The sequence below is a fragment of the Myotis nattereri genome, assembly GCF_964212035.1.
Source record: "Myotis nattereri genome assembly, chromosome: 6".
In the NCBI taxonomy this organism is placed as follows: Eukaryota; Metazoa; Chordata; class Mammalia; order Chiroptera; family Vespertilionidae; genus Myotis; species Myotis nattereri.
In genome coordinates this window covers 30458559-30530647 of record NC_138081.1, presented here as the reverse complement: position 1 = coordinate 30530647, position 72089 = coordinate 30458559, and the positions used below count along the sequence as shown (strand labels likewise).

The window sequence follows — 72089 nt, the reverse complement described above, 5'->3', positions numbered from 1 at the left end:
AAAGAAATTTATCCCCAGCCTCCATAACACTACATCTATAGAGCTCATGGATAAATCAAAATGCATCTGCTCCCTGGCTTTATAGGTAAGGAACTTTAGACATTTGTGCCTTGTAAAGATCACCTAGCACTGGGAATTACATGAGGAAGTTATTGATTCAGTAGTATATTTTTTTGTTCCTTTTTAATTTTATTTAGCCTAACATTTGATTTGCATCCCAATAAGTTGAAACATCCTATTCCATCTCTAGACTCCAAAGTAGAAGATAAATTAGTTCACATCTGAGCAGACTTTGAATGCTTACCTACTCAGATTAGCTTGCAGTATGTGCTTTCAAGAGAAGTTGTTGCAGTTTTTAGAAAGGTGAAATAAATGGGTTCTGACACTAATGTATGTGATACTCTTATCGGATGTGTTTAGTCTCAGATACCACCCCAAGTAGCCTAAAAGATTTGGACAAATTTAAGAATTATAACCTGGAATCTGCTTGTCTTTTGAAACTGAGGTTATTATTTTTCGAAGGTACAAAATGTGAGATAGAGGCAGATGAGTGTGCTTCCCATCCCTGCAAGAATGGAGCTACTTGCATTGACCAACCTGGGAATTGCTTCTGCCACTGTGTGGCTCCATTTAAAGGTAATGATCACCAAGGGAGAAGGACAAGCAAACATAATTAAAAAGCATATCTGTCTCTTGTCTGAACTCATTTCAGTCTTCCAACAACATTATTAGTCCCTCATTTTCTTAAAGTCAGCTCCTAAAGTGGCCAACCAATTATCCCTTACGGAGAGTTAAATGAGCTTTGCTTTTCCATCCACTATAATAACTTACCTTAGTTTTTTTATTTGAGAGGCCACCATTACAACCAAATGATACACTGAAAAGTAAGAAATGTATTAGCACCCTATCACTTTATCTTTAAAATACCTTTTCTTATTATTTAATTTCTCATAAAATCAGTGAGGTTTTGTTTGTTTTATAATAGAATCATTTATTCAATTTTTGGAAGTAGCTATATTTGGTTTAAAATATAGTTGCCATTAACATATACTTTTTATTGGGTTTCAACTTTGATTATACTTTTTCAACTTAAGTTATGAAATTATATTTTTTTAAAAAATAAATAAATTGATGGTTGCCTTATAAAATGGATATTTGATAAATTACTGTGCGAACTAGTATATAAAAATCATTGAATACTTTAAACTTTAGTATCATTTTCTAAGCTATAGATTTTTTAAAACTGTATCAGTCATGGTTCTCCAGAGAAATAGGAGCAATGGGAATTTCCTCTCTCTCTCTCTCTCTCTCTCTCTCTCTCTCTCTCTCTCTCTCTCTCTCTCTCTCTCTCTCTCTTAGAAATTGTGTTACACAATTACAAGGTGTTTGAAGTCCCACTCTGCCATCTGCAAGTTAAAAACCCAGGAGGGCCAGTGGTCTTTCCATTCTGAGTCCAAAGGCCTAGGAACCAGGGGAAGCCAATGTAAATTACAGCTGAAGGACAGAAGAAAACCAATGCAGCTCAAGTAAGCAGGCAAGAAAGGGCAAATCCTCCCTTCCTTCACTTTTTTTTCTACTCAGAGCCTCTCAAATTTGGCTGATGCTAAGATACTGGGAGAGCAAGCTACCTTACTGAGTTCACTGATTCAAATGCTAATCTCATCAAGAAACAATTTCACAGACACACAGACAAAATCTGGGTACCCAGTAGTTCAGTGAACTTGACTTACATAATTAACCACTTTACTTTTTAATTAAATACAATCAATTTGGATTTTTTTATTTTATTTATTTTTATATTTTTTAATCCTCACCAGAGGATATTTTTTTCATTGATTTTCAAGAGAGAGTGGAAGGGAGAAAGCAGGGGTGGCGGGGGGTGTTGAGAAACAGAGAGAGAGGCAGAGAGAGAAATATCTATGTGAGACAGACACATCATAGGTTGCCTCCCACATTTACTCTGACCAATGCTGGGGATCAAACCCACAACCTTTTGGTTCATGGGCTGATGCTCTAACCACTTATCACACTGGCCTGGTGAGATATTTTTAAAAGGTATAGCTAATTTTCTTAGAAAATGTCTTCTTATAATTATTAATAAAAATATAAGATTACATGTCTAATTTCAAATATTTTACATCTGTTTAATCTCATTAAATTATAGTTTTCTTGTCTGTTAAATGAAGTTGAGACTGCACCTACTTCACTGAGTTGAATAGAGATTAAATAAGATATGTCATATAAATAGCAGTTTGCAAGAAATAAGAAATCATCAAGTGTTTAATTGTAATTTTAAATAATTTTGTAACGCATATATGTAAAATCTATACAATAGACAATACTATGTAATGTTTGATTAGATAGGATGGCAATGCATATTTAATTATACAATTGTAAAGATACATACAGAATAGTCTAATAATTATTATTTTAAAATTGTTTTATTTTTTACTTACTTTTTTTTATTAAATTTATTAAAGGCCTGGTGCACAAATTCATGCACAACTGGGGGGAGGGGTCACAGGCAGTTGGCCAGACAGCCTCACCCCTGATCTGGGGCCCGGGGGGAGGGGGGGCGTTCAGGGTCAGGGCTAGCTTGGGGGAGGGGCTGCAGGCAGTTGGCTGGCTGGCCCCGCCCCCTGGTCAAACTTCTGGTTGAACTCCTGGTTGAACTCCCGGTGGAGGGGACAATTTGCATATTAGGCTTTTATTATATAGGATTGGGATGATATTGGTCAAAATGAACATATAGGTTTCTGGTGTAGGTATATTTTTAAAAGATTTTTTAAAAATCTTTATATAATTACTGTAGAGCTGAATAATGCAGTGTTTTTATGCATTGTTGTTTTTAGCATTATAATTATAGATATGTTACAACATCTGTATATTTCACTGTGTGCCCACCACCCAAAATCAAATCTTCTCCTGTCACCATATGTTAGGACTTCTTCTCCTCCCACCCCCTTTCCTCTGGTAACTATCACACTGCTGTTTGTGCTCATGAGTTTCAGTTTTATGACCCATGTATGAGTGAAATCACATGGTTCTTAGCTTTTTTTGACTGACTTATTTCACTTAGCATAATGTTTCCTGGTGCCCAGATCTTTCCCCCCGCCCCCCCCTTGCTATCCTCCAATAAAAGGAATCAGGTCTCCTTGGAGATTTAATTGATTCTAAGACAAGGACATCACATGTACAAATAAGTGTGGAGAATATTGTAATACCACAAATAAAGGAATTACTCAAAAAACAAAATCATGAGAGCATGTTAAAGGGACACATGAGCAAACTGAAGGTACTCCTAATGACCAAAGCTAGAATAATTTGAGAAGATATAAATTAGTATTTAATTATTATACAAAATAATCATCCATGAGTTAACACTGATAAAAATAAATGATTGAATAAAAAATTAGGGAACAATAGATACACCTCATGTACAGAATAATTTCAAATAATGTATGCAAATACTTTGCACTTAAGAGATGAAACATGACTCTCTACTCCTTAAATTTGGGCTACATATAGTGACTGCCTTTTTTAAACCACCTTATGGAATCCAGGCCAGGTTGCTCAGTTGGAGCATCCTTCCATGCACCTAAAGGTTGGAGGTTCAATTTCTGGTCAAGGCACATACCCAGATTGCAGGTTCAATCACTGGTTGGGGTGCATAAAGGAGGCAACCAGTCAATGTTTCTCTCTCACATAGGTGTTTTTTTTTTTTCTCTCTCTCTCTCTCTCAAAACATATCCCCAGGTGAGGAATATAAATAAAAAGTACATTATCGAAATGGGTATTGGGAAAAAGTAACTTTATGAGCTTGTTTTTGGAAAATTTAAAATATGCATAATTACTTCTTACACATATGTGAATTTGTAAGATATAGTGCTTTGACTATTTTAAGGATATATCTTTGTCCAAACATTTTGTCCTTTGCAACAGTTATATTGCATTCCTAGTTATAATTTATTGAAATATACTGTAGAGAAAGAAATTTATCCAATAAGCAGACTGTGATTTTATAGCCCATTTACGAGGACAATAGAAAAATCTTTATATAATTACTTCTGTGGAGCTGAATAATACATCTTTTATGCATTGTAGTTTCTAGCATTATTACAGTCCTCCACAAATAGCATAACTTGTATACATAATTTTATTAATGCGATATGTCTTTTGATATCTGTAGAATCATTTATTTTTTAAAGAACAAATAAATACAGTAAATAAATTTCTCAGTACTATTTTCTCCATTGGAGTTAGCAAATAGTTTTAGTTTAATTTAGGCTCCTTTCAATGTTCTAGTCTTAGAAACTGAACATAGCAAATAAACATCAAAATGTATTTTCTTTTGAAGGAAATGACATTATTATTATTTTTATTTACTACAAAGGAAAATTTGTTTTCAGCACTGAACACAGAATTTTAATAAATAAAAATGTGTTTCACCTTCCCTGATAGATGTAATTATTATGATGTATTTGAAGAAAACCTAATGCATTTTATTTTATTTTTTATTGTCTAAACCTAATGCATTTTAAAAGAAAGCAAAATATGGATTACATACATATCTGAATATCGCAATTTTCTATTTTAGTTAAAACAAGAATATTCCCAATATCAACCATTCCCAATGAGTCCTATTGTCATTAATTAGTCTATTATTGGAGCTAGTCATTGCTAACAGGGGCACCCTCTGCTAAAACCCACTATGTCCAACACTTCCAAAAATTATTCATTAATATTACTTTATCTTGCTATGCAAAATATACTGAGGTTTTTAAAAAATTTTCCACCCCTAACCGGTTTGGCTCAGTGGATAGAGTGTCATCCTGCAGATTGAAGGGTCCCAAGTTCAATTTCGGTCAAGGGCATGTATCTTGGTTATGGGCACATCCCCAGTAGAGGGTGTGCAGGAGGCAACTAGTGGTTGTTTCTCTCTCATCGATGTTTCTAACTCTCTATCCCTCTCCCTTCCTCTCTGTAAAAAATCAATAAAATATATTAAAAAAAATAAAACAAATAAAAAAATTTCCACATTTGGAATAAATGGAAATAAATAAAGCCTCAATGTATAAAATTTTCTTCTACATATGAAATGAAAAGAAAATTATTAATCATGCAGACACACACACTCTCTCCTGGTATTAAGTACCTTTAGTCATCTTTCTTCCAGAACTAAAAACAATTGTGTATGTGGTCATGTTTTGCAAATACAGTTATTATTATTCTTTCTAAATAAGTGTGTGTGTGTATATATATATAATTACATATATATACACATATATATGTATATATATATATGTATATATATATATATATATATATATATATATATATATGTATTACACAGTAATAGTGCTTTGAGTATTTTAAGGATATATAAGTGTATATATATATATATATATATTCTATGTAATAAAAGGCTAATATGCAAATCGACAGAACTGCGGAACAACAGGTCCCTATGACTCACACTCACCACCAGGGGGCAGATGCTTAACACAGGAAATACCCTCTGGTGGTTAGTGAGCTCCCACAGGGGGAGTGCTGCTCAGCCAGAAGCCAGGCTCATGGGTGGGAAGCTTAGTGGTAGTGGTGGGAGCCTCTTCCACCTCCACAGCAGTGCTAAGGATTTCCAACTAATGGCTTAGGCCTGCTCCCTGTGGGGAGCTCCCTGTGGGGAGCAGGCCTAAGCCATCAGTCAGTCATCCCCCGAGGGCTTTCGTCCTGCAAGAGGGTGTAGACCAGGCTGAGGACTCCCCCTCCCCCCGCCCCCACCGAGTGCATGATTTTCATACACCAGGCCTCTAGTATCTATAATAATAAAAGGGTAATATGCTAATTAGACCAGCATCTTCCGGACATCCTGACAAAGCCGGGGCTGGAGGGAAGCCAGCCCAGGTCCCGGGTGCCTGTGGGCTGCCAGAAGGAAGCAGCCCAGGTCCCGGGTGCCTACAGGTAGCTAGAGGAGGAAAGCAGCCTGGGACCCAGATGCAGGAGGGAAGCCGGTACCAGCAGCCGGGGGAAGGAAGGCCTACTCTTGCACAAAGTTTTGTGCATTAGGCCTCTAGCCGTGTGTGTGTGTGTGTGTATGTGTGTGTGTGTGTGTGTATAAAATCAGTGCCAATTAGCAATTTTAAATTCTAAACTTTCATTAGATTTCATTAGACCATGAAATCTAATGTAAGAAATGGTGAAGATGAAGACTACATATAAAAGAAGTTGATCCTGACAGACTTAGCCACTGCTCTCCTTACCAGTGAAGCACTTGCTAGTAAAAAGGCAAACTTAATATCAGAATTTGAAGTGGTTTTTTTAGTAGGTGAAGATGACTACAACTTTCAAATTGCCTATTACACATCAGCAATACCTTGATCTATATTAAGTTAATGGAATTCTCTATAGTAAACTTTGATATATCTATGCCCTGACTGGTGTGGCTCAGTTGGTTAGAACATCCTCCCTTATATCAGAAGGTTCTGGGTTTGATTCCTGGTCAGGGCACATACCTAGGTGGTGGCTTTGGTCACCATTTGGGGTGCTTACAAGAGGCAACCAGTCAATGATTTTTCTCTCTCTCAAAACAATAACCCAACAACAAAAACAACACAAAAACAGAAAACAAACACTATGATAAATCTAAAATTTTAATTGTATATTTACCAGTAATTAACTAAACTGTTGATGATTCTATAATTCATAAAATGAACCTTTTGCATATAAAATTTCATTAAAGGAATCTGAGAGAGAATGATATTGCACATACTATTGTTAAACCAATAGTTTTTGTATTTCTATTACATTTTGGTGGTAAGAAATAAATTGTTTCACTTCTAAAATATCAAAGTTTCCAATATCTAATACAGAGAAAACAGAGCTTTGCTGTTTAGTACTCAAAAATAAATAAATAAATATGTGTTTAAACTAATAAGGCTATGTTTGTGCAAGTAGAATAGAAATATTGTTTGAGTGAATGTCTTATCTGCTAAAGCTTTAATGACACCTATCCCTAAATGTGTAGCAATTAAGATGAAAAAGCAGGAATGCTAATTAGCCATTAAACTTGTTTTCAAAAGAAAGGAAAGAAAAAGTAAAATGTTGAAGTGTGTTGAAAGCCAGAATAACAATGCTGTTTTCTGGTTAGGACACTCTGTATGGGGACTTTTAATTAAAAAGCAGATTTCAGTACATAATTTTAACTGCCCAGAAGTGAAAAAGACTAGAGTATGAGTAATGGAGCAATTAGTTTTTCAGCCTTTATAAGCCATATCTCAGTCATTCTTGTGTTGACATACAACAGGGAGCTACAGATGCTGTAGTTAAATGGTCCAATCTAGTCACTCTACACCTATCCTAACATCCTGGAGGACAAAATATTTTGGCTGGACTATACAGATAACCATCTCTAATATTGTGAAAAAAATCAACTATATATTAAGTATATTGACAAAAGGTTAATTTCTTATAAGTATTATATTGGAGGGCTCAAATAAATTGGATGAAATAATAGCTCAGAGTTCATAATAAAATTTCAATTAAAACAAAAACTATTCATTCAGCCCTAGCCAGTTTGGTCAGTGCTTAGAGCGCCAGCCCAAGTACTGAAGAGTCAAAGGATCCATTCCAGTCAAGGGCATGTACCTCGGTTGCAGGCTAGATCTCCAGCACAGTTGGGGCTTGTGTACGAGGCAGCCAATCAATGTGTCTCACATATATGTTCCTCTTTCTCTCTGTCTCTCCCCCGATCTTCCACTCATTCAAAAAAATCAATGGGGAAAATATCCTAGGATGAGGATTAACCAACAAAAACCAACAAACTATTAATTTAATAATTGATGTTGATAATTCTATCTTCTATTTATTTTGTGTTGCAATTAAAACAGGAAGCATGTAATACGTTTTGGTTTGACAATCATACAGTGTTCACCTTCTTGCTGATTATATCATTATTTTTACCTCAATATAAATACTTAGATATTGAGGCCACTTAGACAGCAAGAATAAAGGCAACCTGAGTAGAGGGTATGTATATCTCTTTGTTGTATTTATAATAGGAATTAAGTATTTTTGCTTCTTTTATTAATTTATTTCTCTATTTTTAGAATTCAGAGGTATGTAATATTGTAGTCAAATTTTCATTAATTGTATAATTTTAATTGCATTTCTTATTAATGGATCAGAACTAGCATTTATCAATTTGACATTCTCTAGCTTTTTTCTTTTTAAACTATAGACTACTCCATTTGCATGGGTAATTATATTTGACTACATACTCTGTAAAAATAGTGTATTAAGTGAAATATATTATCCATACATATATATATATATATATATATATATATATATATATATGAATCTATTATATTGAGCATGCTATAGAGTTTAATCAGCAAGACATTATAGAGCTAGTCCCATTCCAGTAACTCAATACATGCAGTGATAGAATGATAGATCTGACAGATTCAGAGAAATACTTAACTATAGGTTACATTTTATATTTATCACTTTTGATTTACATTATTAACAGGAGATAATATAGCCTTGACTCTGTAACATGTAGGTAAAATTATAATTAAGTTGAAAATTACAAAGAATGACTGGCTTGCAATGTGTTTATAATAATTTGAATTCTGTAAAGTTAGAAAGTGATGGCACTGCTATTATTTTTTATAAATTCATACTTTCCTTAGTTTTCAGGGTATTTTAATATTTTTGTATTTTTTAGAATCCTGTCCTCTACTCATTTTAAACCTTTTCACTATATGTGCTTTTCAGATTTATCACAGAAGTCCATTTGTGTCAACTATCCCTTTCCCAGCATGTAGAAAATGGTCTTTTCCCTTCAAATTGGACAAATTATATTTTGATGAATTTCTAAAGTGTCATGAATATCTAAGAACTATGAATGTCCCAGAAAGAAATTTAAAATAAAATAAAAGAAGATAAGCAGAGGAAAAAAGAAAGCATGGAATTTAAAAGGCTCAAATGTGTTCAGTGTAGTCGAAATTACCCTGAGAGCAATGAGGTTGGAGTATAAAGCACACTCCAAATCAGAAATGTCATCTAAAGAATACCAGGGGTGATAGAAAGTAATAGGTCTGGAAAAAAAACCCAAACATAATCAAAGGTATTTTTTGAGAGATCACCCTAAACTGTAAAATAGAATTTGATTTTTTTCTTTTTTTTAAGGGTAGGGTTATATACTGGTAGTAGAGGAGAAGTTAAATGTTTACAATAATCAAGCTCTTATTTAAAGATATGGAAACAAGGCTGAGGGGATTGGAAGATTTCAAAAAATATTTAGGTAATAAACCAAACAGGTTAGTCTTTAAGAAGTTCAGATGTATGAAGTGAGGAAAAGAAAAAAAAAAATCATGTTCAGATTCCCAGGGTAGAAAAATGAGTTATTTCTCTGGGGCTACAGGTGTATTAGAAGCATGTATAATGAGAAGGGAAATCAGCAGAGCTTCAGACATGCTGAGTTTGTCAGACTATAAGTTATTAAAGTGAAAGTCTCCCTTAAATCATCCTAATATGTGCATCTGGAGCATAGGGGAGAGTCCCAAAGGAGTATAGTTTGCTAAGGTATCAGTTAGGAAGAAATATATAGGATGTCAAAGGAAATAATGATCAGAGAAACTAAAATCTAAGGAATAGATACAGAAAGGAATACACAATGAGAAACCAAAGGAAAGGAAAGAAAAGAAAGGGTTTCAGAAAGAAAGAAACAGTAAGAAAGTATCAACTATTGTTGAACAGTCCAGTACAATTCAGTGTGGAAATGGTCCAAAAATAATTATTAAAGAGAACTTGGTGACCTTAACACAAGTATCAGTGGAGTCTAGTAGTTGCCCGGTTGTGTTGAATGGAAGGTAGGAAATATATACATGAAATGAGAAAGTGGAGGTAGCAAGATTGAGACTGTTTTATTCCTTGAAACTATTTGATAGGTAAAAAAAAAAAAAAAAAAAAAAAAAGGAGATACAAGCCTAAAGAGATGGAGTGTGAGACAAGAGAAAAATCTTAACCTCTGAAATTTTCAGTGGTTCATGGAGTAATGGATATCTTCTATTTGCCCTTCCATATCTACTCTATGTCAAAGGACTAAACTTTTATGTGTATTTTTCTTTTGAGTTTGGCAAATGAGAATCTAGTCTATAGTCAGAGGAAAAGATACCTGCACAAGATGTTTGCTCCCTCACTTTTTCTTGTGCATTACCACAAGCTGGTTGTGTCCCTTCACTGATTATCTCATCTTCCCCAAGACAGGGGTCTCCACAGTGTCTCTATCCACACAGTCTCGGGTTCTCCTTCTAGCTCCCTCAACCCCTCCAGGAAGGATGGAAGAAAAATACTCCACTTTGTCCAGAACTGAGGATATGCAGAGAAAATGATATTTGTTTGTGTGTCAGTGAATAAGGGAGAAATTCAGTCTCACTTCTAGACTCTGAAGTTTCAATGATATAGGAAAAATTGCTGCCCTGTAAAGGGCTGAAAGTAATATGATATAACCACAACAGAGAGTGTTTTAATGAGGCAAGAACGTAAAGAAATGTTCACTAAATAATATATGGAAGATTGCTTGTTGTGAAAGGGGTGAGATGACAAGCTTAGGAAGACATAGCAATGGCAAGTTGGTTTGTGGGGGAAACATAGAGGTGAAAGCGAGTAAAGGAATTAGAAACAAAGAGGCAGAGATTAATCCCGAGGGCTTCTGGTAACAGTGGAATCTCACATAGGCATGGCATCCTTGAGATTACAATCGCAAACTCTGAACAAATCATAAAAACAAGTATTGTAAGGCTCTAAAGCAGCAGTTCTCAACCTTTTGGCCCTTTAAATACAGTTCCTCATGTTGTGACCCAACCATAAAATTATTTTCATTGCTATTTCATAACTGTAATGTTGCTACTGTTATGAGTAGTAATGTAAATATCTGATATGCAGGATGGTCTTAGGCGACCCCTGTGAAAGGGTCGTTTGACCGCCAAAGGGGTCAAGACCCACAGGTTGAGAACCGCTGCTCTAAAGGGTGACCATAAGTATGCAGTAAACCTGAGGGTACCTTCTGTCTACACTGTATGGATACTGAAAATAGCAGAAATTGCCCCCTTGCATGTGTGAAGAGTCAGAGTTTGAGGCTTCCAAAAATGGCAGAAAAGTGAAGGCAGGCATCCAGGAAGGAGAGAGAAGCATATGGAGGAGCACAGAGATTTCATTTAAACTGCATAATTTTTTTTTTTTTGTACCTGAATGACACACATGTAGGGGAATTCCAATGTTTTCAATGAGAACGACCACTGAAAATATGAAGAGCTGGAAATTTTCAGCTGCTTCCAAACCAATGAGATAGAGTTTGGAGTTTGAGCACAGCCATGCTAACATCCTCCTATAATAAATAGTATCATTACTTAGGGGAAGAAAATAGAGTCAAAGAACAATACAAAATATGGCAATAATAAGAATGAAAATTAAATAATGCTAGAAAGACTTCATTCTCAGCCTATCTTCACTATATGATATCTTGAAGGAAGTTCTTCATGCTGAAAGGAAATAATACCAAATGGAAACTCTGATTTATAAGAAGAAACATAAACCTTGAAAATGGGAAATGTCTTGGCAAATGTAATATACTAGAGACCTAGTGCACAAATTCGTTCACAGGTCGGGTACGACCAGCTGGGGGGAAGGGCCACGGGCGGTTGGCTGGCCGGTGTGCCCCCTGGTCGAACTCTCAGTCTAACTCCTGGTAGAGGGGACAATTTTCATATTAGCCTTTTATTATATAGGAGGATAATTTTCCTCTTTTAATTTCTTTAAAGCATGAACAACTATTTAAAGCAAACTTTACAACACTCGATTATGGGATTTATAACATAAGTTTAACATATGAGAAAAATAATACAGCAAATGGAACTCCATAGGTGTAATATTTTTACATCTTATGTGAAATAGAACAAATTAACTCTAGACCATACAAATGGCAATCAAAACAGCAACAATTAAAAAAGTAAACAGATATAGCTATAGTTAAAACCAATAAAATAAGAAATAATATTTAACTAACCAAAAAGAAAACAGGAAATATATAGAAGCAAAAACAAAACAAAAAATAGGAAAAATTGAAAACAAAAGCCAAATGAGAGACATACATTTACCATAGCAGTTACATTGAATGTCATGAGCTACCAAAAATCCAACTGAAGTTTACGTTCAGTTGGATTAAAACCAAGACCCAACTTTATTTAGTCTCCAGAAATGTACATATATATAAAGGCATAAGTACTACGATAAAAAGATAAATGTATACCATTTTCTTAAAAGCCTGAAAATATGATACAGCTGAATTTATATTAGCAAAAATATATTTAGGATCAGAACTAGAAAGTCAATATTATAATGATAACAGGTCAATTTATCAGTAACTCCAGTCAACAACATGTCGAGAAGCAGGAATGTCCTGTCAACACACAGATTCATGAGAAATAATAATAGATGGTTGTTGTAGGTCTTTATGTGAATTAGTGTTAGTTATATAAAAATAATTGAAACAGAAATTAGTAGCTAGAAGTGAAGTGCTTTCATAACTAAAACATACACACACACACACACACACACACACACACACAGGAAAGAGGATGAAAAGTGAGGCAATTTTAATGATGTCTAGAAGAGGGTCAGGAAATTGTTGTTAGAGGCTGAAGAAATGGAACCCTGTTCTATGTTGACCAAATACCACCAAGACTATTGCCTGTGTTAATAAGAAAGATAGAAAAAAATGACCTCATAGACCTCGCATATAGGATTTCAGGACAAAATGATAAAATTACCAAATAGCTTCATTTAGTGGCCTACGTTAAAATAGGAGAAGGAGATGAGCTGATGAGCTTGTTTACAACCAGATTTTAGAAATATATTTTTAACCCAGGACTGCTGTATTGGAAAATAAATATGATTGTTATTTTCAGACTCTGCAGCTGGGAAAGGATTTTCAAAATGGACTCGAGGCAATGATCAAATCCAGGATAGTATCAGTCAACTTGGGCTTCAGGGGAAGCATCATGGGAGCTTGGCTTTTATACTCTGTTAAAACTATAGAATAATGTAAGGCAGAGGCATGTGGACAACCTCAGCTAGACAAAAATCCTTCTAAAAACCTTAAGCACATAGCCAAACTCGCACTCCAAGGTAGAGGGAGCATAATTCAAAGAAAAATGTCGGTCTGGCAGCAAGCAAGCTGTGAACAGTACTCAGGTGTAAACATGAGCCATTACTTATGGCTTGCAGAGTAGAGGCCATGGAAGTACTATAGGCCAGTCTTCACTATATATCTTCCTACCTCTCCCCGCTTTTGAGTGTGTGTCCACTGCAGTATTCTTCTCTGCCTCACCTTTGTGTATTGACAATATGAGTGAGCACATAAATTTTCTTTTTAATCTCTAAATCTCTGAATCAAGAAAAGCTATACCCAAGCACTAAAACAAAACAAAGACAAATAAAAACAAACAACCATAAAACACACAAAAATACCCCAAGAAATTATGATCAAGTAGCCTCTTCTATATAGGAACTTACTGTAAATAATGATAGCCTAGTTTTTTCAGCTAATTCCAATAGGACAAGACATTTGTGAGTGAAAAGAGTTTAGTTTCTATCTAAGGCAGTGGTTCTCAACATTCCCAATGCAATGACCCTTTAATATTGTTCCCCATGTTGCGGTGACCCCCAACCATAAAATTATTTTCGTTGCTACTTCATAACTGTAATTTTGCTACTGTTATGAATCATAATGTAAATATCTGATATGCAGGATGTATTTTCATTGTTACAAATTGAACATAATGAAAGCATAGTGATTAATCACAAAAACAATATGTAATTATATATGTGTTTTCCGATGGTCTTAGGCGACCCCTGTGAAAGGGTCGTTCGACCCCCAAAGGGGTCGCGACCCACAGGTTGAGAACTGCTGATCTAGGGAATGTGATTTATAGTGGCCTGAGTGGTACATACATATTAAAGAGGTGACAGATTTATTTATTTATTTATTTATTTATTTATTTATTTATTTATTTATTATTTATCAACTGGGCCGAGTTGACTAACCTTGTGTCTCTATGCTGAGCTTAGACTTCCTCACAATATGGTGGTCCAGGGGTAATAAGATTTTTTCTTTAAGTCTGATTGTTGTTGTTTTTTTGACAGCATTTGTTCTCAAATAGAGAGGATTTGGCCCTCCAGGAGGCATTTTTTAATGGTATATTTTTATTGATTTCAGAGAGAGGAAGGGAGAGGGAGAAAGGGAAACAACAATCATGAGAGAGCATCATTGATTAGCTGCCTCCTGCACGCTCCCCTTGGGGATCCAGCCCAACCCTGGAATATGCCCTGACCAGAAATCAAGCCCTGACCTCCTGCTCCATGGGTCGATGCTCAACCACTGAGCCACATAGGCTGGGCCCTCCAGGAGACATTTGGGAAAGTCTAGAGATAGTTTTGGTTGTCAAGACTGAAGAGGTGAGGGGGACAGTTAGTGGTTATGTTATGGGTTTAATTGTGCCCTCCCAAAATTCATATATTGGAATCCTAACCCTAAGTACCTCAGAATTTACCCTTATTTGGAAATAGAATATTGGTTCCTTATACACAGTTCCACTTTCCATGGTTTCAGCTACCTATAACCAGCTACAGTAGAAATGGTAAGTGGAAAATTCCAGAAATAAGCAATCCATACTTTTCAAATTGCATGCTGTTCTGAGTAGTGTGATGAAATCTCTCACTCCATCCCTCCTGGCTGGTGAATCATTCCTTTATCCAGTGTACCCACACTATGTATGCTCCCTGCCTACTAGTCACTTAGCCATCTTGGTTATCAGATCAAAATGTCATTATATTGCAATGTGTGTGTTACTTCAAAATTCCACATTTGTGTTATAATGAGCAAGACAGTGCCACACACAAAAAAGTACTTGGTGAAAGTGTCACTATTGCTGAGACTGTAAAACCTACTCTAGGGGCAAGTATTTCTGGAGGAAGAAACTAGAAACTGACAGTCTCTTAGGTCTAGTCTCCAAAATTGACAAAGGGACACTTCTGCAGTGTTACATTCAGCAAATATTCCCAGGACTCAGCCAGACTTAAGAAGAGGGGATATTGTTACTTTGTCTCTTAGTGTCTGCCATGTGACCATAGTTATTTCTATTTCATCTGCATGCAAAATACATACTCTCATCTAAGACCGTAAAATTCATCTTCCTTGAAAACATCAGAATTGGGTTCAGATTAGAAATCTTTCTAAAAAAGTTTGTGGTTTTTTTTTTTTTTTCAAAAGGTGAAATAGCATAAAAAACTTAGGATTATATTAAGTTTTAAAAATGTCAGTGCAAAAACTATAAAACACAGCTGATAAAAGTTAAAGGAGATTTTTAAAGATGGAAAAAAATGTAACCTGAGCATACATTGGAAGAATGAATAAGATTAAGATGATCTATAAATTCAATACAATGCTTATTATAATGGAAATAGTTTTCTTTGAAAAATTGGCTAGTTGATTTAAAATATGGATATGTATGAATTTAAGACAAAATAATCTCCTGAATAAAAGAACAAGTCTGGAGAAGTTATATTATCTGACTTCATACGTTGATATCAAGAGGATGTTTTATTGGAAAGTAAGGTAGGAAGGAAGTAAAGGAGAGGTTTGAGAGGGAGGGAAACTGAATAGAACAATTGAGTAATCAAAAATAAAACCAAAGCTACATAATTAGTTTATTTTGAACAATTTAATAGGAAAATGAATATCTTTTCAACTAATGGTAATGGAGTTAGTAGATATTTATGTAGGAAAAAGTGGCATTGACTTCTACTTCCTACTGTAAACAAAACATGAATATTAGATCATTGATCTTTATGTAAAAGCTAAAACTATGGGCTTTTAGAAGAAAAGATAGAAAGAAATTCTTTTAGATCTAGACAGATGCTTTTCTTTGTTAGAAAAGGCAAAGAGAACAACATATGTTTTTAAAAAACATAATTCAGATTAGTCAAATTAAAACTTTTTATTCACCATAGATACCATAAGAAGTGGAATGAAGGCCCTGGTGCACGGATTCGTGAACATAGAAAGGAAATTAATTAGAAGAAGTATTTTAATATCACTATTCACCCTTTATAATAGAAGTGTCAACCAAATTCACAATCGACAATGACAGATTGAAACACACACATGCGATTGGTGCCAGCGAGAGCTTTATAGATAAACTTGCTTAATTAGACCTGCTTTCTATGTAGCTAAACTTTTTCCAACCCAGTGAAGCACCCCAACTTCTCTTTTAGGTAATTGTCAGCAACACAGCAGTAAATATCAACACAAAGCAGATTATTATTGTAGATCACGCAGGGAGAACAAGGGTAAAATATTTAACTGCAGCAGTGTTTGACTATATTCTGTGCAGTGAGAAAACCTGAAGTCATTTTAAAGGTCCACCATTTCTTACTTCTTTTCAGTTGGGTCAAATTTCTAAGCTTTCTAAATCTCTGTTTTCCGGCTAAAGAAAAGAAAATAAGATTCCACCAAGTCTCCTATCTACCTACACCAGTACTTCTATGAGGATCAAATGAAATGAGGAAAACGTTTCACAGACATTTGGTTAAAGTCTAAAATGTTTGCACCTGCTATAAAGCAAGTCATGTTCCTGGGCTGAAGAAACTGCAAGGGGGCTAGTTGCTAGGGAGAGGAAGTCGGGTGTTGCTATGTGACGTCATTACCTGGCGCCCACAGCCACCATCTAAGGGCTGGGCTGAGCCGCATTTTGCACCATGGGGTCTCAGTAGCATCAGCTGCGATTTGGTGGGGTGTTGCTCCAGAGTGGTGGCAGGGCCTGTGTCCACTTGGCGGAAGCCAAGTGTTGCTTTGTCAGCACCAGCCCCACAGTGCCGTTTCTCTGTAAATGGCCAGTGCGCATCACAGCAGCTCCTGTGTTGAGAATCTGCCCCCTGGTGGTCAGTGTGTGTCATAGTGACTGGTTGGACAGTCGGACACTTAGCATATCAGCCTTTTATATATGTAGATATTTAAAAAGAAAGAAAATGAATAGTTAAGTATGAAAGAAAATATATGCAAACAGCTATCTGACTAAATACTTAAAAGCAGAATATACGTAGAACAACTGTAATTCAATAATATAAAAACAACAAAACACTAAAAATAAATGAATATAAATGACTGAAACCAACATTCATAAAGGAAGATAAGCAAATAAAAAATTTCTTGCCATCATTAATCATCAGTTTATAGCAAAATTAAACTAAAAGTGGATACTCCTCCAAAGTGTCTAAAATTAAAAAATTGTTGTTGAAAATGTGAAATAGAACTCTTTTACATTAATGATAGAGATATAAATTTGTTGATAGAGAAAAAATGTAAAAAATTGATAAACTGGAAGTTACTTTTAAAATTAAACGTATGCCTAGTATAAGAGCAGCAATTGACTCCGAGGTATATAAGTAAGTGAATTAAAAATATTTGTCTACAAATACCATTTACAAACATGTTTGTAACAATTATATTCATAGTAACTCAGACCTAGAAACAAGCCAAATGTCTGACAACATGAAGATATAGAAACAACTAGTGATATGTACATACAACAGGCTATTGCTCAACAATTTTAACAGTGGTTCTCAACCTTCCTAAGGCCGTGACCCTTTAATACAGTTCCTCATGTTGTGGTGACCCCCCAATTTCATTGTTATAAATTGAACATAATTAAAGCGTAGTGATTAATCACAAAAAACAATATGTAATTATATATGTGTTTTCCGATGGTCTTAGGTGACCCCTGTGAAAGGGTTGTTCAACCCCCAAGGGGGTCGCGACCCACAGGTTGAGAACCACTGAATTAGAAGGATCAAAATAGTGACACACAACAGTATCTCGGAAACAATGATGAACAAAAGGACAGACAGAGAGAAGAACGTATAATAACATTCCACTTACGTTATTTATCAAATAGGAAAAAAATCAGAAAAGTGTAGGTTTCCAGGATTGAGAAAGGAAATGGACAGATTTTCTGATGTACTGAAAATATTCTAAATCTTAAAATAAATACACGTGGGTTGAAAGGTATATACATTTGTAAAAACCATCTAATCTTTTTTTTGTTTTGTCTTTGTTAATCCTCACCCAAGGATATTTTTCCATCAGTTTTTAAGGAGAGTGGAAGAGAGAGGGAAAGACAGAGAAACATTGATTTGAGAAAAACACATGATTGGTTGCCTCCTGCAGGAGCTCTGACAAGAGCCCTGGGCCAGGGAAGAGCCTGCAACCAAGGTACCTGACCTTGACCAGAATCAAACCCAGGACCTTTTGGACTGTAGGCCAACGCTTTATCCACTGAGCCAAACCCATCTAATATTCACTTAAGATTTATTCTATTTAAATCTTTGCAAAAATCAAGACTAAGATTTCTCATTAGTAGTTTTGCTTTCTGCAGTTGCTTGGTTAGTAATTCTAAAACATTTTTCTGTGTCTGAGAGCTTTAAGCTAATTAGTAATTATGTTAACACTAATGCATCTAGATTTCTCACTGTTGGAGAAGGAATTTATAAATATGGAAAGGAAAATAACTAAAAGACACCCTGTGGTATTAGCTATAAATTGGAGGTATGAGAATGAATTCATGGTTTTTAATAAATAGAGAAACATAAATATACTATATATGTACATACATGCATTCATTATACCAGGGGTCCTCAAACTACAGCCCATGGGCCACATCAAATACAAATATTGTATTTGTTCCAGTTTTGTTTTTTTACTTCAAAATAAGATATGTGCAGTGTGCATACGAATTTGTTCATAGATTTTTTTTAAACTATAGTCCAGCCCTCCAACAGTCTGAGGGATACTGAACTGGCCCCTGTTTAAAAAGTTTGAGGACCCCTGCCTTATACTGTACTGCATTGTACTATCATCCTATCTAATAAAAGAGTAATATGCAAATTGACCATCACTCCAACACACAAGATGGCCGCCCCCATGTGGTCAAAGATGGCCACCAGAAGATGGCCAGCAGGGGAGGGCAGTTGGGGACGACCAGGCCAGCAGAGAAGGGCAGTTGTGGGGGACCAGGCCAGAAGGGGGAGGGCAGTTGGGGGGGACCAGGCCTACAGAGGAGGGCTGTTGGGGGTGACCAGGCCTGCAGGGGAAGGCAGTTAGGGGCAACCAGGACAGCAGGGGAGGGCAGTTGGGGGGGGGGCGGGCAGACCAGCAGGGGGAGGGCAGTTGGAGGGGACCAGGCCAGCAGGGGGAGGGAAGTTGGGGGGGACCAGGCTGGCAGAGGAGTGATTTGGGGGTAATCAGGCTGGCAGGCAGAAGCAGTTAGGGGCAATCAGGCAGGCAGGCAGGCAGGCAGTCGAGCGGTTGGGAGCCATCAGTCCTGGATTGTGAGAGGGATGTCCGACTGCCCATTTAGGCCCGATCCCACACCTAGCAGTCGGACATCCCTAAATGGGAAGTCGGACATCCCTCGAGGGGTCCCTGATTGGAGAGGGTGAAGGCTGGGCTAAGGGACATACCCTCCCTGCCCCCCCTCGCTCCGTGCATGAATTTCATGCACCGGGCCTCTAGTACTATATAATACTATACTATACTAGAGTGTGCCGAGTCGTATTACATCATTAGTTGAAATTTCATGTATTCATATGAACCTTATTTGTGTGTCTGAATGTATATCTGTAAATATGCACAGATATAAAAATATATGTGTATATGTATATGTTTATATGTATAAATGTATATAGATACTTACACATATGACAGTTGAGCAACTTTATCACACATATCTTGATTTCTAAATATCATTCTTTACTTCAAGTACCCCTGGCTTTTTAGAGAAAAGACAAATTTTAAGCCTGGGGAAGGGAAAATATAAGGTAAACCATAACAAACTTATTCTTTAAAAAAAAAATAAAGTATTCAAACAAAAATAGAATTTATCAGGTGAATACAAAAGGGTCAGCTTCCACTGGATAAATTGTTTTGAAAAGTGAGCATTAAAATAAATAATAAATTGAATGAATTATAATCCATTGAACAATATAATAATTGATACCTCAATTATTCTATAAATACATAATTAATTGAAAAATCGACAAGTGTTTAGAGAAGCATAAAGGAAAAGTTGTTTATTATGTCAGAATATCAGGTAAGATATATGAAAGTAATATAAAGAGTTATAAAATCATCAGTTGTTACTAGAACTAATTGGTGAATGATTTGTAAGAGAGAAGATGTGTACATAATCTCAAAATAACTCTCCAAAGTTTATGTAAAATCAAAGGGACAAATTATAAGTTATTTTGTTGTTGCTAATCCTCACCTGAGGATATTTTTTTCCACTGAGTTTTAGAGAGAGTGGAAGGGAGGGGGATAGACACAGAGAGAGAAACATTGATCTGAGAGAGACATTTTGATTGGTTGCCTCCTGCATGGGCCCTGACCAGGGCTAGGGGTCAAGTCTGAAACTAAGGTACCTGCCCTTGACCTGAATTGAACCTGGGACCCTTCAGTCCATGGGTTGATGCTTTATCCACTGAGCCAAACCAGCTAGGGCAGTTTTGATCGAAATAACATTATTAATATTGGAAAAACTTTAAATATCACCTAAAATGATACACTGAAGACACTGTATATCCTCTGTTATATTTCTTTCAAAGGTACATAAAACCTGAATTTAAATCAGATGACATCAGATAAGCCAAAATTGATGACCATTTTATAGTATCACTGCCCTGTGATCTGCAAACTGTCAAGATCCAGAAAGGCCATAAAAGGATAAATGACTATTCTAGACTACAGATAATCACAACTAAATTCAGGATGTGATCTTAGAATTGAGTCTGACCAGGGAGGTGGGACAGAACTAGCTGAGAAGGATATTATTGTAACTATTGAAAAATGTGAACATAGGCTAGTGAATGCAAACCTTTTGAGCTCGGCATGTCAGCATTTTGAAAAACCCTAACTTAACTCTCGTGCCATGTTACATATAAAAATTTTTTGATATTTGCAACCATAGTAAAACAAAGATTTATATTTTTGATACTCATTTTATATATTTAAATGCCATTTAACAAAGAAAAATCAACCAAAAAAATGAGTTCACGTGTCACCTCTGACACGCGTGTCATAGGTTTGCCATCACTGACATAGGCTATGAGATAGATAGTAGTATTGCTTTTGATAATTGTACTGAGATAGTGTAAAGAATAACATTGTTCTTACAATATGCACAATGCAGTACTTAAGGGTAAAGTGTCATAATATTTTAAACTTTAACTCAAATGTTTTACAAAAAGAAATTCATGTGATAATCGATAATGTAATATGTAATAGAAATGGATGTAATATAGATAAAAAACAAGGAGGAAATATTAATGCAAATATTGCAAAATATAAATATTTTATAACTCATTACAAAGTATTGGAGTTTCTTGTCATATTTTTAATTTTTTGGAAGATTTAAACAATATTAAAATCAAAGTTAATAAAAATTTATCTTAATACTCCTTAATTACCACAACACATTTATTCTTGTAAGATAGAATGAAGTGGACAAATAACAAATAAATGACCATACCGAATGTTTCTGAGGAGGCAGGACAACCAAAACTGTCATCATTGGGACTGTGGGAACACAGCTAAAGCTTCTTTGGAAAAAAAATTTTGTCAGTTCATTATAAATTAAACATACACCTACCATATGAACCAGCACTCCAGTATATATCAAGTGAATTGAAGACTCTGTTCACACAAAAACCTACATGCAAATATTCATAGTTTATGCCTTTATTTGTACTCACCAAAATTTGTCAAACAACCATCATGTCTTTAAACAGGTGAATAAAGAACAAATTCTGGTATATCCATACAATGGTATACTGCTCAGCAATATAAAGGAACAAATTATGAATGAACCCATTGGTGAAACTTAACTGTATTTTGCTCTGTGGAAGAAACCAGACACAAAATATAGGCATTACATGATCTCAGAAAAAGGCTGAACTCTAGGGACAGAAAGCAGATCAGTGGCTGCCAGGAAATTGAGGGATGGGACTTTTATCATGGGTCACTCAAGAGAATCTTTTGGGTGATATTTTTATGTTCTTTATGGTATTCTGATGGCGGGTAGATGAATTATACATTTGTCAAAATCAATAGAAATATACAATACTGAGTAAAATTTACTATATGCAAATTAAAAACAAAAGCAATGAAAGTAGCAAAGGGTCCAGTCACAGAATGCAGACTACCAATAAATCCAACTTCATTACCAATGTGTAACACAGCCTTCCTAAAAATCACTTTGGGAAATAGTTTTGACTGGTTATAGTAAATTAAATGTCAAAATATCTGTACATAAACACTGCATTCTGCTGGATAAATTTTTATTAACAGGGGTTAAAGGTTAAGAATTCTGAAACTACTTGGGAGCCAAGATACTCATTCTCAGAAACACACACACACACACACACACACACACACACACACACACACTATAAATAAACAAGTGAGAAAGACCAGAATAATCCATGTCGTGGTGGATTGGTCAGAGCACTGGTTTATGATAGTATTTTCCAAAGTGCTAGGTAGACTTTTGGACTGTGCTTTCCTAATTTGAACACAGCTACAACATATAACAACTTCTGTCTTATTGGTAGTTATCCTGCTGGGAACAAATGTTTTACTACATATTTACCTTACGTTGGACCCCTGTACCTTTGCCCAAAAGTCTCATCTGTCTAGAAATACTAAACCCTTTTTTCTTCTTCCCTTCCCTTCCCTTCCCTTCCCTTCCCTTCCCTTCCCTTCCCTTCCCTTCTCTCTCCTCTCCCCTCTCCCCTCTCCCCTCTCCCCTCTCCTCTCTCCTCTCTCTCTCTCTCTCCTGGAGGATGCCTACAATGGAGTTCTATACTACAATATTTAGTTTACCTGAATTAATGATGATTTGCCTAATATTAATCTTGTTTCATTTATTAAACAAACAGTGCATAAAATTAGCTAATATAAACCAAGTCATTTTAGAAAATATTTGTTAAGATTTGTGAATGAAATAAGTGACTAAAGAAGTCTTTTTTTTTTTTCCATTTCTGCGAGGAAAGGCATTGAAGAATTACTAGATGGTCACAGAAAGGTAATGACCGATGAAGAATTAAAGACAGTTGATTCAGGATTGCAAAATAAAAATGCATGTGGTGAGTTAGAATTCTTTGGGGACAGTTTAACTATCAATAATATTGTATTTGTGGACCTATTTTCAAAATATATCCAGTATGTAAGTTTACTTGTACTAATCTTGAGACACTTGTGCTGATGGGTCACTGCCCTGGGCCATATTTTATAATGAATCTTCCTTTTTTCCCCAATGTCCCCTTTGTAGCGTTTCATTAAAACATGTACTGAACTCATGAACATACATCTGATATGTTACCTAAAATGCAAGATGCATGAGGGCTGAGATTTTTTTTTTCTTTTTATCAGCTTGAATGCTTAGCTTCACCAGACTACTAAACTTATACCATGTATACTCACTGTATATTTTCTGAATAAAATAATTCTTACTTCTTCTCACTTGAATACTTATATTTCCTAAATTTATAATAGCTAAATAGATAAGATCAGAGTCAATTGTCATGCATATCTCAATAGGGAAATATCCATATTTATGCATTCATTAAAACTAATTTGTCTAAAATCAAATTATTTTTGTTATTACAGAACTTATAGTTGGTATGATATATACTTTCTGTCCATGTTGTTTTAAGTAGGTGATAGGTAATTGTTTAATCTTTGACATTTGATGGTCTATATGTTTAATATAATATATTCAAGGGAACTCAGACCTCTCAAATTTGCATATGGCTAAATATACAAATTTAGTAATATATTTCTCAAAATATAGTATTCAAAATGTAGTAATGTTTTTCATACATAAGAAGAGTTTTATTATATGTGAATTAGATGTAGGAGTTCATTTGCTTCAATTCAATTTTAAGCTTTAACCTAAAATCACTACCTTTAATCACCCTATTTGAGGATTTATGCTATGAAATTGCTGAAACCAATCATTTGACTGATAATACTCAAAGAATGCTTAGAGCTACAGCTAACCTTTTTTCAAGATTATTAAAAATGTCATTTTTGAGCACTTTCAAGCATAGTGGATGTTAGGTCCCAGAGTTTAATATTTGGGATATTTATCAAAATATCTGAGATCATCTTACAGTGAACAAGCAAAGAGAATAGACCACAATTATATCAATCTTGGCCTCTTAGCAGAGTATGCTACAATAGCAGAAGAGGGCAAATGGGCCAAGCACTATGAGAAACTTCAGTGCAAGCCAGAGAAAACTCCATGACAACACACAAATGAAATAATTTTCTCCAAGCCATAATATTACATTACCACCTCTAAACCCAGATGCCACCCTGAAGGGAGAAGAAGTTCCAAAACGGAAAACTCCCCAAAACACACATTATTAATACAAAAGAAGTTGGCATTTACCTGGGAATTACCAACCACCTTATATGAACAAGGTCCACAATACGATTAATAGTGAAGCTTATTTTATTTCCTCAGCAATAATAGGACTTTCAATGTTAAGAAAGAAATAGATAAATTCCTAGAAACATAAAACCTACCAAGTCCAAATCAGGAAGAAATCGAAAGTCTGAATAGACTGATAATGAGTGAAGAGAGTGAATTAGTAATGAAAAACCTTCCACAAAGTAAAGTCCAAGACAGTATACTCCCACTGTTGAATTTTACCAAACATTTAGAGAATAATTAATGCTTATCCTTCTCACACAATTTCCAGGAAATTGAAGAGGAGAGAACAGTCCTAAACCCATTTTCTGAGGTAAACATTACCCTGATATCAAAGCCAGAGTAGGACACTGCAAGCAAATAAAACCACCAGCCAATATTTCTGATCAATTAAATTCTTAATTGCATATGGTATCTGATCTTCCCTAAAGCAATTAATAAATTGACTTAATCTCATGTTGTTTTGTTTATTATGGCCCCTAAACATACAAAATCTACTGCCAGTAGAAGGCCACATTATGTGAATGATCCTCAAATGAAATTAAAAGTGATTAAAGACTATGAAGGCAGAAAATCAATGCTAGTCATTGCTCTCCAGGTGGAAACCATAGCTATGCTCTTTAAGAACAAAAACGAAGCAATGAACACACTGTGGAATCTCAGAGGGAAGGTGGGGAAAGGTGAGTGGCTGGAAGGAAATTAACCAAAGAACTTGTATGCATATATTGATAACCCATGGACATAGGCAGTAGTCTGGTAAAGGCCTGGGGCAGAGGGTGGGTGGTGGGCTAGAAGGGAACAATGGGGAAAAATGGGACATATATAATACTTCCAACAAGGAAGATAAAAAAAATACAAAATAAAAAACAAACAAAGTGATGGAAACTGTTAAAAGGATCTGCTTCATTGAAGGCAAGTCTAACAAAAATATAAGAAGGGCCCGTATCATGCCGAAACCGGTTTGGCTCAGTGGATAGAGCATCGGCTTGTGGACTGAGGGGTCCCAGGTTCGATTCCGGTCAGGGGCATGTACCTGGGTTGCGGGCACATCCCCAGTGGGAGATGTGCAGGAGGCAGCTGATCGATGTTTCTCTGTCATCGATGTTTCTAACTCTCTATTTCTCTCCCTTCCTCTCTGTAAAAAATCAATAAAATATATTTAAAAAAAAAAAAAAAGAAGGGCCCGTATCAGACATGGAGAATCTTCCAATGACCTGGATTGAAGACCAGAGACAGAAGCATATCCCTCGCAGCACTGTGTCAATCACAGAAAATCAAAAAGTATGCGAGGTCGGATCTGACTACGATGTGGCATTTACTGCTAGCACTGGTGGTTCAAATGATTCCAGAATCATTATTCATTATATAATTGTGAAAGTGAGTGGTGAGTCTGTGAGTGCTGATGTGAAGGCACCTGGAGAATTTTTGGAAACTCTGAATTAAGCTGATTGTGGAGGAAAATTACTTGCCAAATCACATACTCAATATGAACAAAACTTTTCTATTCTGGAAAGAGATGCCTGAGAGGACTTTCATCCATAAGGAGGCCAAGTCAATACCAGATTTCAAGGCTTATTAGGACAGGATAACAGCCTTGCTTGGGGGCAATGCTGCAGGCACAAATTGAAACCCTTTATGATCTGGCACAGTGACAAGCCTAAGGCCTTCCATAAGCACACACTGCCGCTGGACTACAGAACCAGTAAGGAGTCATGGATGACCCAGCTCCTCTTCGAAAATGCCCTCCTGAATGGCTATGCCAGCAAAATGAAATAGCCATTCAGGAGGGCATTTTGAAGAATAATATATTTTTCATGATTTTGCTTATTGTTGATAATGTTTCTGGACATCCTCCTTTTATCAGTGATCTTCATCCCAATATCAAGGTTTGTTTCTCCCTCCCATCATGACCTGTTTTATCCAACCAATGGGTTAAGGAGTTACAGCAACTTTTAAGGCCTACTCCCTGAGGAGGACCTTGGCCTAGGGCCCTAGGCTATTGCTGCAACTGAAGAAGACACTGATGCAATTCTGGATTATATCATCTATGACACATTATTAATACAAAAGAAGTTGGCATTTACCTGGGAATTACCAACCACCTTATATGAACAAGGTCCACAATACGATTAATAGTGAAGCTTATTTTATTTCCTCAGCAATAATAGGACTTTCAATGTTAAGAAAGAAATAGATAAATTCCTAGAAACATAAAACCTACCAAGTCCCAAGGAAGCTTGCTTGGGCCTGAGGTGATGTCACCAAGGAATATATGAATGGCGTCTGGAAGAATACAGTCATGAGCATTGTCTGTGACTTGAAAGAATTTGCCAAGGATGAGGAGGTTACGAAAATCAACAAGGCTATGGTTGAGAGGACAAATAACTTTAACCTTGGTGTGGATGAAGATGATGTCAGGGAACTCCGACAGGCTGATCTTGAGGAGTTGACAAATGAAGAGTTGTTGGAACTGGAAGAGGAACATATAGCTAAAGAACGGGCAAGAGAAAGATAAGTACATTACAAAAAAAATAAAAAGAAGAAGAAGAACATTCAAGAAAGTTCACACTAAAGAATTTAGCAAAAGCTTTTGCAGATCTCAACCAGCTCCTTAAAATGGAACTGCCATAATTATGACCCAGAAATTCCACTTCTGGGAATTTATCTGAAGAAAATGGAAACACTAAGTGAAAGAATAGAAGTACTCCTAAGTTCATTGCAGTGCTATTTACAATAGCCAAGATTTGGAAGCAGCCCAAGTTTCTGTAAAACAGCCATGGGACATTTACACAATGAAATACTACTCGGCCTTAAAAAGGAAGAAAACTTTAACCTTTGTGACAGCATGGGTGGACCTGGAGAACATTATGCTAAGTGAAATAAGCCAGTCAGAGAAAGACAAATATCAGATGATTTCACTCATATGTGGAGCTTAGTGAACAAACTGACCTAACAAGCAAAACAGAGACAGACTGAGAGATAGAGAGCAGGCAGACAGCTCTGGTGAGGAGAGGTGTTGGGCTATGTGGAAAGACTAAGCAAAAATGAAAAGACAGGCACTCATGGACACAGACGACAGTGTGTTGATTGCAGTGGGGTGGGGTCTGGAGGTGGAAGAGGGTATAGGGGAGATAGATGGTGATGGGGAAAAATTAAAGAAAGGAAAAATTGTTTGAAAACATGGACCCTAACATCGAAAAGTTTCCATTAACAGAGGAATATTTATGGTACATTATATGATTATAAACAAATCTATGATTAAAAAAAGAAACAAACTAAGCAAACCAGTATGAACATATTTGTAAAAAAAGTGACACCTCACAAGAAGAGCCTTAGGCAGTTCCTGCAGGAGGTATTCCCCACGATCCCGACAAAGGCACTGCTGTCATAGGAGATGACAGCTCTGTGTGTTATTGTCCCAGCAGACATTCCAGTGGGACGAGGTGTGGAGGTGGAAGACAGTCATATTGATGACCTTGACCCTGTGCAAGCCTAGACTAATGTGTTGTGCCTGTGTTTTAGTTTTTTACTAAAAAGTTTAAAAAGTAAATAAATTAATAATAGGGGGAAAATCTCACAGAATGACAACTGCATACAGAAAAATGAAAATATTGTGCAGCTGTATGATGCTTTAGGCTAGTGTTATTACAAGCCAAAAGTTAAAAAAAATAAAAATTATAAAGTAAAAACATTATAGTAAACTAAGGTTAATTTATTACTAAAGAAAAAATGTATATTTTAAATTTAGTGTAGCCTAAACATACAATGTTTATAACATCTACAGTAGTGTACAGTAATGTGTAGTCCTTCACATTCACGCACCACTCACTCACTGACTCACCCAGAGCAATTTCCAGTCCTGCACGCTCCATTCATGGTAAGTGCTCTATACAGGTGAACCACTTTTATCTTTTGTACCATGTTTTTACATTATCTTTTCTTATTTAGATATGTTTAGATACACAAGATTCACAAATACTTATCATTGTGTTGCAACTGCCCACATTATTCAGTACAGTAAAATGTTGAACATGTTTGTAGCCTAAGAGTGATAGGCTACATCATATAGCCTAGGTATGTAGTTGGCTCTACCATCTCGGTTTCTGTAAGTGCACTTAATGATAATCGCACAAGGACAAAATTGTCTAATGATGCATTTCTTAGAATGTATCCCTGTCATTAAGCAACACATAATTGTAAAGACTATACATAGTGGAATAATATTCAGCTTTAAAAAATAAGGAAATTCTGCCATTTGCAACAACATGAATGAACCTGGAGAACATTATGTTAATTGAAATAAGCCAGACACAGAAACAAACAAACAAACAAATAAAAACCCTATGTGAGCTCAACTATATATACAGTCTAAAAAAGTGAAACATAAGGAAGCAGAGAGTAGAATGTTGGTTACCAGGAGCATAGAGATTAGGGAAGGGGACAGATGTTGGTCAAAGGGTGGAAAGTAGCAGCTATGTAGGATAAATAATCTAAATACAGGATCTAAATACAGCGTGACTGCGCTTAATGATACTGTATTGAATAGTGCAAATTTGATAAGAGAGTAGATTTCTGATGCTGTCATCACACAGACAAAAATGGTGATTGGTGAGGAGATATGTTAATTAGCTTGACTATAATAATCATATCACAATGTATATCGCATGTAAATATTAACATATTATGTTTGTTTATATAAAATAATTATCACCTTATATACCTTAAAATATACAATTTATTTTAAAAATTATAAATTCTAACATATGACCAATATTTGTAAAATAAATCTATATCATTTAGCACTAGTAAATTAGGTAGGGAAATTAAATGAGAAAACTTGTAAGGATTATGGGGGGAAATGTAGTTGATTCTATTGCTCTCTGTCTCACTGATCACTAGCTTTGAGGAAAATCAAATTTTCATAATATAATTGGGATCTATAGATTGGGCATTTGGAAGACAGAGGCAGAGATGATAGAGATGGAGATGAAACTGGAGAGAGAGAGAAAGAAAATTCTCTCTTTATAAAAATTATTGCTATGGTTCTATTGTTCCATTGTTCAAATGGCAGTTCTATCTAATAGACAATAGTAGTTTTCTCTGGTCAGATACAAAGCACAAAACTATATATTACCACCTGATATTTATTAAAGACAAATTGTGTCATCTAGCTCTTCTGGTTATTAAAAAGAATTATCTCATTTTAGAATTTGGATAATTCATAAGGGATTTTACCAGGATGTAAAGAGTACATCTTTAATATTTTGTGATATGTTTCATGAAGGACTATTCTGTTTATAATGCATATTTCTTCAGATCACTTTAGAGACAGAATGTGTGGTGTTTAGTCTGGTCATTAAAAGTTTTTGTTGCAGATTGTTGAAGTTGGATGAGTTGATATCCAATTCACTTATCCTTATCGTGGATGCCACTAAATGCCTTTATTACAGTCATTTACACTTCTGCTATGACACCCCCTTCAGAAATATAGCCCATACACTATTATTTGCTAACTTATAATATTGCCATGTTTTTATAAATTTCTGAATTCTGCTATCACTTTAAAATTTTTAAAAAGCATTTTTTCTTTAAGTTTATCTAAATCATTACGAAAAATTGAAACTAAAGGACTAATATGGACTCATGTTTAGCATTTTCACAGTTTTATGAATAGCTATATACACTTAAAGCTTTTAAAAACACTATATTTTAAGACGTTCAAAATTATCATAAAGGACTTGATACTAAAATTAATTTATGCACTCAAAAGTAACATATTAATGTATTTGATGCAAATTTCAATTAGAGGAAGCATAGTTCAGTTATATGCACTTTTCTACTACCAACACAATTTCAGTGGGAATCTCACAGTTGTAGAAAGAAACTAATGAAAATTGGGTTTTAACTTTTTCGATAGCTATGTATATGCTAGTAAGTACAATGTATATTACTTTGTTTTCTCAATTATAAATTGCATCAACAGGATACAATTTTTAGTAAATCAAACCTCAGGGACATATAAACATTTGATGTTTTTAAAAGCGCAACTTGGAAATGAAATGTGATTCTCAGTATGAGGAGGCCAAGTATACTTCATTACCACTTTTTAAGGAAAGGTTTTAGCAGCTTCTCAATGTGCACAGGTCCAAGTCCTATGGATCACAAAGCAGTTTATGAACTTGTTTCAAACTACAGAGACATTATTTCAAATTGATGAATTTAATGTAACACCTCCTTATTTTTAATCACGTATACACATAATAACTAACATTATCACATATTAACATTACCATCTTTGACACTGGTATTCATTTTTAGAATAGTGATATTTTAACCTCTTTGTCAGAATTAACTGGCAGCTTTTGCCCCATCTATTAGTTCCCTGAGATTGCTGTTGCTAATTGTCATGAATTTAACATGCATTTATTATTTTATAGTTCTGGGACAAGAAATCTAAAATAAAAGTCTTTGCAGGACTGCATTCCTTTGGAAGACTTCTATTTCCTTGTCTTCTCAGCTTACTTTTAAGACCCACCTGATAAATCATGGTAATCTCACCATATCAAGATCCTTAACCACATCTGCACATCCCAGTTTACCATATAAGGTAACAGTCACAGATTTCAGGAATTAAGACCTGGATTTCTTTCCAGGGAGGCATTATTCATTCTTCCACACTATCCTTAATGTCACATATAAAAAAAAAGTCTCTTGAAATCAGTGGCATGTTATAATCAATGAAATGAAGTAAAGTATCTCCTTTCTTCCTGCATTGTGATCCATTCATGCTGTTTTGTTTTCAATTTCCTCAATTTTATCACCTCTGGCTTTTCCTCTGTCTAGAAAAACCCCCTCCCCCCACCCCATTCCTTCTATAGCCCACATGCCTAGCCTTGATAATATACAGCAATTCTTTAGGACTCATTTTAAATACATATATCATCTTTGGGAAACTGTTCAATTTCAGATGCCTTGGTTATCCTTATACTTGTGTTACTTTTCTATTCTATCTAGCAAGTAATCACAAATGTAGCAGCTTAAAACAACTCATGTTTATTATCTCAAATTTTTGCAGGTCAGAAGACTGGGCATGTCTTAGCTGAGTTTTCTGCTCATTGTCCCACAAGGCTTAGCTAATCTAAGACCCAGGTTCCTTTTCCAAGCTCCCTGGTTGTCGATAGTAGTCCCTTATGGTTTTAGGACTCTAGTTTTGTTCCTTACTAGTTGTGTACATAGAATACTCTCAGCAGCTAGGGTCACATGCACGTTCCAGGGCACTGCATTAGTTTTGGTCCCAGGCAAACAGAATGCCTTTGTCTTCTTTGCAAGTCTCACCAGCTTTGGTCAGACCTAGCAGAGATAATATATTTTGATTGATTGAAAATCATCTGATCTAGTGACTTTAATTATACCCATAAATCCCTTCTGCAGGATAATGTAACATAATCCCAGGAGTAATAATGCATCATATTCACAAATCTCACTCACACTGAAAGAGAGGATTCTACAGGCCATGGGGGCAGAATCATGGAGGCCATATTAGATTTCTACCCACAACAGTGACTCATTAGCATAAAAACTTGGTCACATTTACTCCTTATTATACTGCATTGATTTATGTGCTTTTTTTGAACCCCTCATTGTTTATAACCCCAGTATCTGCCATATTGCTTGCCACAGACTAAGTGCTCATTAAATATTTGTATGACGAATTAATATACAAATCAGCATAGCATTGAGGGTACAGTGTACTCATATATATTGTGTAAAATAGAATATCATCAGTTTTTCCTCAAATATGGGTATGAATTATTATTCAGCAATATAATGGGTCATATGCATGAGATTATACATGAAGAGATAGGCTAAAGTAACTTCCCACCAGCAAAGCTAAACAGTTATTCTCACAATTAAATATTTAGAATTAGATAATTAACAAAAAGGGGTTTGCATGAAAACTTTTATTAAGAACAATTTTTATGTGTTTCTGGTGGATGTTGTTCAATGACATTTCTCTTATAAAGAAATATACTTTCATTAATATAAATTATTATCCAGAAATATATCATTTACAATATATATCAGCCTCATGATGGTTTAAGGACAAGGAACCAACCTTGTTTGTATTTAAATTCTCTACACTACTCACTATAGCTCTTGCAAAAAAAAAAAAAATAGCCACTTAATAGTTTTTTTTTTAATTGAAGAAAATCTTTATTTCTGTGCTTTTTAGATGCAGTTTTATAATTTTATTTATTTATTTATTTATTTGTTTGTTTGTTTGTTTGTTTATATTACTGTTCTTAGAAACCTGAAATCCCAGATGTATATTCAACTTGGTACAGTTCCTATTGCTCTTATTTTATGGACACTGTATCCTTTTGGGTCCTTCACTGTATACATTGTTGATGTTTTCAGCAGTTTCTAGGGCCCTCTTACTGTTGTTGTTTAAAAACCTGGTGATCAGAGTTGGAAGACCAGGAATCCTGAAGTTTTAGAGTTTCTATAACTGCCACTGTACTTCTCACCTTGAAAACTTTATCCCATTTTGCAATTATTTTATTTATTTATTTATTTATTCTAAAGTTTTACATATGTCTCCTTTTCCCCCGCTGATCTGCTGCCCCCCCCCCAGCCATTCCCACCCCCAGGAAGCCCCCACCACCCCAGTGTCTGTGTCCATTGGTTATGCTAATATGCATGCATACAAGTCATTTGGTTGCTCTCTAACCCCTCCCTTTCCTACCATTTGTCTCTGGATCTACTCTTGTTCATCAAATTATGTTGATCAGTATATCCCACATATGAGTGAGATCATGTGATATTTATCTTTCTGAGACTGGCTTATTTTGCTTAACATAATGCTCTCCAGTTCCATCCATGCTGTTGCAAATGGTAAAAGTTCCTTCTTTTTTATAGCGGCATAGTATTCCATTGTGTAGATGTACCACAGCTTTTTAATCCACTCATCTGCTGATGGGCATTTAGGCTGTTTCCAAATCTTGGCTATGGTAAATCGTGCTGCTTTGAACATAGGGGTGCATATGTCCTTTCTGATTGGTGTTTCTGGTTTCTTGGGATATATTCCTAGAAGTGGGATCACTGGGTCAAATGGGAATGCCATTTTTAACTTTTTGAGGAAACTCCATACTATTCTCCACAGTGGTTGCACCAGTCTGCATTCTCACCAGCAATGCACGAGGGTTCTTTTTTCTCCACATCCTCACCAGCACTTGTCATTTGTTGATTTGTTGATGATAGCCATTCTGACAGGTGTGAGATGGTATCTCACTGTTGTTTTGATTTGCTTCTCTCAGAAGGTTAGTGACCTTGAGCATACTTTCATATGTCTCTCAGCCTTCTTTATGTCCTCTTTCGAAAGTGTCTATTTAGGTCCTTTGCACATTTTTTGATTGGATCATTTATCTTCCTTAGTCTTCAATAAATGGTGTTGGGAAATTTGGTCAGATATATGCAAAAAAAAATGAAACTAGATCACCAACTTATATAATACACAGAAACAAACTCAAAATGGCTAAAAGACTTAAATGTAAGACGGGAAACCATAAAAATCCTCCAAGTCTCCAGAGGCAGCAAAATAGCAGACATATATCGTAGCAATATATTTACAGACACAGCTCCTAGGGCAATGGAAACTAAGGAGAAAATAAACAAATGGGACTACATCAAAATAAAAAGCTTCTGCACAGCAAAAGAAACCATCAACAAAACAACAAGAAAGCCCACTGCATGGGAGAACAGATTTGCCAATGATATTTCAGATAAAGGTTTAATCTCCAAAATTTACAGAGAACTCATACAACTTAACAAAAGGAAGATAAATGATCCAATCAAAAAATGGGCAAAGGACCTAAATTATTTTTATTATCCCCTCACCCTTAGTTTTAAAATTACTGATAAAACATGAGCAGTTAGGAACTTGATTCCTGGACATTTTTCTCTGAGCCAGGCACTTTGGAACTATATTTGTGCATATATGCTATACATTTTGGTGAATGAATAATATAATTTAAATACATTCTAAATCACTACTATCCAAATGCATTTCTTATGCTTGAAAAACTGACAGCTGAGCAATGATTTTGTTCTGATGAACAATTTTATGTTGTTTGCTCTTCATTTTTTAAAATATGAATTCCCTTGTGTCATGCCTTATATTTTTTATATCCAAATATGTGTGTACATTTCACCCAGTGACAACGACTTTATCTAGTTACATATTTTAATTTATATACATATATACACATATATACATATATATATATATATATATATATAATTGACTTCTGAGAGAAAGAGAGAGAGAGAGAGAGAGAGAGAGAGAGAGAGAGAGAGAGAGAGATGAAAATATCAATGATGAGAGAGAATCGTTGATCCACTGCCTCCTGCATGCCTCCTACCAGGGATCAAGCCCACAACCCAGGTATTTCCTTGACCAGAATCAAACCATGACCTCCTGGTTCATAGGGTGATGCTCAACCACTGAGTCATGCTGATTAGGCCTTAGTTACATTTTATGAGTAAAAATTAAGACTTAGTTTCAGATCTAAGGTGCTATTCTTAAGATTAAAGGCTTATTATAATTTTCTTTTTTCATTATGTACTTGTTTTGAAAATAGCAACAAATCCATCAAGCTAAGCTTATAGTGATAACAACTTCTAGGGTACCAGGAAAAAAAATACAGGGAGCATCAAATCATTAATAATGTACTTTCTTAATTGCGATGTATTCAGAGAATATTGTTAAGTAGGAATTGAAAGTATGAAGAAACAAAATGGTAGCTATTTTAAAAAATACTGTCACTTGACATTGCTGCCTGCTAGTTCTTTGTTAGATGAAGCATATAAATCATAAATAAACATTTCTTTCTTAAATCTTAATGTAGAAAGAGAGAGAGAATCACATTGATAATATGAAAGAGAATTGTGAGACTTTACCTAGAGGCTGAATTGAATGCATTTATACAGAAATATGCCAAGTCATTGACAGTCGTCTGCAGGATCTGTTCATTATGTAAGCACTGACTCTGATTCTTTCCTTTGAGGCCCACAATGTGAATATGGGCCTTGTGGGGATAGTAATCCTTGTGAGAATGGAGCCATGTGCAGAGAGAATATGGGTCTGGAAATGTTTCCCCGAGGGTACCAGCGCCAGTGTGGGAAAGGCGTTGCTGGTCCACGTTGTGAGATGAATGTCAACCAATGCAGCTCCAGCCCATGCCTGGATGGATATCGCTATGACAGCGCGTTCACTCAGCCACAGCCATCCTCGTAGTGCAGTGCAACGTAGAATCTGACAAAGTAATGGAATAGCTCAGGATGAAACCAGGATTAGTTGCTGACTTTACCCTGCCTTGAATGAGCAAAGTCAATGCCAATTATTTTCACAGAACAGTCCCACCTCTGACAAATTCATTTATATTTTGTGAGTCATACAGTAGCAAATGAACAATGTTAATGAAATGTGACTTCTGTGTTCAGATATCAGAATTAACCTTTTTTCACCTTTTTTTAATGTTAGATTGTTAAAGTGTTTATCTGTAGGTAGAGAAAAAAGCAGATTACAATGATTTAAAATAACTCATTATTTTAGCCCATCTATTATGCAAACACACTTCTTCTTACTGAGATATATGTTCCTGAAAAATATAAATTTATAGAGAAATAAAAGAAGAAGGCAAAAGGAAAATAAGGGAAAATAAAAGGAAGGTAAGAGAAAAAGAGGAGGAGGGAAGAGAAAGCTGAATATTGGATAATGGATTTTATTTTTTTAGACACAGGAAAAACAGGGCATGAAATAGCCCTGTGCCCTGGGTATGGTTAAGAGGATTAAGAGATATGGAGTGGGGAAAAGGAGATAGGAAGAGAGAGAGAGAGAGAGAGAGAGAGAGAGAGAGAGAGAGAGAGAGAGAGAGAAACCTCTGTGCATCTTATTTAGCTTTATTTTACCTCCTTTCAAATATATTTCTACATAATCTTTCAGTAAATAGATAAATTGTTAAAATAATGTGATGTGTGAAAAAGCACATTGTGCTAGCAAGTCATTTGGAAAGTCTATCATTTAACCAAAATTATGCATTCTTTTATTTAAACCAGTGTTTTCCAATGCATGTCCTTAAAGAACATAACAGGATTTTTATACATTGGATGAAACAGCCCAGGTATCAAACAATAGGTAGTGTGTATGTATGTGTGTATGGAGGGGCGGACAGGTGGAAGGACTAGCAAGCTGGAATTTCTACATAGATATTAAAATGGAATATTTTTTTCTAATACTATGCTAGCTGAGCAAAGCATAATTTTATGCTCTGGGCCATTTGTTTGTTACTGTTAATTTGAACCAACTTTTTCCCCCCCCAGAATTCAGCACTTTAAATATTGTGCTTTTAAATTTGTAAAATTCTCAAATTACCTTGAAATAAGTCACAGTTATCTTATTTCTGAGCTTAAACCCACAAATGTTTGGTGATGCTGGTGCTCACTATAAAATAAGGAAACAAAAAGTATGCCTAAGGGAGAGGTTAGCAACGCTTTTAGATCTAGGCAGCCCTAGTATAATGGTTATATATGAACACTTCAGATGTATTCTGCATGAAGAAGGTTTATATACAGGTGTGGGCAAAAGTAGCTTTACATTAGTTCGTATGAAAATAATATAATAGTTAATAAATAATACAATAATTAATAAATAATAATATAAGAATAAACTGTTTCATGCACTCATAACTGTAAAATCTACTTTTATTAGGCCCCCATACATATTACAAGTCATAATTCTTTATGTGATAAGAAAATACAATTTCCAAATATGCTATTTAATAGTGAAGTGCTCCCTAGTATATGTTTGAAATTCATACATAATACATCATGGAAAATGTGAATTCTGGAGACCTGAAATATTGTTGTATTTCAAAATATGATTGTTCACAGTATATTTTGGACCAAACCCAAGGAAATTAGCTACAATAGAACCAAAATATGTATTAAAAATTCATTTATTCATGTAAACTGATAGCATAAATCTAAGGCACTGTATTGTTAATACTTCCTCAAAAATAAAATAGTTCGGGAGGCCAAACTTTCTGATTTCAAGTTAATAGTATTTATTACATGACAGTATATAAGAAACATTTATCCATATGTATATTGACTTTGTAAATTTCAGACATGGTATGGTTTTTCAGAAGATTTGTTAAAATACTTACCTCTGTATTTTCAACACAGTTTTATCATGTCAGGAACTTTGAATCAGTTCATATAATGGATTATGTGTAATGTATAATTAAGTAGAAAATGAATAATGTAATAATGACTTATAGATGGCTTATCTGATGAAAATTAAAATTAGTAGTATGGGGTAAACAAAGGCTACTATTAACATAGTGATTGTATTTTCTGAGAAAGACAACAGGAAAATAAGGCAATATGCTTTAATAATATGTTCTAATAGATTTGAAAAAAAAACAGTGTTTTTGTTTGTTTTAAATTTTAAGCAAAGTTATGGTTGCTTGTTTGCTTGTTTATTTTCTTTATGGTAATAAGATCAAATCCTCAGGGTCTTATTTGGAACATAGTTTATTTCTTAGCTTCTTAGCTCGTAAGGTTTTAATATTAAAAAAGCATATTTGTTGATAATAAAAACACGCCTTATTTTTTTAGAAACCAATCTCTGTCTTTCAGACCATTTGTTAATTCAAAGTTATTCTTTGTTGTCATTTATTGTAAAGTAATTCATCATTTATCTACGTAGAGAATGTCTATATCTGCACTAAGATTTCATTTGACTCTAGTTATTTGTTATGTGTCAGTTTGCATCAATATATGAACTTGAACTATAGTCATAAACTCTTTTAAAAATATTATTATGAGTGATGTGATTCCATAATGTCTTCATGACATATTGTATAACACTTGGTTTTAATTTGTTGTCGTACATAATGCCTTTATAACATATAAAGATGCGCCAAATAACTGTTATCTCATTAATTTATGTACAACTATATATGCATATCAATTGATCATTTATATTAAATGAGACATTGAAAACTAGGATGCTGGGTGAAAAAAGTAAAGTAAGACAAATAAAATTCTGTCTAAAGAGCTGCCATATTTTGTGTCTCCCCTGTCTCTTGTTGAGGGCTGTCGGCTGGCTTGTTCTCCTTAGGGGACCCAGTTACATGTTCTACACAGAAGGATGGCTGCAGAAATCTAGAAACCAGCCAAGTACCTCACATTACATTAAAAATGCTTTTGCCAGCCAGGATCTAAGCATTTAATGAGAGTAATAGCAGGTACTTACACAGAGGCAGAGTGTCAGTGGAGAATACGTGGTAAGTCTCAGGGATAATGAGGAACCCAGGGATTTATAGAAGCAGCTATAAATCCCCGCTTTCTCCAACTGCAATTCATGATGTCGCCATTTCCTTGAGACAGTCCTTTTTCCACCATTAATGATAAAATAGAGACCATGTTCTGATCATGACTTTTAAAAGATTATGATGAAATGTGAAAGCTCTTTTGAACAAAGGCTTAGATAGTTCGAAATCAACTTTCAGATCTCTGTGCACTTTTATGTACCTTGTTGTACCAAGAGCTTTGTTAAGCAGTTAACTTCTGGTTTATTAAACCTAAGACAATCTGAGAAAAGTTAATTGATACAAAAGTAACCTGTTGACCACAGGTATTCTTACTGACAAAACGAGAAAGAAACTAAACTGGATATTTCCATTGTTACTTTGCAAATCATCACCAAATGTTTATTATTCTTATTTGTGATTATTCTTATTTTAAATAATTTAAGTTAAATAGAACTGAGCTATAATGTTTTTTAGAAAATATTTCAGAGAACTATGTAGAGTATTACATATAAGAATTCACAATTTGGGGTTTAAAGTGAAACACATTTAGATGAGCACAACATTCTTTAGAGCATTTAGTATTACCTACACGGTGATGAAAGGAATGTAATGAGTTTTCTCTCTTCTGCTGTTTTCAGTGCTTGCTGGCTTCTGCTTCTGCAACCCTGGCTACAAGGGCCTGAGGTGTGAGCAGGACACGGATGACTGCATCCTGAATGCCCATGAGCACAACTCTACCTGCAAAGATCTGCATCTTGTTAGTATCCATGAATATTATTGATATATTCTATTACGTGGTCACATCAATTAACCCTACGTATATAGTTAACTTTGGCCTCTGGGGCATGTTGGTACATATGAGTACTTATTAAGATTAGAAAAACAGAAACTTGAGCAATATTTTTTTTCACTCAATGGTAGTAAAAAAATGTTCTAGTCACCACTATATACAGGTTGATGTGATATTACAAAACAAACTGCTCACTCTGCTCTCACAATTCTTGGTGATACTGAATTTGTGTAAAATTTCAGAAATTATTCTGAAGAGTGCTGTTAGCCTCGTAGGTACCTACTTTGACCTAACTCGAGGTATTGTATACACACACATAATACGTAGCCTTGAATTTTATTTTGATTTCCACCTGGCGTTGTATACTTCCATCATTTTCTGCCTTCTCCTGTGTCAGGGCTGCCCCTTCAGTACATATCCATTTGTCACAGCCTTTGTCAGAAGCATGTGCCATTCGGCCTTAAACGAACTGACACAGTTGGCAAATCAATGGGATCCCCTCTGGCTGGTCATTTTTCAGAAAGCCTGACATAAAAACATCTACTCAAGGTGGATTCACTCACTGGCTTCAGAGAATAAATGACAGACAGCATAGGTTAATGCTGCAATAGTGGTATAGGCTTACGGTTTATTCTTTAGCAACAGAGCTGATTTTCACAAGAGGACCACACTAGCTAAGCTTAGGGGAAAAATGCTTTGAAGAACAGACTTGTTTTCAGACCACCAGTATACCTATACCGACATTGTTTGTTTTTACAATGAGAGGATCATTTGTGACAAATTTTGTCTTTCCCATAAGGAAGGCAGCTGCCTAAATGAAGAGTTATAACTAGTGTTTGGATGGCTGTGTCCGGAAACAGGATGGTCCATCAGCTATCCAACCACCCTTGAGGTTTGTGTAGTGGCCCTGATGCTATGTCTTAATTCATGCCAGATGCTTCGTGTAAGGTGGCTGTGCTAATCTCATCCACTTGCAAGGATTCCTGTAGGAATGGGTATGGGACCTGATGCTGGTTTCTGTCTTAAGAGTGAAGTTCTTTCTGGGGAAAGCAAAAAGGATTTAAGTTAAAGGTAGTGACCTGTCCTAGACCTTCAAACATCTGGAATTATACATATACTTGATGCTACCATTGTCAGACCCCAAGAATGGGAGTGAGGTGCTGCTTAATAATGAGTGACTCTGAAGGTAACAGAGGCAAGAAGGAGAAGAAACCTGACTTGATCAATTGTTGAACTGATGAAGCCCCTCCCCACACCAGGTGCCTACCCAATCTCCGAATCTAATTATGAGATCACTTATGTCCTATTTTTAAATATGGCTTGAATTAGAGTCCCTTTTACTTGCAGGTAAATCATCTAATTTCCATAATGTGATTAAACTTTATTTTAGTCTATGCTTTCAGCTATAACTTCAGCAATAATAGGAGTTTATTATAGTAAAAAGAGCTTTATACCCATAATCATAATATTCAACTTCTAGTCCTGACCTTGCCACGACTTCTCTTTGTGACACCATGCCAATCATTTGAAAAGTCAGGGACTGCAACTTTAGAAACCGTATTGTACCAAATAATAAAGCTTCCAAGTACAGCATCCTCTCATTTATACATTTTATAAATTGGCAGTAAGAAGTTATTCAGACTAGCTTGGACTAGTATTAGTTTGCAATCTTGCTTCAATGTATAACTAGAGACCCAGTGCACAAAATTTTTGCACTTCTAGGGTCCCTAGTGGCCTTCGGCTGCTGGCCAGGTACTCCCTTCCTTCCTCCGGCTGGCCCTGCCCCCTTGTCAAACTCCCGGATGACCTCCTGGTTGAGGGGACAATTTGCATACTATGCTTTTATTATATAGGTTAATAATTTAAAAAATAAGAATTAAAAAATGATAGAACTCATAGAAACAGAGTATAGATCGGCAGTTACCAGCAGCTGGGGTTTGGGGGGAATAGGGAGATGCTGATCAAAAGGTACAGGCCTTCAGTTATAAGATGAATAACTTCCGGGAATCTAATGTATCGTATAGTAACTATACTTAGTAATAGTCTATTGTATACTTGAAATTTGCTAAGAGAGTAGATGTTAAGTATTCTTATGAAACACACAAAAATAATTATGTGAGATGATTGGTATATTAATTAATCTTATTAATTCTTAATTATTTAATTAAATCATTTAATAATGTATCTATATATATGAAATCATCACTCTGAACACTTTGTCAACTATACCTCCATAAAGCTGGGGTAGAAAGAATAAAGAAACAAATCAGAAAGCAACAGGGTTGAAAATGAAATAAAATCCTCTAAATAGTGTTTACCAACTAGACTGTTATATTTTGATTAAATTGATTATTGAAATTACATAATTCTAACCATAATTCATATATCAATTAGAAGACAAAATATTATTGATTTGATAATATTCTTCCAAGAGGAGATGTGATGGGAACAATAGATTGTTTAAATTTTTTTAAATGTTCAAAGGATTTGATAGCTTTTAGATACTGTATCTGAGGCTCAAACATGACCTTGAGATTTGATGATTGACGAGGAGGCAGAATACTCATGGTTAGGGTTTATTACAGTGAAAAGTTATAGATTAAAGGTAGCAAAAGGAAAGACGCACATGGTGAAGCCATGGGGAAAGCAGGCACAGGCTTCAGGTGCCTTCTCCTAGAGGACATGTGTGTGTGAAGCACTTTCCTCTCTCAGACAGGATGTGTGACAAGCCCACTGAGGTGTTGCCAATCAGGAAACTCACTGAAGCCTTGATGCCCAGGGTGTTTATCCGGGTCATTCACAAGGCACAGATTTTAGCTAATCCGGCTTCAGCTCCTGGAGCGTTCCAATGGATACAACATAGTCCAAAGCCCAATTTTAAAAGCAAGTCTTCCTTATAAATCACATCATTAGCATAAGCTATTTGGCACAGCCCAGCTTGTCAGGGATCAAGCACACTGTTACAGGCAGGACGTTCCAAGGCTCAGAGGTTATCTTCCAAAAAGCCAGTCAGAGCCCACCATTCCTTGGGAATATGTAGGGTTTGAGCACTCAAGCCGTTCTAAGTTAACCGTTGCATCAATGTCATGATAAATATTGCATTTTTCATAGAAATACTAGTGAATGGTACATAATTGGACAAATAATACACTCCATAATAATAAATTGAAACACAAAATCATTTCGAAGACACTAAGCCAGGCAGGAAGAAATAAAAAATGATAATTTTGAAATAAAGCAAGGCCCAATTTGAGTTTCATATTTACTTTCATCAACTTATTAGTAAAATATTAACCATGAAACGCTGAAGGCTTTGAAGGGGAAGAGAAAAGAAAGGCATGGGGTGTGATGTTTCTGAAAAAAAAATATTTAGTTGTCGAGTAACAATCCCTCCACATTCTGCGTGGAGTAGGGTTCGGTATCTGAAAGAGGAGTCACACAACAAATGAGAGAAAAAGACACGAGATAATTTTGCAATATTGGGGGACCAGGCGGGCAAGTCCCAAAGAACTCCACTGATGCTCAGGCCGCTCCAATCTTTTATTGATCTGGAGTAGCCCTTAGGGTAAGGAGGTTTCAATGACACACAGATCAGCAGACAATTTCCAGGAATAGACAAAGTATCTGGTTAGCTCATCAATAGATGATTTCCAGGAATAGGCAGAGTATCTGATCAACAATAATCAACAAGGATCTACATAAGTATCTAAGGAATTAAGTGAACTAAGGTGGGGATGATGCTTCAACTATTATTACCTAAATTAACTGGGTGGTTCCTAGATTAACTGGGTGGTGCGCAGTCCTGACCTTTGCTAGGACTTCAAAGGTTACTAGCTTTTGGGGGTCTGTCTAAACTCAGCTAGTGAAGCCAATTAATGGACTCCGGCACTTAGTAATTGTGATAAACAGAAAAATGATTTTGCTTAATCTATAAGGCACCCCCATTTGGCTACAGAAGTTAGCAGTCTGCTTTTTGTATGGATCCTAATCTCGAAACCAATCCAGGTAATATCACAGATGTGAGGTTTGCTTCTTCTTTGAACTTGGTGCATTGTAGCTTTAAATGAACATTTTCACTTTTGCAGAATTTTCTTACGAGTATATGTGGCACCATGAATGTGAGCTTAAATAAAACATCGGAAGACTTTGAAACCAGGATAAGTATTTTGTAACAGTGAGCCAGTTTTCTTCTTTTCCTTTTTTTATGGTTCAGTAAGCCTCAGAAAACAATGGGATAAAACCAGAAAAAATGTAATGCTTAGCATATAATGAGATGCAATGTTAAGAATGGGTAGAATAAGATTTATTCCTCCATGTAACTACTTAGGCATATTTGAGAATAACTGTTTCTTTGTGATTATTTAAATATGTATGATCAAATTATTCTAGTATTTTCCCTTTCATTTTACTTTCATTTTCCTCTGTATCTTACATGAATAATGAATGCTTAATTTTGATAACAGCAGGAGAAACTAAGAGTGCCCTAGAACTAACATGTGGAAAGAACAAAGTTTTTATTCACATACAACTATGTTAAAATGTATACATTGTATATATACTAGTATACTAGAGTTATAAATTTTCTCCTAGCATTCAGGAGCAAAAGCAGAACTGAATTGATATGTTTTATAGTGGAAAAAAAAAAAAAAACCCACAATAAAACTGCCTTTACCTTCACCTTCACCACCAGATGGCTGAAAAATCCAAGTGAGTCTTTAGAGAGTTGCCTGTTGCCTCCCTTTGGGGTTGTAGAGTAAAAGCTGGGTGTGGCTGGAGCCAGGATTATGAGGCAGCAGCCCTTGCTCCGTAGTTCATCTTGGCTGCTACAGAAATGCCTGTTGTGTCATCTCCATGACCCTTTCGGAGACAGGTTAATCTGCCAAGTGATTCCAACCCTTTTCATACCAAAATTGGCTCCCAGGATCTTCTCTACATCCCTCTGGTTCCCGGTGCTTAGCTAATTAGTGGTCAGGTCCCAATTGTCCCTTCTGCATGGGTAATTAGAAACCTGAGGTTCTGCTCCCCCTCTCTGATTACTAACCTTTCATCAGTGAGGATTCAGTCCAACTGTTCTGTGTCTGAATACAAAAGCCTTCATTTGTTCCTGCTCTCACCCACTTCATGAAGATTTGCTTAATCTCATTTGCTGGAAATTAACACGGAGACTGACTCTGTCAGAATTTGGGAGCTTCGGAATTCTCAAAACACACAGAATTGTCCAAATACTCTTCGATGGAAAAATGAAATTTCATTTTGGTAGCAAAAGAAGATGGTAGTGAATTTTATTCTCAATAATTTCTCAGTTACATAGGAACATGACAACATGTGTCAAGCCTCAAATGTCTTAGCACTTATAAAATTTTTACTATGGCTATGTTGTATACAAAGATTGCTTTTATATCATAGGCCCTATAGAATACCATCTGAAATAGTTAACCTCAAAAAATCAATTTTTTCTTATTCATTGTGTAACTTGGTTAGGTTACATAAGTCTTATAAGTCTTATAAGTTTTGTTAACGTAGTAAAATAGTAGAGAGGTCATTAGAGATCCTCTGTCTTTGACATGGATTTGTTCTATGACTTATTATAATTGGGAGCTTATATTATTATTGGGAGCTTAAAATGAAGAAGCATTAGAATATTCACTCAAATTCATTATCTTTGGCACTATTTTATTAATTTAAGGATAGCTTTTCATTTTATACATAAATATATATTTCAAAATATACAAAATATACATAAGTATTTTTTTTTCTTTTAGTTATCAGTTCATTTTAATAAAATGAAAGAATTAAGCTCAAGTGTTCTTAACTAGGGGTTTATCTTTGAAAATACACATGCTTAAAATTCGGATTCAGTAGATGGATACAGATACCTGGGTAGTATATAACTCCTTGCAATTTTGATGTGTATTTCTATTTGAGAATCACTGAACTAGGTATCTGATGGCATTTTCTAGCTCTGAACTTATGTGATATTGGGGAAGAAGCACAGAGGTTTCTATTTCATATGTACTGATTCCTTGCAATTTATCACTTTAAAAGAGAAATAAAAGAAGGTCTGAAAAACTGAGTGATTTATCCCTTGAGTGTTTAGCAGCATATTTCATTGCATCTTCTATTTAAAGGCACTATTCTCTTTTGGATTTTTCCATCTGTTTCAGTGCTTTTGTTTTTAACACAAAGAAAATAAATCTAAGTTTTTCATTCCAATCTTTTGTGATTGGGAGATAATAATACAGTTTTTTTTCTCACTTATAATAATAACTTAGTGAACTCTTACTCTTTATGTATTGACATTTGCTAATCAGAAAATCTATGCATGAAATTATAGATTTTCACAGAGGCTGAGTATAATGGTTCATATCATTTTGAGAGTATTAAAAAATAATCAATGACTGATTGATTATAATGATATCCCCAAGGTTCAATGAAATCTTTTGATTAAACTGATTAGTTGCAACATCTTAAGTACTGAGAGTATAGCCATAAATTTAATCTTAACCTTGATGTATTAGCTAATAACAAAACCCAGTTAACAAAGACACTGTGTGAATTAGGTAAAACAAAATGATTCATTTGGTACTGTCCATTCTAAAAAGCCTACTTTTGTCTATGTAAAATAAAATGTATCTAAATATTTTTATTACCCAGATCTCTACCTGTTGTTACACAGATCCTTACTTTAAAAATTTATTAAAAATAATGTAACATTACATTTATGAAAGTGGTTCATGTTAATGGGTGTCAGTTTCCTATCCTTTCTACAATATAGTAGATTATATATTTGTTTTTCTTATATAACCCATGACTAATATAGAATTTTAGTTCATTGATCATATGGTTTGTTTTAAATATAATCTCAATTGTTTATTTGATCACAGTTCATTTGTCTTTAAGTACCATCGGTTTCCTCGCCACTGATCTTGTTTTCAATCTGTCAGCCTTGATACAAATAATCAAAAATGTTTTAATTTTATGCCAAGCAAAAGTAGAAAGAAACTGATAAAAGATTTGTTGAGCCACCTGAGTAAAGAAATACATGGGCTTTAGTACTTTGACTTGTGAAATCTATTTTTGAAGCTCAGACATATTTTTTTCTTTTTCTTATTCCAAGATTCATTATAGAGAAGTGAGATTTACAGTTAAATTTTGAGCTTTAAGAAATCTATGGAACAGAATTGAATTTCATAAATATTGTGTGTGAAAATAACAGATTGGTGAAAGGAATTTTATTTTCAGACTCTCTAATAAAAATGGACAGTTCCCAGAAATCACCCAGATTAAAAATTATTTAGAATTTATTGAAAACCATTTCCATTGCCAATATTAGCCAACATACATCAACAAATGGTTTATTTTCAAATAATTATGAGACAAATGTAGCTTTAATTTGTTTCAATACAAACATTATACTTTTAGATTATCATTTGTTTACATATATAACTACAACTAGCATTCAACTCTAGGCTTCACAATTTATTTCTGAGAATTTATTAAATAAGTTAGTGACTTCCAATAAGTTAAGTGACTTGTAATGAAGTATGGTAGCAACCATCAGGTAGAAACTGTAGTTTAACTCTAACCCTGTTGTTTGGCTTAACAATTGCTGGGGTCCAACCCCAGCAGGTCCAGGGGTCCCCAAAGGTGTGGACAGAGTCGGCGAAGAAGGAACGACACAGAGGCAGTGTTCAGTTGATCAGCAGCCTGGCCAGGATCTCTAGCCAAGTTCTGATCAGGATCTCCGGCAAAGTTCTGGTTAGAATCTCCAGCCAGGTTCTGTGACCATGTTCTCTTGCTAGGTTCTCCAGCCAGGTTCTCCAGGTTCTCCAGGCAGGTTCTGTAGCCATGTTCCCTCGCTAGGTTCTCCAGCCAGGTTCTCCAGCCAGGTTCAGTCACCAGGTTCTAGTCAGGTTTTCTTGCCATGTTCTATCCAGGTTCTGTAGCCAGGTTCTGTCTCTAGGTTCTGTGGCCAGTTTCTGTCCAGGATCTTTTGCCATGTTCTCTTGCTAGGTTCTGTTTCTAGGTTCTGTGGCCAGTTTCTGTCCAGGATCTTTTGCCATGTTCTCTTGCTAGGTTCTGTTTCTAGGTTCTGTGGCCAGTTTCTGTCCAGGATCTTTTGCCATGTTCTCTCCAGCGAAGTTCTTCTGTCTCTAGGTTCTGTGTAGGTTCTGTGTCTAGGTTCTGTGTCCTGTTGTCTTGTTACATCTGTATTTATACCCGTTGATTCCAATCCTATTAATCTCTATTCCAAACGTTAGGGTGTTTCTTATCTCCATTCCAGGGAGTAGAGATTATGTAGTTTAAGCATGATTGTTCGTAGTTAAAGTGATTAATTACCCGCCTGGCACTTAGTTAAGGGGTTTTATTCCCTCCCTAACTTCAGGGGAAAATCTCTACCTGGGGAAACAACCTTTCTCAGAGAGGTGACCTTGGTTAAAACACATAGTGCCAAGAAGGTGAGCAAACATATTAAGAACAGTATGCCATATATGCCAGGTCCTTTGAAACAGCAAGGATGGACCGGCTCCCGGCAAACAATAGAAAAGTTACTTTGATTTTCTGAATTGTATAAATCATCCCATTCGATTGAATGACTACCCCATTGATTGTTATCTTACTGGTTTTAGAAAGCACATTCCTCTGTACCTGGAAACCAGGACAGCACAATTATCCCAAGACCTGAGGGTTCCAGATAATGGGTTCCAGTTGACTCAGTGGTCTCGAGACCCGAGGGCTCTAGAAAATGTGTTCCTGTCAACCCAGCGGTCCCTGATAATGTGTTTCTGTCAACTCAGTGATCCAGAGACCCAAAACTGTAATTAACATGCTTAATTCTGCTTCTGTAAACTGCTTTTTTTGTGAACCAGGTTCCTCATTCCAAACCCTGGGATATAATCAATACCTGTGTTTTTTGCCTATATAACCCTGGAACTGTGACCATCTTGTTACTATGAGATTTAGGGAATGGCCCCTCATAGTCCCAGATTGCAATAAATGTGACTCTTTAATTCGACTTCTTGAGGCGTCCTGTGATTCGCGGGGTACATTACAACAGTAATAAGTCATAGAACAAATCTACAGTAATTTTATTGTTTCCTAGAAATCATTCCTTCTACCATTTAGATAGATGCTATTTTTATTGGTTAAGTCCATATAAGATTTTTTTTAAAATGGCTATATTGTGTTCATATATTGCTTTTAAGATAATAAGAGAGAAACACATCTTCCTTCAGAAGAACAGGTGTACTTCCACAGTTTATTAACTAAAAGGAACAGTGGTCAAGTGCCAGGGTTCTTGTTCCAGCATCTAGAAGGGTTCAGCAATCTGGAGAAGGGCTGTGTGTAACTTAATAAAGAGTCCACAGAGGAAGCGTAAGTTTGAAAGGCATTTGAAAGTTTCTTTGAGGAACCTAGCTAAAGAAACTAAGATCTCCTCATCTAGGGACCCCATGCTTTTTATTAACACAAATTGTCCTGAGGCGAGGCAGAGATATACACTTCAAAGGGTCAGGCTTCAATTACAGAGTCCATTATCAGGTTGGAAGAATTAGCCTAAGGTTGTTCAGGTGTTTGGCCAGTAGGAGGCAATAACATGTTGATTAAGATGCCCTGAGCTGTCTGGCAGCAAACAATCATCCTTTTTCAGGTTTGGGGAAATGCCCTTCAGCCACTCCAGATGATTCAGCCCTTGCTGATAGGCTGGAATTGGCTTCAGGCAGTCAAGGAGAGTCAATCCTTTATCTCCATCAATTAAGAATGCCATTATGTTCTAACTATGTCATCCCAACTTCCCATTTGTCTGTGAGGAGTTTACCAATAGTGAAAAGTTTAGGAAATTTTGAGTTAGGCAATGGATATATATTTTTGAACACAAGTATATGTGCAAGTGTGCATGCATGTATGTATGTACATATACAGAAAAGAGAATTTGTCTATTTTCTATAGTCTTTTCCCAATCACCCTGATTTAAACAGAAATTACAAGCTTTCTAAAAATAAAGTTCTGGAGTCCATGTCAATTACTTCAAATTTGATCTTATAAACATTCTATGAATATATACATATCCATTATAGCCAACAGAGAAATAGCTTATTTATGTAAACGATGAACGCCTTTGGTTTGGAATGAGGGAGAGTGTCTTGTGGCGTCATCTTGACTATCTAGGGTGAAATTTTGCAGCCTGCCCTCTCGAACCCAAAGGCCGCACATTCAAAAGGGGCTTTGGAGAGAGACAGCTTTGCCTTCACTAGTGTTACCTCACATAAGTCACTTAATATTTCTAAGCCTCAATCAGTTAATTTTAATAATGGACAAAGTAATAGCAGCTACTTTGCAATACTGTTATGAAGATTCAATGAGATACCACATGTAAAATGCTTAACCTATTGCCTTTCACATATCAATAAATATATACCACGTTTGCTGCTGCTGGTGATGATCATTTAATTGTGGAGAGAGAAGGAGAGAGGAGAGAAGGAGATAAAGAGAGAAAGGAAATAAAGGATGAATGAATGAATATCAGGTCTTTATATCTCTTTAACTATTTTTAAATTTTCTCATGAAAAGAAACCTACAGAGTCTGTACTCATGCCAAGATCCCAGAGAGTCCCACAGCTGGTGATAGCTTTTGTTTTACATGATCCCAGGCTGTTGGGGCTCTTGGGACAACCTTTAAAGTGCCATGTGAATTTGATACATTTCAGGTGAAAGGCTCTGACAGACACAAAGCAAACACACCACAGCCTAATCTCTTTCTCTTCAGGCATCAAGCCTTTATCTGGTTCACTCCACCTAAAGCTTATTGAAACATGGGGTTTGGGGAGTGGATCTCCCCCTTGCAGGTTCTTACCTCACAAAGTGTAAAGAATAAAATTCGAGGACTAAAAGGACTTGTTAGTAAAAAGGTGGGAATTTATTGGAAGCAAATACAAACTCCCAGGTAGGGAGGGGTTCTTGAGGGGGTAACCCACTAAGCCCCTTTTTCTAAGGTTTGTAAGGCTGTAGTTCTTTGTCTCTTCATGCTCCCTTCTAATTGGACCCCTTCCCCATTTTATGACCCTGTGCATTTTATAATTGGTCAGTCTTATATAGAATATCAGCTTCAAAGTCCAAAACCCACATGGTGCCCCCCTCCTTCTCTCCCCCTTATCTTGCAACATTCCTCTATCTCCCCGTGAAAATATGTTCCCCTTATCCTGTGGCACCTTTTCTATTCTCTGTGAATGTATGCCTTCTGGTGGCTCCAAGCCCTCACCTATGCATTCCTCCACCACCATGGACCCTCTTTATTCCTCAGACTCCCTAAACCTGCCTATTTTATCTCTAAAATTCCTTTCATTATCTGATTTAAATTGGCCTTCTCTGTCCTCTCAGAGCAAGAAAAACTCTCTTTCTCTAACTGCTGTGTTTAAAACCCTGAGACAAGAAAAGTTTACCCTCATAGTTAAAAACATCTGAAATGAAAACCTCAAAAGAGGCCAATGTGATTGGCATGGGTATAAGTGTTAATGAGTATAAAAACATAAATGTAACAAAAATATAAGACAGCCGTGTTATTTCTGATCGTGCTAATGTTTTTTTTTTTTGGGGGGGGGTAGCATTTTTAATATCTTTTTTTTTTTTTTTATTTCAGAGAGGAAGGGAGAAGAAGAGAGAGATAGAAACAAAATGTCAATGAGGAGAGAGAATCATTGATTGGCTGCCTCCTGCATACCCCCTACCAGGGATTGAGCCAGAAACCCAGGCATGTGCCCTGAACTGGAATGGAACCATGACCTTTGGGCTCATAGATCTATGCTCAACCACTGAGCCACCCAACTGGGCTAATCCTGAACATTTTTTAAATGTGTACATTCAAGAGTTACTTTTTGTCAGAAAATGTGGATCCCTTTTTCTGGGGTGTTGTGTGCCTTCCAGGACTTCTTTTTGTAGTTCGCTGGCACATCATAGAAGGTGTATTTTACAAAAAAGAAAACAATGTTCATAGAAGTAAAGCAGGCTTCTTATGGCTATACAGTAATACATACAGATACAGTAGCCTTAAGACAGATCTGAAGATCACATGCTTCTCTCGAGATTCTTTTCTGACCTTCCTGTGCCTCTGAAAATATCAGAGTTTGAGTTCAATTGCCCACAGGACTGGAGAAACTGGGGAGGAGGAGAATCCCACAAGTAAATCAGTATTTCGGAGACTCCACAATACATCACAATTACCCGTGTCATTTCTAAAAATACACACCTCCTGGGGATTCTGATTTAGTAGGTAGGGAGTGAGGGCTGAGCCTCCCTATTTTTAAAAGACTCCACAGAAGATTCACATGCAGAAGCGTAATGCATAAATACTAGGCTGTCCACACTCTCTGGAGGCTGTCTGGAGAAGGTCAAGGGCATGGTGTAAGTTCATGTTTGAAAGCCTCTTGTATGGAACCCTGAGTGTGCAGTCGATGTACTCTGAATTGGAAACTCGCACTGAGAGGTAATGGGAAGACAGGTTGATTCAGGGAATAGGCTGTCAACAGGTGATCTGATGCATCCACAGAGACTAAAATTTAAGCATTGGCTTCTCATCTCTCATCTGCAGAATAACTGGAGCTGAGGAGAGTTTATAGCTAGAATTATAAAACATAAATTTAGGATGAAGACTGATAAGATGATAAAGGTATCTTTCTCAAGTGGGAATATTTTTTATGAAAAAAAGTGCTATCCTCAGGTAGTTTTGGTGAGCACTTCTAGAAGTGGAAGTGCTAGTCATCAAGGATATATGGCTATTTTAGAAGGCATTGTTTCGGAAAGAGCAGGGTGATCCCTGAAGGGACATTGCTGAGGGCTGATTTGAAAGGCTATTGAACAAAATGGGGCCTTGGGGATCTTTTTCCAGAATATGCAACTTTAACTAAATTACTTTGTGATGCTTGCAGAATAGTTGGAATTTAATATGCCAACCTCTTGCTAGACAGCTGACATTTTTCTTCAAAATTTGGGTAGAGCTTCATATATAAATTATATAAAAGGTAAACTGGAACCTTAATGCTGCAAGCAGCCTGGCCTATGCTGTGAACCATTATTCAGTAGGTCTTGCAGAAGCTTAGTAGAGAACCAGAGCTGCAGGGGGAATGCTGGCTAGGAGAGATGTAGTTATTTCATTAGTAGAAATGCAGTGAGAGAAACTTACAGCATCTAGGTACAGTTGCACGGAACCAAAGAGGTGAAGGGATTCAGGATGTTAGTCCCTAGGCTTATAAGCAGGTTACTAGAGCTTAGTTGACTTCTGAACTAGACATGCAGTATGGAAAATGATTTAAAATCTTATAAACTCAGCAGCTTTCCTTTTTGGCAAGATACTCACCAAGTCATTTAATGAGGAGCTATTGCTACAGTAACTGGAAGGAGCTACAGCAAAAGCTGGGGATGCAAACTACTTTAGAACTTGGATCAATTTATCCAACTGCCTAATGCAGATTGTGGGACTAGAAAAGGGCTTTGATTTCTCACCCTGTAATTGTGGTTCAGTGCACTCTAGACATTGGTATGATATTTGCATTTGGTCAGTGAGAGATGGGCAGAATCAGAAACAGCCAGTTTATGGGACATAAAAAGCACTAATGGGATGGGTGGACTCCAGCAACATAAGCACTCAGAGAAAGATGAGAGTTGTTCGTGGTATCGGGAGGTAAGAGGAGTCTAAGAGGAAATTCTCAGATATACTTGGCAGATTGGTAATTGCTGTCTCACAAGTATCAGAACAGATATGTATTGCCTTGCTACAGATTTTAGAAGTCTAATTGTCATCCTTCAGATGACTAGAGTATATCAAGTGAATGACTTCAATCCAGAAATTACCCGAGGTGACAATATAAAAATGTATTTATACAAATTAAAGCTTCAATGCCAGAACTATTTAGTGAAGATGTGTACTCACTGAGTAATTTAAATTTTAAATTAAAATATATATCAAAATTTGACATTTAATATGTTTTATTAAATGTGCTGTATATATGTGTGTGTATATATAAATATATATATATACAAAAAATGAATTTTTTTATAATAGAAAAAGGCTCTAAGGTATTATATTTTAATCCAGCTATAAATATATTTAATAATTAAAAATTTACCCCAAAATTTCAATTTTAAGAAAAACTCAATATAACAAGAAAAAATAATTCCCCCATAGCCTCTTTTGCATTATTGGTAACCGTTGTACTACACTGAAAATAATTTTAAAAATCTAAAGCTTTAAAATCTTTTTTTAAGGACATGAACCACTGGTCACTTCTCCCAAGTGGTACCAACTACCACACATAAGTCATCAGATGTTTGTTCTTATCTGTTCCAGCAGATAGAGAGAGCAGACAGATCTTTTCTTAAAATTTGCTGACCCAACTAGCTTAATCAAAAGATTCTTGTTGTTTGTGCTCCCAGTTTTCCTTTGATCCTGTGTGTGATTAATTGAAGCAAATGTATCTGCAGTTACACTAAAGTTTTGATGTCATTTTCTGTATGTTTCGGCATTTGAAGGCAAATAAACATACTTTTAAAATCAATGTTAACTAAACCTAAAACAAAATTTTAAATTGATACTAAAAATTCCAAAATAATATCATGTGCAGGAGTATTTTCAGTTTATTTCATAGTGTCTGAGTATAAGTTGGCGCTTAGTATTGTCTCTGAGAAAAAAAGAACCAAATAAATAAAGGCCTTAACTCATACAATTAACAATTCAAAACTAAACTATAAGTAATGTCATTATGATTTCTATATACATATCTGCACATTGCAGGGATCACCATGAAATATTAGTAAATAAAAAATATTTACAGAAGACAATTTTTACAATATGGATTTTAAAGAGTCTTCCTATAGTTTAAGGAAGAGCCTAGTTAAGATTGTTTTAATAAAGTGGATTTATTTTGTATTGCATTCCCATTTTCCTTTCTGTGAGTGATGGATATATGGATACATAATATATTGATGTCATGTAGAAAATGTCATGTGTTATATGCAATGTGTATAAACTTTCTTGGATATATGATAAGGAGAACTTTAAAAGAAAGAGCAAAGGAAATGAGAAGAGCATCTTGAATGGGTCTGCAGTGGACTTATAAAGACTTTTTCTTATTTATTAGTATTACTAAAGTTTTTTTTGTTTGTTTGTTAGTTTGTTTTTATTGTAGTGGATATTAAGATATGCCTTAAGCCCAGTTGGTGTGCTCAGGGGTTGAGCATAGACCTATGAACTAAGAAGTCGTGGTTCCATTCCTGGTCAGGACACATGCCCGGGTTGCCAGATCAGGCCCCAGTAGTAGGTGTGCAGGAGGCAGCCCATCCATGATTTTCTCTCATTATTGATGTTTCTATCTCTCTCTCCCTCTCTCTTCCTCTCTGAAATCAATTTTAAAAATATTAATAAAAGAAAGATATGCCTTAATTTCATTGTGGGTGGAAATTTAGACTGGCAAGACTCTTTATGTGCCTGAATCTTGGAAAATATATTAGCAGATTAGAAAATACTATCTGATAATGATTGAGTCTCTCATAGAGTGATGACAAATTAAAAACTTTGTATTTATAAAAAGAGAGATGATATGGATATGGACAGCTGTGATATAGAACATAGTTGGATTCTGGGAAATGTAATAAGCAGGAAAAACTGAGGACATACTCTGGACAAGTGGGCAGAACAGGAATATGTCCAAGCCAGTTAGGGCAGATTTCCACCTTTATTTTTTATCTAAATTCTCTCAAACTATTTTTAAAAATACTTGCTCTTCACTTGATCTACAATATAAATTCAGTCTAAGGGTATCAGATACCTCAAATAAGAATATAAGTATTGCATGAGAAATGCTTACACTAAAAAATATAACTTTTATCTGAACTTCAAATTAATTGGTGTCTAGTAGTTTAATAACCAAACACAATTAGAACCAATTTTTAGAGAAATTTATGTATCAATCATCATGAAAGAAAAAATATATTTCAAGTAAATTCTTCTAGAATGGCTTATATTGTGGACGGAGCAGAGATAATAAAGACAAGAATGAAATAAGGAGAGCATCGCTCCCATCCTCCAGGTTGTCAATGTAATCAAACTAATAGGCCCAGTGCCTGAGGTGCTTACTGACAGGCTTAATTAGTCAGAACCCCAAATAACTTGTTACTTCTTGTTGCTCATGTTATTAACGGTAGATCGAAGAGTAGAAATTCTAGCCCAGGCAAACTCATAACATTTATATAGTTAAGACCTTTTCACAGGCTCCTGTCACATTTTTGACAAAGGCTGTCTTAGTGGCCATCTGCTTTTGCTCTCAGTGATGACCTGTGATTGCATCAGATCAATTGCCACCTACTAGATCAATTTATATAAGACCTGTCCTACATATTCATAAAGCAAGGTAATTCTTGTCACATATATGTGAAAGACTGCACCAGAAAATTAATCAGTGTAATGTCAGTGGAGGACCCAATATCTACTCTTTTTTTAAAAAAATCTTAAACAAGTTATTAATTTTTGGTTGTTAAATGGAGGATCTCAAAATTTCTTGAAAACCTGAAGTTTTCAGTTGCTAGAAAATAAATGTGTTTCTGTTACCAGAAACTCTTTTTGCTACAATAAAGGAGTTAGACTGGATGGATGAGAATAAAATCTGATTGAATAAGATAAAGTCAAACAGAAAAATAGATCCTGGGCGCTATAAGAAGCAAAAGTAGTTCAGATGTCTTAACTATGCAGATCATCTTATAAATCCAATGTATATAAGTTTAAAACAAAGCATATTCATTTTCAACTTAATATCATGATCCTTCTGACAATGTTAGCTAAATATTATTTTATGTTTTCAAATTTAATTGTCTGTTTTTGTATATTAAAATTGATTACTACATAGAGTGCTGAGCTATCTTACTACCAAAACAACATAACCAGAATACCCTGCTTCACAACATTGTTATGAAAAAAATTCTCATATATCTATTATCTTTGAGTGTTCTATTGATAGTTCAATAACCTATCTACTCAGAAAGTAAGTTGTTTAGTAGGATATCAGTCCAGAGTGATGCCATCTCTCCCCTACATGATTGGAACAATAAAGAACCAGAATGACTTACTGGAGGCCCAGGGAATAAATATGGCCTCAAATGCCTTTACATTTGTTTCCCATTAGTTGTTCTGGAATAATTTATGTTTGAATTATCTTTTAGAACTTAATTTCAGGAAAATTTCATGTAAGAATCAAAATGTTCATTTTCTTTTAAATAATCAGGATATGTGGTAAGTCCAGGCCAGATTGTAAAATAAAATAAAAAATTCCTGAAGTTGGTAGACTCTACGTGCTGTAGACATGGCTATATGTTGCTGCTTTCTCAGTTGTCTAAGTACTCAGGTCCTCTACCTTGTGTCTAATATGCTGCTGGGTAAACGTGACAAAGTAATGAGGGCTTGTCTCATCTAGTCCCACACAGTGAGAAATTATCCCAAATAGTTTTAAACTTAGAAAAAATAACCAAGATCTGGTGGAAAAACCATGTTTATTTTACAGGAACCTCATTCACACAGAAAAGCAAGCACAAAGGAAAGAAAAAAAACGGAGGAATTAAGTGGGCTTTATAGTCCCATCAGAATAACTTTTAAATAACGATTTAAAATTTGTGGACGCCAATTTTGTGTGTGTGTTTTTAAAATTTTTATCCTTTCTTATGTTGGGGCGGTCATATTTGTGACCCTGCAGAGTACAGTCTCTGTGTGTGAGAACGCCGACGAAGCCCCAGAGGAGGGAGTGTGTGTGGAGAGCAGCTGCCGTGTTTGGACAGGTCCAAGCCTCGGACTACTGCGAGGGCAGGGTCTTCTCCGCAAAGCCACATGCAGGTCCAAGCTTGGAGGGCAAAGCCCTCCGACCACAATGATAGCCAAAGGCTATAGTTGTCAGCTTGACCTTATGGTCTGGTCCGAACCTGTGGTCCCAGGTGGCTAAGCGATATAGGCTGCGGGAGGTGCAGCAAGGAAACAAAGCGTGATCAGGTGCATGTAATTGAGTGGATTCGAAACCACGCACTACTTTGCCTCGTGGAATGTGGCTAAAAAAGTAAAGACTTTGGCTTGCAGGCCTTGGCGCTGCCTCTTCATCAGAGAGGGCAGTGTCCCACCCAGCCCTAGCTTTCTTCTCTTGTCTGTCTTTTCTTAATCCTTCACCGCCCCCTCGCAGGCTCATCAAACCTGGCTGTGCTGGTGCGGCACAAGTGTGTATATGTCTCATCTATTTATTCTGACATAGATAGTTCATATGCTTTCTCATTTCTTATAGTCACACTCAAATATGAGTAGATTAATTGTCACAATGCAGTTATCTATCTTTTTTCAACATTTTCACTATACAAAAAGTGCGCTCTACTGAGACAAATTCAATTAATTAAGTCACTCTTACTTCATATTATACTTTATTCTGTTTAGGCAGTATAACAATTCTGTTGACATTTTACTCATGGATGACCTCTTTTAAAGTTAATTCCTATTCAGTTGCACTCTGTAAGTAAATCAAAAGATGAAGTATAATATGAACAATTTATCTTTTTAAAGAGCCAGAATATCAATGTGAAAGAAAAATAAAACTGACATGAAGTTCACAATGTTATAAAATAAGAAGCATTTAATCTATGATATCTATTTATTTAATAGATTTATGTTAGACATCCATTTCCTGGCAATGCTAAATGTCATAATTTTTTAAAGATTTCCCAAATAAATTTAGATCTTGTTACTGCAAAGCTGAAACAAGATTCTATGTAAGTCACATACAAAAAAATATTATTATTAATAATTGGGTCGGGAGTTTGGCCAAAAAAATGCTAATTTATTTAGTATAAATGCTACCCAACAAAATGATTGGAAAGAACAATTACTGCTGCTAACTTGGTCCCCTTCCTCTTCTCTGTTTTCCTTTCTTTTGCTATAAGTACTATTTTGGCCTGATATTACTGAAATCCATAGTTGCCTGGTTTAAAGGTATTTATTTATTTGTTTATTTACTTATTTATTTATTTTTCTTTGTGTGTGTGTGTGTGTGTGTGTGTGTGTGTGTGCGTGACATTGCTACTAGTAACACTGACCATAGCTCTGGCAAGGCTATGGTCCTCCTTCAGTTACTCACAGTTCCTTCCTTAGTCCATTATACAACCTATCATTCTCTTCTAGCCTGGTGCCAAAAAGGAAACCCTTTTGAGAGAATCTCTTTAAAATGGTCTGCAATAATTCTTCCATTTCTTTGGATTCCACTATTATTGAGGCAGTATAAAGTGATTAAGATCTTAGGTCTGAAGCTGTATTCAAATTTTTTCTCAACCATGTATACATTCTGTAAGTTTAGGCTACATATGTCATTTTTCTGTGCTTCAGTTTCTGGGCAATATGCGGAAATATATAAACACTAGAGGCCCAGTGCACGAATTTGTGCACAGGTGGAGTTTGGCTGGCCTGATCAGGTCCAGACCGGCAGGGAAGAGGGGCCGCGGGAGGTTTAGGGGTGCCGATCAGGGCCCCGATCAGGCCGGTTGGCCGCCTCAGTGTGCGTCATAGCAACCAGTGACCAGTCGTTCTGGTTGTACCTGTGTTCCAGTTACTTGGCTTTTATATATATAGATTGTATAGAAGGAATTGATATTTTTGTGAGGTGATCAGGAAAAGTTAAAGGGTGATATGTAAGTAAAGATCTGAAAAAAAGGTGAGGGAGTGTTACACCTGACTGTCTGTGAGAAGGTGGTCAAGTTGAAGGAAAGAGCATGTGTCAAATTGTTGAGCCTGTTTGGACTGGCAATCAATAGAAATGGAGGTGAGTGTGGCTAGTGTGCAAAATATGGTCAAGAGGGATGAGTTCAGAAAGAAGGTAGAGAATTGAGTATTTATGATTGGCTATCATAAATACTTTGTTTTTGACTGCTGGTATGAGAGAGGATGTCAATGAAGGACTTTGAATTGAATAGAAGTGCAACAAAATCTGACTAAAGTTTTATCTTTTCCTGGGGTTTAGTTCTTCCTTTGCTCTACCACACTGCCTTCTAATTCATTTTCACTGTCCTCATTTTTCTCCAGGAAGCTTCTTTATGATCAGGGCCATTCATTATTCATCTTTGAATCTACAGATTCTAGAAAACTGCCTGGATTAAAATAACTGCTCAATAATTATTTGCTGAAGAAATGTATTGCAAAAGGGAAAATAATTCACTCCTGAATTAGTCAGCTGAGTGTAGCAGAAAGGGCCATGTTCTGAAATTCAGGGGTGTTTTATTTGTTTTTTTTGCTGGTTTTGTTTTTCCTCAGAAACACAAGCTTTGTGACTTTAGAACAGTTCTGTAATTATTGACTCATTCATCAAACCTTTCTGACTTAATTCTATGAACAAAGGATGGCGTCTCCTAAATTATCTGGCTCTTGGTTTTTCTGTTTTTGTGAGGTTTTTTTTACAATGAGAACTGGATTGACCTGTAAAGTCCTATTGGCTTTTAAGATATCTCATTCTAAATTAAGGGTATTGTAACGCTCAAGTAATTTTTGGTTTAACTCGCTCAAATGGACCATATCCCAGGTATGTTTTAATGAAATTGGAGACTAGAAACTACCTCCAAATTATTAAAGCTTTAGGCCTATTGAGAAGTCACAAGTTTTATAAAACTTTAAAATGCTTCCTCCCATTCAGTTGGACATTGCTAATAATCTTGCATCTATTATTCCCTTTGATATTATTATATTGTCTAATTCATAAAACTTAACAAAGCATATTGTACACATAAACCTATTTCTCTTTTTAATATAAAAGAAATTAGAACATATTAAAATATATGCATTGCCGAAACCGGTTTGGCTCAGTGGATGGAGCGTCGGTCTGCGGACTGAAGGGTCCCAGGTTCGATTCCGGTCAGGGGCATGTACCTGGGTTGCGGGCATGTCCCCAGTGGGAGATGTGCAGGAGGCAGCTGATCGATGTTTCTCTCTCATCGATGTTTCTAACTTTCTATCTCTCTCCCTTCCTCTCTGTGGAAAATCAATAAAATATATTTTAAAAAAAAAAAAAAAAAAAAATAAAATAAAATATATGCATTAATGAAGCTGCATAAAAGCAACTCTACTAGTTACCATCAGACATCTTGTAATATGAATTTAGCTACTAATTATTAAAATATGCATTAAATATTCATGTGCCATTAATAATGTATCATAAATACATTATATAAAGGAATGTATGATATATTTATTATGACATTCAGGAGAATTATATTGAGGCTACAGACTAATTTAAAATATTGTCATACACACATTCTGGGCTATTTCATGAAAACAGCCATATATTCTATTAATGAGCTAACTTTAACGTGGCCCCTCTGAAAATTTCCTGTGCTATTTTTAATGCCTTGAGGAAATAAGGTGGGATTTAAACTAAGATCATTTCTCCATAATCATTGCACATTATTGTAGCATGTTAAAATTATACTAAAATTTAGCATTGCCGTATTTGGTGTGGAGGGAAAAAATAAGCTTACAGCATTATTATCTATATTTTCTATATTGCTCATTTGAGAATAAAAAGTCTCCCTGTTATTTTTTAAAAATTTCAATAATGAAAAACGTATCATTTATTTTACTTAGAGAATTGTCTACCATACGCAGTCACCTTGGACAAAAGGGTTTGGTGGTGCCCATGAAGACTCCGTGGCTCTTACTGTGATGCCATGTCACAGTAATGTCCACAATGCTGTTGACTTCATCATCTATTGAAAATAATTTGTTATGGCCCAAGACATGGCCACTTTAGGAAATTTCAAAATTGTAATTAATCCATGCTCATGAGTTAATCTAGGTTATTATATATCTTTGAAAATATTCATTAGTATTCTGGTGACTATATTGCTTAAACATACATATACAGCGCTGCATAACAAAGGAGTCCTTCATTTTGTATATATTAACAATAACAATTTGCTCAACATTTTGACCTTGGCCTTCATGAATTAACAATTTTCCTCATCCTCCTTAATGTATCTTACTCCATTGCTGGTATAATTGGGTGCCCAGCACCTACTTATCGACAACTGATCATTGCTTTGACTCTTAACTGCAGTCAGATGCTTCCAGGGTATGTTCCCTGATCTAGCTCTTCTTGGAAACCCTGAAAAGCTCCCAACTATAGCTAATGTCCGTTTTTAAGCTCCTTCCACATAGTCAAATAATTTTTCATTGTTTTCTGATTTCTTTGTCTCACCTCCAATAGTTGGTGGGACTATTCTTATATATTTATATACATATATTTACATATATATAAACATATATAAATATTTGTAGCATGTCTATCTCAATTGTGGAAAATACACTGCTTTTAATTTTATTTCTATTATTTTACTTATCCATAAGATCATAATATCCTATAAGGCAAAATGTGGTCCCTCAATCAGCTATGTTAACATCACTTGGGGACTTTGTAGGAATGCAAATCCTTAGGCCCAACTCAGAACTATTGAATCAAAAACTCTAGAGTAGGGCCCAAATACCTTAACAAACCATCCACATAATTCCAATGGCACTAATATTTGAGAATCACAGCCATTAGGCTTTTGTGTGATCTAGAAGAAATTTTAAATTTCTTCTTCCAACTGCACTGGGGTTGGCTTTGATTTCTCCTTCTGCATATGCCCTGACTCACATTTGCTTTCCTGCACCAGAGTAATGTTCTCACCTTTAACATCACTGTGAGATTCTTTGCTTCCTGGATTCTTTGCTACCAGCTATTGTCAACAGTGAATGTTCTTCACTATTCTATACAGCCAGTCAAGATGTAGGTGCTTTCCTAGGACCTTATATTAACTCTAGTGTGACAGCTTTCAGTCTTTCTCAGGCAAGGCTCAGAGAGACATTTCTCCTTTATGCACTATCCATTTAAATCCTTAACCCCCAAAGGCAAAGAAAACTGGTCCAAATACGATGTATCTGCCAATGATATTTAATCAATTAGTTGTCTTCAGGAAGGTTATCGTGATTTATCTTCTATTCCACAGAAAATAGTCACCCAGCTATCGACTTACATCAGTCCTGCCAAGTTCACCACATTTTGGGATTGTGCTATTAATTAATACACTAACATAGCTTTATTGACATATGTAAGGATATTTATTTCCATCTCATTTTGATTTCACATTGGCTATTTCACATAATTATTGAAACACATTGGTGACAGAATCATAGCTCTCTTTTGTCTCCACATGAATGAAGATGGCTTTCATAATGTATAATAAATACTAGTTGCCAAAGATGGTTCTACTAAAAATAGGGCTTTGCATTATAAAATACTCCAATGCTATAAAATTATAAGCCATGCCACTCTGAGCATTCCTCATTTTATATTCATCGCATACTGATTTTTAAAACCCTGCCAAGAAATGTCCCCAAAAAAGCAGCTGTTCATTATAACTGAACATGTCCAATTTGACAGCTTGCATCATCACAAGTTCTTAGTTCTTTTTCTTTACATTTAAAATGCATATGTATCTCTATAATTAATTTATTTAATAAGCATAAAGATAGCAAATATTATTTTCACTTTGAGTAGTTTATTTTAAAATACCATTTGAACTGGCCTTTTTTTTTTGTGGTGCCTCTGCATCGGTCAGCTGCTTCAGGATAAAGCTGAGCATCTCTTTCCCAGTCCCTGGCTGTCAGAAACTCATTGAAGTGGATGATGAACACAAACTTCGTACCTTTTATGAGAAGAGTATGGCCACAGAGGTTGCTCCTGAGGCTCTGGGTGAAGAGTGGAAGGGTTATGTGGTTCAAAGCAGTGGTGGAGATGACAAACAAGGTTTCCTCGTGAAGCTGGGTGGATTGACCCATGGCCATGTCTGCCTGCTGCTGAGTAAGGGTCATTCCTGTTATAGGCCAAGGAGGACTAGAGAGAGAGCGTGCAAATCTGTTCGGGGTTGCATTGCGGGTTCCAATCTCAGTGTTCTCAGCTTGGTCATTGTAAAAGAATGGGGAGAAAGAAATTCCTGGTCTCACCACTGCACCTCGTCGCCTGGGGCCCAAAAGAGCTAGCAGATTCCACAAACTTTCACTCCCTCTAAAGAAGATGATGTCTGCCAATATGTTGTGAGAAAACCCTAAACAAAGAAGCTAAAAAACCTTGGACTAAAGCACTCAATATTCAGAGTCTTGTTACTCCATGCATCCTGCCACACAAACACTGGCGTGTTGCTCTGAAGAAACAACATACTAAGAAAAGTGAGGAAGAGGCTGCAGAGTATGCTAAACTTTTGGCTAAGAGAAGGGAGGAGGCCAAAGAAAAACGCCAGGAACAGATTGCCAAGAGACATGGGCTGTCCTCTCTGAGAGTTTCTACATCTATATCCGAGTCCAGTCAAAAATGAGATTTCCTAAGGGTAACAAATAAATAAGAACAAACATAAAAATATATTACTTGAATTAATGCAATTATGTATCTATAGATGTTACTTAAAATATAGCTTAAAATGTTTTATCAAATTTGTTTTTTAAAAAGTTTCTAATATTATAAATGTGTCCAAGTTTTAATGCAATATTTAGTCCAATTGAGTAAATATTTAACAAAAATCAATTTTAAGTATAAATATTACTGAATGATTATGTTATGATTAACGAATTTTTAAAAAAATTATGAGGTAGGAAAATCAAAAGGAGGGATTTTTAGGAACTCATCCAGCAAAAGATACAGAAATTTACTATGACATTTAACTGACTCCATTAGCCCTTCATTTATATGCAATACCTACTTAAGTTTAACCATGTTTGCAGTAAATGACCATTGCTTAATGATTACTTCTTTGAGGTTTTTTTTTGGGTTTTGTTTGTTTGTTTGTTTTTAAGGAAAACTATTCCTGTGAATTTGATATATGTGGAATAAGTTGGTATTGCAATAGTAATAGAAAGATATTTAAAATAAAAAAATATCCTAATAGATACCTCTGTCTCACTGTAAAAGCATACAATTTACAAAGTCCAGAAATCTTTCCTCTTGGGAAATGTTTCTTAAGTTACTTCACAAAATGGATTCATTGTTGCTTTGAGTCCTGAATTATATATTATTTCTAGTCATGTACTCTTTTATAAGGAGAGCTGATACTTGCCCACAAACTAATACAGATGGGCATTGTCAGAAACCAAATTATCATTGTTATGTCTTATTCAATAAGTGGTACAATTTTAATCAGCCTTAGAAAAGTCAGATAGATATCCAGAGAGCAGCTAAATTATAATAAAATGTGTGCAGCGCCATACCTAATCAATCTCAAATGCTCTTTTCAGAGAAATTAAAAGGTTTGGTACTTGGCATATTTTACAGAAATATATGAGAGACAAACTCATTGATTCTGCCTTTTATTCTTTGGGAAACTGGCTTCCAGTAAATTTAACTATTATCCTGCTGAGGTTTTATTTTTCTCTTATATGAACTGGATTGAGTAGTAAACTTTAGAATTAATTTTAATAATTTTAAAGCCACACACACACACACACACACACACACACCAAAATGTTAAAATAATACTCTTACCCACAAAACTATCACCCATGTATATGAAGTCATTTTCATATAATTCAATTCATAATTTTTAAGGATTTATACACTAGAACATTTTATTCTTTTTGCTGTGGGATATACAGATACTCAAAATATAATATTGCTAAGCCTAAAAAGCCTTTGAATTATGGGACAGTAACAGAGAGTGATGTTGCACAAATAATAGCAATTTAAAGTAGAATGTAATATGTATCATATAAAGAAAAAGAGTGTGCTGTTCTGCAGGTTGGGAAAAGAAAACGCAGTTCTCTCAGAAATTTTTTACTTTCATTGAAACACTAACATTTGGATTATTAGAGCAGAGCCGCTCCAATGACAGATGTTAAAGGGCATAGTATCTTTAATGATGGTGTTAAAAAGAAGATTTTTGGAAGCCATTTCCAGATATGCTGTTTCAGTAATTCTGGGCGGGGGCCCAGGAATCCATCATTTATAAAGGGAGTCCCAAAATTCAAGCAAGAAGTGATTTTTATAGAAAACAGAGGTTTATAATTAAAAATTGTAAATTTTTTATTGATTCATAAAGTAGACAGTATAGGGTTATGTATGGAATAGAATATCGGGTAAATGGATTATCATGTTGAGATAGCAAGCACCATTAACTGTTATTGCCTGAGCAGCCATTTTCGAAGAAGAATGGTCCGATGGTGCCTCCAGCCCAAAATCCACACCAAACAGTGACACGTTGTGGATGCATTTGTTTCTCAACAACCAATCGTGGATTTTCTGAACCCCAAATGTGACGATTTTGTCGATTAACCAAGCCATCAAGATGAAAATGAGCCTCATCGCTGAAGATGATTTTGTTCGAAAACTCAGCATCCACTTGTTGTTGTTCCATAATCCATTCAACAAACTCTCTTCGCTGTGCGTGGTCAGTAGGCTTCAGTTCTTGAGTCAATTGAACTTTGTAAGCATGAAGATGCAAATCTTTCGTGAGAATACGCTGTAGAGAGCTTCTCGAAATGTCCAATTCTTTTTTTTTTAAATATATTTTATTGATTTTTACAGAGAGAAAGAGAGAGGGATGGAAAATTAGAAACATTGATGAGAGAGAAACACCGATCAGCTGCCTCCTGCACACCCGCCACTGGGGATGTGCCCGCAACCAAGTACATGCCCTTGACCGGAATCGAACCTGGGACCCTTCAGTCCACAGGCCGATGCTCTATCCACTGAGCCAAACCAGTCAGGGCGAAATGTCCAATTCTTGACCATGGTGCCGAATTGATGTCCCTGGACTCTCAGCAACACTCTCACGAACTGCTTCGATGTTTTGTGTTGAACAACTTGTTAAAGGACCGCCAGAGTGTTTAGGATCACTAATTGATCCAGCCTCCCTAAATTTTTTAATTAATCTCTTCGCAGTTGATGAAGTTAAATCACTATTCCAACCATATTTTGCTTGAAAATTGCGAACTGTAGCTGCCAAACCTTCATTATTTTAAAAATATTGCTCAACAATGAAAATACATTGTTTTTTTTGTGTAGCATTCCATTTTTAATAACCCTGAACTGACAGGTGTCACGCCATCTTTTTTTTTTTTTTCATTGGCAACACTTTACGGCACAAATGGCGTAAAATTAAAATCTTGTGTGAATGTTGGGACACCCTTTAATACGCACCTCAGGTGATTCAGATCTAGCAGCCCTTTGAGATCATAGGAGTTGCTTTAGATTTGACATTAATAGGCTTTTATTTTTTCCTTAATTTATGTAAGTTAACCAAGTAATCTTCAAATGATTCAATTTTGTGTCATATTTTTCTTGCTTTTGATTACTTAGCTAGAATCTGTTTTCTGTTGCTTGTGCTTTAGGATATATATACATTTTCTGAATCAATGTGGCTGTTCCTTAAGACTGTTGTTTAATATAAATTAACTAGAGGCCTGGTGCACAAAATTCATGCACTTGGGCGGGGGGGGGGCGGGGTCCCTCAGCCTGGCCTGCATCCCCTCTCAGTCCAGGAGCCTTCAGGGGATGTCTGACAGCACAGGGAGTGGGCCTAAGCCAGCAGTTGGACATCCTTAGTGCTGCTGCAGAGGCAGGAGAAGCTCCCGCCACTGCAGCTGCACTCACTAACCATGAGCCTGGCTTCTGGCTGAGCCGCGCTCTCCGGTGGGAGTGCACTGACCACCAGGGGGCAGCTCCTATGTTGATTGTACATCATAGTGACTGGTCATTCTGCTGTTCAGTAGATTTGTATATTAGCCTTTTATTATATAGCTAAATAAATAAATAAATAAATATTTTGCTTAGGTACATATGGATCCTTATGAAGTCATAAAAAGCTCATATAGAGTGGAACTAAAGTAGGTTACAGTTGTGAGTGCCCAAAACACCATTTATTCTTATATTATTATTTATCCATTATTGTATTATTTTCCATCTGAACAACTATAAACCTACTTTTGCCCCACCCTGTATGTAATTTGATGATATAATTAAATGAAAAAAATGCTTTTTCATGCTACTGTTAAAATAGTTTCCTCAATGTATGTTTGTTCTCTACATTTTAAATTACATAAATCTTGATTTCATCTTGAAGAGGAATTAATTTTCTATATACTTTGTTATGTCTCATATTCTAATTTACATATCTATGTTTAGATAAAACAAAAGGGTATCTCATCATTTTCACTTTGAAATGATAGTAAGATTCAATTTAAAAATGGAAAATAATTGATGCATGTATTTATGAAAAAAATAGGTAATATTGCAAAATTATCTCTTTTTATCATTTGTATTCTGTACTTATACTTCAACCTACAATTTGTTCAAGACCTATAAACAGGATTTAGCACTGTCCTCAGTCAATAAATGTTTCATGAATTACTGTGATTAGCTCTCAGTTTGGTTTGCAAGATTAGTTTATACACTCCTTCAAGTGCAATCAAGGCTAAAAATAGTGTGCTCTGAATGGAAGACTGGTAAACAATACACAATCTCTTCCCTCATTATTCTTACAGACAGAGAGGAATAAACTGTCTTTACTATAAAGAGTGATAAAAAAAAAAAAAACCACACAAATAAACATGAGCCACTAAGCTAAATTATTTCTTTTGTTATATAAGTGTTGTAACACTCTCAAAGTCAATTATTATTTCTCTCAACACCACAGACCGTGGTGATTTTACACACATTTGTGTGTGTGTGTGCATGTGCGTGTGTGTGTGTATGTTATTTACCCCTTCTCCATGTCTTCCTAAGAGACTATGAACCTCAGGATATTGTATCTCAGAGTGGCGACCTGATCTTATTTCTTGATTTTTGTATACCTAGTACCTAGTGCCTAGGAAATAGAAGGGAGTCAGTAAATACTATCTGTTAAGTGAATGAACAAGATGCTATTTTTATAGACTTATTTTATGAAAGACTGAGTTTCCCGCAGAGGTATTTTGTCAAAGACAATTAAGTTTTTATTACTTAATTACTCTAGCCTCCTATAAACATAACTATATATATTCAGTATATATGTTTATACATTTGTATAAAGTTTGATCCATATCTCTCTCTATATAAAAGCCTAAGCAACCAGCCGACTGGCTGACCGGCTGACCGACCAATAGCTATGACGCACACTGACCACCAGGGGGAAGATGCTCAAACCAGGAGCTGCTGAGTGACAGAAACTTTGTAGAGTGCCCTCTCACACTCCGGAACCCTTTGGGGGATGTCAGACTGCCAGTTTTGGCCCGATCCCCACAGGCCAGGCCAAGGGACCCCACCAGTGCACAAATTTGTACACTGGGCCTCTAGTTTATTATGTAATATTATATATTTGAAATGCTTAATATATGGAAGATATTTAATAATTAAAATGAATACATTTTCATCCTTCAATTCTTTTCAATCACTCATTAATTTAATTTACATTCATGTAAATTAGAGGTGAGTTGGGAAAGTGGGCTTTTGACAATAAAGGAATTACATAGACATAAGCTCTGTTATACCTAATGCTAATATCAGTGGTTACCATGTGTTGAATTCTTATTTTACAATAGCAACTGTACTGAAGTCAGAGGTGCATTTTCATTAAGTAATCACTGCAACATTGTGTAGTGATTTACATACTAGGAGACTTGAAGGCTTTATGTAACATCTGGGGTCACAAACGAGTGTCACCAAGGTGAGATTCCACCAGTCCTCTTGATACTCCACTCTTGGCACCATTGTACCTACCTTTTATGAAGTGAGCTGAAAGTCAGGTCATGTAATCTTTGTACCTCCCAACAGATGGGCTAAATTCGGGATGAGAACAGTTGAATGTTCTCTTGGAAGATAGTGATCTCTGTGTCTTCTTCAAACAGGGAAGAGGTGACTTCCGTTTTTTTACTTCTTTTGTGTCCCAGAGGGATTTGAGCACCCCTGCTGTTATAATTAAATCCTGCTCCTGCTTCTCAGGTTTTACAGCTCTCCAAATGCAGGAGATGAGAGTCTCTTTATAACTTTTTCTTTTGTTTTCTTTATAACCTTTTAATGAAGGTTCCCAACTCTTAGTCTTTAAATGGCGATTATTCATCCTAATTTTTCTTTGTCTTTTTCAATGCCCCAGGAGCATTCCATAAGAGCCATCTTATTCTGTTGTTTCTATGATCTCTACTTCTGCTAAACTTCCCAAGTGCCTATTCTCCAGTGCATTCTCTCCATTCAGTATCTCAACCCAGTTCCCAGTTGGTCTAAGGCTTTAATACTGGCTACGTGATGCTCTGGGACACCCATAATATATTAAAACACTGAGTTCTCTTTGCCAATTGACTCATAGCTCCAAAATTCCATTTTACAGTCCTCCTCATGCTAACCCACTTTTGGCTCCAATTCTTGTAGGTAGGATCCCCAGGTAACTGTCCAAAAGATGAGATTTTTATATGGAGATTTGTTATAAAATACGTTGGGAGCAGTGTCTGTGAGGGAATAAAGAAAAGAGACATTGGCAGACACACATGTGAGCTGTGTGTAATGTGGTTGTAACAGAAATCTTAGGCAATCCCACAGAAAGGCCCCTTTAGAGATGTCTCAAGTTGAGACCACGAGGCTTGGGTCCTTGTACCTCTGTATAAACCAATAACTGGATGTGGATTCTTGGGGGAGGGAGGGGTTGTTATAACACTGGGCAAGGCAGCTCCCTTCAGGCAAGGACAAATCCCAAGGAAGGACTCAGCTCTGGACTGTCAACTGCCAATGCTCCAGGCAGCCAGGGTTAGGAGAGTTCCAGATATAAAGAAGGCTCTGAGCGGTACAACACAGTGCCTACAACAGACCGTGGAGCTGACTAGTAAAGAAAATAAATGTGAATTAAGAAACCCAGCCTTTGGCAAGTAGAATTTGAGAAGCTAAGCAGGGTAGCCTTAGTAACATGGTTATTTAATTTTCTAGGAAAAAAAATACAGTTTCAAGCCTCTGTGCAAAGCCAAGCAGCAGCCCCACCCCACCTCCTTTGATTAAGGTAATTCAAAAAGAGAGATTGACTTGAGAGGGGGTATATTTTAGTGAGTATACAGAAGTTTTAACATTAAAAAAAATCCATAAATGTGTTCCTTTATTTAATATGTAAATAAAGGAACTCATATAAATATATTTTGAAAGAGTAAGTTTTAGCGGCAGAATTATTCATTTAGAAAAAAGAGTTTTTGAAAATACAAAGTCATTGTAATTTGCAAGGCAGCAAAAATGGTATATAACTAATGTAACATTTGCCAGTTTAAAAATCTCAGTCAAATAAGCCTTAAGTCAAATATATATTTCAGCAGGTGTTTTAAATCAGTGATTTTCAACCTTTTTCATCTCATGGCACACATAAACTAATTACTCAAATTCTGCAGCACCCTAAAAATATATTTCTTGCCAATCTGACAAAAATAAAAGGAATATAGTATTGGCTGTTGCCATTTTTTATTTGACAATCTAAGGGAAAAGAGGTCAGTGCCCTTGATTGAATAGTCAGGCATTGCATGTTTTAAAAATTCTTGCAGAGAGAAAAGGTTTGGAGGGAGGTAAAAGAGAGTAAACGAGGGGTAAATGGTGATAGAAGGAGACTTGACTTGGGTGGTAAACACACAGTACAATATACAGATGATGTGTTTTGGAATTGTTTACCTGAAACCTGAATAATTTTATTAACCATGTCACCCTTATTAGTTCAATTTAAAAATTTTCGTGGCACACCAGTGTGCCTTGGTATACCAGTTGAAAATTGCTATTTTAAATATTATTTACAATACATATAACACCATTGACCAACAGCAAAATTTTGGGGGGGAAACATGGCTTTAAGGCCTCCATCTGAATCATTAGTTGAGTAATGTCAAATGTGTTTCATTGTATGATTTCAAAGATTTCGGGGATAGATTCAAATTTGTAGAGATAAGTTGAGTCACAATTTAGCTTTTCTAAAAGTAGCAGGGTGAGAGGATTAAAAGACGAACACTTAAATATTTTGGAAGGTATATTAAGTAGAGAAAGATATATGAAAATCTATATTAGGCTACCTGGGATCTATATCATAATCATTGACAGTAACTTAAGAAGATACTGTGAAAAATTCGTTCAAAATTAAATTTGCCTTAAATTTTTAAGAAAATGATTACGTGATATATAATTATAAAGTATATAGTGATTCCAAATACTGCATACTTACAAATTAATTATTCATACTTAGAAAATCCTTCTCATTATACTTACATTAACAAAATAAATAGAAAATGTCTGGAAAACTATTAGT

The 72089-nt window shown here is 35.7% G+C and overlaps 1 pseudogene across 1 annotated transcript; it reads left to right on the top strand.

Annotated features, from left to right (window-relative positions):
* The first annotated feature begins 35733 nt into the window (after positions 1-35733).
* On the top strand, positions 35734-64181 carry LOC308521606 (small ribosomal subunit protein eS6-like; annotated as a pseudogene). Its single transcript has 2 exons — positions 35734-35903; positions 63429-64181. The product of its transcript is annotated as a small ribosomal subunit protein eS6-like (transcript).
* The last annotated feature ends 7908 nt before the right edge of the window (positions 64182-72089 follow it).